Source organism: Homalodisca vitripennis, chromosome 3 (genome assembly GCF_021130785.1).
Source record: "Homalodisca vitripennis isolate AUS2020 chromosome 3, UT_GWSS_2.1, whole genome shotgun sequence".
NCBI lineage: Eukaryota > Metazoa > Arthropoda > Insecta > Hemiptera > Cicadellidae > Homalodisca > Homalodisca vitripennis.
In genome coordinates, this window is record NC_060209.1 from 190,754,529 (window position 1) to 190,826,617 (window position 72,089).

The 72,089-nt window shown below is 35.7% G+C and overlaps 3 protein-coding genes across 5 annotated transcripts in view; 1 reads left to right on the top strand and 2 right to left on the bottom strand.

Moving 5' to 3' along the window:
• LOC124357911 overlaps positions 1-220 on the bottom strand; it is a 4,202-nt gene extending 3,982 nt beyond the window's left edge. For all 3 annotated transcript variants that reach the window (XM_046810026.1, XM_046810025.1, XM_046810024.1), the window contains exon 1: positions 1-220. This exon is cut by the window's left edge. The gene's annotated coding sequence lies outside the window, so the exon portion shown is untranslated.
• A 6,360-nt stretch (positions 221-6,580) lies between these two features.
• Positions 6,581-10,118, bottom strand: LOC124357912. The gene is made up of 2 exons (XM_046810027.1): positions 9,219-10,118; positions 6,581-8,986 (listed from the first exon to the last, which is right to left on the bottom strand). The coding sequence occupies exons 1-2, from the start codon at positions 9,407-9,409 to the stop codon at positions 7,522-7,524; spliced, it is 1,656 nt and encodes a 551-aa protein (XP_046665983.1). The 5' UTR covers positions 9,410-10,118; the 3' UTR covers positions 6,581-7,521.
• Positions 10,119-13,594: 3,476 nt separating this feature from the next.
• LOC124357913 lies at positions 13,595-40,565 on the top strand. The gene is made up of 2 exons (XM_046810029.1): positions 13,595-13,830; positions 36,291-40,565. Exon 2 carries the CDS (start codon positions 36,431-36,433, stop codon positions 37,910-37,912), a length of 1,482 nt encoding a protein of 493 aa, XP_046665985.1. The 5' UTR covers positions 13,595-13,830; positions 36,291-36,430; the 3' UTR covers positions 37,913-40,565.
• The last annotated feature ends 31,524 nt before the right edge of the window (positions 40,566-72,089 follow it).

Genomic DNA, 72,089 nt, shown 5'->3' on the forward strand with positions numbered 1-72,089 from the left:
GTTCAGAACCATAACATCATAGGTGGAGTTAAGTTTGTCTGGTTCTGATATACCTCAGGACTTAGACTCATATAACCTTTGATAAATCATAAAAATAGAATTTTTAGCGGAGTTACGATGGTATGGCTGGATGTAAAATGAAATTTTAAGAACATACGTGCAATAACCTAAAAAATAAGAAATTTTGGACTTAGGCTCATATGGTTCTGAGGTACAGCAAAGAGGCAGGCAACCGACAATGACCTTGACTTGCCGCTAAAACCCCTCTCCCCACCAAGCAGCCCGAGCCATTCCGGCACACCCTTCCCCCTCCTTACTGCCACCACACTACTTCACTCAATAACTACAGAACTGATTGCGAATTTACTTTTTAGAGAACAACTGGGTGGGATGTAGGAATAAAATATTCGTGACTTATTCTAAGGCAACGTACATTATAAATTTCATCTACATCAATTCAATAGGTATGACCTAGTATGAAACAATCTAACAACTTCAGTTCAGTACGCCGAGTGGAGAGCGACTCAGTAAACAAAGAGACAACCGACAATGACGTTCATTCAGTTGCCGCTAAAGCCCCTCCCCCCCAAGCAACTCAAGCCACTTCGGCACCCCCCCCCAACCATACTGCCACCAAATTACTGATATTATGTTCCCGATTAGCTGGAATAGCTGACAACTGCAAACAATAAGGCAATATTCATAAACATAAATATGCGTATATACACGCATTTGACGCTTGGCCAAAATAAGTGTATGCGTAAATATACGCATATGACCCCCGGGAAAAGTTAAATTAGGCGTATATAACCGTTATTGACCCGGGAAGGGTTAAGGGTTAATGAGGCAGATTGTCATAGAATGAATGATAATCTTTAGGTATAGTCTTCTTGGGCTCTTGCAGGTCTTGATATTTAGAATGTTTTATTTTTAGCCTTTCACCAAACAAATTAGGTAAGTCTTCCATATTCAAAGGTATTATTAAGGAAATATTGGCCCTGACAGGCAGAGGGCGCCAATGATCAGTAAAACGCAACTTGAAATTAATTTCATTTGGCTTGTCATGCAGGGCAAAAAGGTCAACAACACAAGGATCCCCTACTTTTTCCCCTGGTCTAATAGATTTGATCTTTTTTAAGGCATTTTCACAGTTTAAAAAATGTGTAATCTATATGTGTAGTAAAAATGGAAAAGGTTGTAAGTGCCAGAAACTAAAATGTTCAGTATTCAATAAAATATGTCTAAAACATTGAATATTTACTAATAAAATATTTTTTATATTTATAAAAATATAAAATCAATAGGAATAACATATAATACAATTTCTGCTATAAATATATAAGCGGAAACCAAAAAAATATGGAAAAAGATATAAGAGCAATCGGTTTTTTTGTGGAAAAGGATGTATGTGCCTTTCTTTATTTAATAAATGATGTAAGTGAAGGGTTAGTTTAAAAAAAAGGATGTAAGTCCAGTATTGTTTAGAAGCGTTTAATGTACACCATAACATCAAAATATGTTACAAGGATACATGATAATACGTACAAAAGATAAAACACTTTTAGTCATAGTCTTGACTTTCTGAAAAAAGTTACATAATATACGTAATATTATTAATATTATTTTTAATATTATTAACTCTAGGACTTTGTACATTAAAATACCTTACTTTTAATACAACTAGTAGTCCTTGTCTTCAATGTCTGCATCCACCTCCATGACACCATCAGGAACGGTGTCTGCTGCCATAAGATCTCTATAAAACTGCTTGTCTTCTGCCTTTTCTATGTAGTCTATCATTCCTATCAGATCGTTCTTCTTTTCTTGTGAGATTTTTGATTTAAACTGGATTTTTGGCAAGTCCTTTAAGTCGGGAAGATTGCCAAGGTCGGCCTTTTTCTTTAAGACGTCAACTTTGTTCCATGTTACCATACCATCATCTTGAAGTGCCAAAACTGACGCTACCTTCACTGTGCTTGGATTCTTATGAGAAACTCGGAAGTGGGAAATTTTGCTGATAGCTAGATCTTTTGTGTTAATGAACTGATTTGCAAGACCTTTAAAATCTATAAAGTCTTCTGTCTTCATAGAAACAACTGTGAAGGGGGATTTAAATTTTGCACTTGCAACTACATCTTCCAGGTCTTTAGGAACCATTGCTTTTGCATTTTTGCGGCGTTTTTCAATAATGCCAAAGTCTCTGTCACAGTTCATATAACTGTGCCCACTTACAAGATACTTCAAGTTAATAGAGCGATAAAACCCTTTGTGAACTAGGTAAATAATTGCCATTAAGAGCATCCTGTTTTTATTTTGAGCACCACAGTTGTCGCACCATATTACAAGTCTTCTCCGAGAAAAATGGCCTTGAACAGTAGCAACTTTAAACAGACAAGAAGCTATTTCATTGGCTCCCCGACCTCCGATGCCCTCATGCCACATACACATAAACGCTGAGTCATTATCCCCCACATGTATTCCTAGATTATAGCAAGAAAGTTGTCTGCAGTAAAACATGGTGCTATGGGTAAGCATGGGCACGAACATCACCTGTTGCAAGTCCATACATAATGTTGTAGCGGTACCAGTTGGAAGTTGGGACAAATTAATATCCTCTTTCATGCAGACATGGGCCTTTTCAGCTTTTCGATGGTGAATTTCTTGTTTAGTTTTAACTTCCCGTTTTGCCCTTTCATTGGTCGTTGATGAAATCTGCACTTTAAAAAGATCACATTTTTTGCAAGTATCAGCTGCAAGAGCCTTGAACTTGAGTTTTGGGAAATCTTTTTTTAATACTTCTGTATAAAAACTATAGTTGACTGGACTTGTAGGGTATTGGGTTTTAAATGCCATAAACATTCTGTGTTTGTTCAGGTCTGGGGACAAAAACTCATTGCTTGATACTTTTCGGCAATAATGGCTTTCGTATCTTGGGAAAGAATTTATATGACACCTAACCAGATTACGGTCATTTTCTGTATACTTCACCTTGTGTTCATTTGATCCAGGGGTTTTCCCTCTTTTGTCTTCGAAAATCAAGCATCCTGTTTTTTTTTTTTAGTTTGTAAACCAATCAACTTCCTTTCAGAAATAGCAAAAATTTCTTTAAAGTTTTTTTTGCAAATTTGTATGTTTTTGCCAGAACCATCAGGAATGTTGTATGCAAACGAGCAGGTGCGTCTACTCTCACTGGGATCATCGTAATTCCCGTGTTTTCTACGGGCAATAGGTAGCATCTGCATGTGGTTGAGTAAATATGTTCCCTGGCTTTTTTCGTCAACTTTGTAGAATTCCATAAACAATATCAGTTCTTGTTCGTTACTCAAGTTTTTGCATTGGTACTTACATGAACAGCTTCGTTCAGGAGGCGGGGGATTTTTTGCGGGGATAGTCTTTCCTTTACAAGTAACATAACTGTCTCCTTTTTCCCGAGCCCTTCGTCTTCTCTCCACTAGAACTTTCTTACGAACAGGAGGTGCTTCCATTTTTAGTAAGATAGAACACTGCACTAATAAATACTTCAACGCCTGTTACACGCAACACACTTAAATAAAATAATCACTACGTAAAACAACACAAAACGTAAAAGCGGCGAGCATGCGTAGCGTCACTGCCCGCCCGGCAACAGCAACGAGCTCCTCCCGTTTGTTTTCAATGGGGTGATCGTGACAGGCGGAGAGAAAAAGTGGGGATGGAGGGGCCCCTCCTGCCAACTAGAGATAGCCCGCGTATTAGAATAGTGGAATAAGCAGTCCGCGCGTTCTCGCTCTGTACTCCTCTGAATTTAATAGAGCCTGGTGGTGTAATATGTATATGTATAAATGTAATATATATATTACATTTTCAAAGCTGGATGCTGCAGGATGCAGCGCAATTAAATTTATTTCATTAAACCGTGATTTTACAACGTAATTAATGGCAGGCAATTACTCTTGTCTACATACAAATAAACCAATACAACGGACTATCGAAATACCAAAAAAGACGTAAGGAAGTCTAATGTAACAAAGTAACTTCGTTACATTCAGTGGCGTAGCTATAAAACATTCGAGGGTGGATTAAACATCCAGGAGGATTAAAAAGAGCCCTACTTAGCATAGTAGTTAAAGAATTTATCTTCAGGGTCTCCAAACACAAAATCAACAATTATGTTGAGTTTTTTAATTGCATCTTTCGTATTAAAATGTAAACCAATAAAATTGTTTCGTAACATTATATTTGGTTCATTGCATTTTCCAACTGCCTTAATCAAATAAATATAATTTGTAGGTTACATTACTATTAGTTAGAAATTATTCGATAATTTCCATGTACTATAGATCAGATCAGCATTATAATCGCGTACGCCAGACGACACAAAATGACACTTATCAGGCTTGGTCGAAGTTGCATGCACAATTTCAAGTCTAGCTTATTTCTCACGTGCTATGTTAGGTATTTAAGTCAGGTAGTTGTCATTGATTTTGTCATATTTCTATAATTATGTTTTTGGTTAAGTAATTATTAATTTATTTACTACCAATTAAGGACTCCACATTATAATATGTTGCTTTTGTCCTATTAATTTGAATATATTCCAATATCACAAAAAGATAACTGGATATGGTTATAATTTATATTTATGGCATTTTATGTATACTGAATTAGCTTTAGACTTTGAAAATTATATAATGTGTTTTTAATTCAAATTTAAGTGTTTTATTAAAGCTTAGTTTAAATGGGTAGATTTATCGTATTTGAATTTATTTGTTAATTTCATTTGCTTGAGTGTTGTTTTCTTTTGTTTTTCTAAGAAAGTTGGAGCCTCTACACAGGCAGTTCCTTGCCTTTTGAGGTCCTATTTTGTTTTCTTGAATTTTGTTTATTGATGTACCCTAGCTGTATTAAAATAAAAAAAGACATGTTCATATTTCTTTAATAAAAAGTAACATTGTTTTATTTTTATTCTCATGTCAATTGTGTCTACAACTAAGGAGCAATGTTTGTGTTTGTGCTTAAGGTATAAATGATGTTTATATAATTTTACTATTGTACATATTTTCAAGAAAATAAATAATTTTTCTATTCTATTCTAGATTATGACATTTTATTCGTTGTGCACCATCTCACATTTTGTAAAGTATCTTTAGAGTTATAAAGAAAGTTCAATATTAATATAATTAATTCGATATAATTTCTATGTTTTGCAGATATGTTCGGATATAAAACGACTCATTAATTCGGATATAAAACGACTCATTAATTCGGATATAAAACGACTCATTAATTTGTAAGATAATAGAAATCAGAACCGTTCCGAACTGAGGTCGCTATCAGCCGCATGTACAGGGTTTGTCAGGAATGTTCGGGATTTATCGGTACTGCTCGGCTCTGCCCCCACTCTTTCTCTCCGCCTGTCACGATCACCCCATTGAAAACAAACGGGAGGAGCTCGTGCAACAGCAAATAACTACGGAATAGACAAGGAACATACATCATGGCGGGTGGACTTACATCGTTCTCCACTTCAACCCCGCACGGCTCTTACACGGTGCTGACATCTTCCGACTGCTCTACAAACTAGGGGCAATTTTTTCTGGCACTTACTACCTTGTCTATCTTATTACGCTTGGCTTTTACTTCGCTTTTCACCGAAAAAGTCATTTTTTTTATTTTTGGCACTTACAACCTTTTCCATTTTTACTACACATATACTTAACATTATGAGGTTTAGGATGTGTACGAGCTTTTTTCATAGCATCGCAATAGTCCGCTGGCACATTGAAGACTCTGTTTTTAACTTGCCTTACTATTTGTGAATGAACCGAATCGGGGTCCATTTGAGTGTGCCCTTTTGTTAAATATTTTTGTTCTATAGTTATTTTGTGCACTTTTGCAAGATTGAGCAGTGTATTTTATAAAACCGCATTGCGGTTTTGGTAGCAACAGCCATCACTAAACAATGTGAGTACTTGGTCATCACTTTGTAAAGGACACTGATTATTGACAAAATCAGAGATGATTGAGGCAAACTTATTGGAAGAGACACCTCCTTCTGAATCATTCCAAACATAGCATGTCGTGGGTTTAGAATAAAAGGGTACTAAGTGCACAATCCTAAAATTTTCAGGAGGGAGCATCAAAGATTTGACATATCGGTTTGAAATTGTTTCAGGCTCAAATAACTTGCTTGTAGATTTTTTAAATGCTATATCATCTAAAAGTTTGAATTATTCAATTAGTTAGTGGTAAATGATTAAAGTTCTTTTAAAAAATTAAACTTTTGTTTTCAGTTAGAACCTTATTATTTTTAATATTTTAATAATATAACATAAAAAGGTTCCAAGAGGTAGTTAGAACTATTTTATTTAACTTTTTTTTATGTGCTTATTTAAAAAAGTTCTATTTACTAGTTAGAACTATATTAATCTAAAATATAAGCAATCATTTAATGTAAGACAGTTCAATGTACCACTTAGAACTCTATTAAATTAAATGAAATCACAATATTATTTTTTCCACCTTTCAGTCATAAGATTAATTTCTAATCTTATAACACCAGAGCATCATATTTGAATAGGTAAACAAAATAAACAAAAACTACAATTAGTATAGTTAATTTTATTATTAACAATGTCGGTATAAAAAATTTACAAAACTGCACTAATTAACTTAAGTGCTATGTCTATCACACCTGGATTGTGAAAACAGTAAATAAAAATATGATATTTCTAAGAGAGTTTTCAACACAATGTTTAGTGAGCATTAAGAATTACTTGATAATACTCCCTATCTACTATAGGCATAAATCTTTCCATTCTTTTTAAATCCCTCTTCTTTTCTGGCTTCAGCTTTATAATGCCTTGTACTGTTCCAGGTTCTTCATAGCTTATATATTCTGTTAATCTTTCTGAAGTCTTTCTTCTTTTTGATGTTCTCATAGTTGGTTTAATGTTGACATGCTTCATTTCTTGCCCATGTAATTCATTATACTCAACCAATCCAAAGACTTGGGATAGTTTTAGTGAACTTATAAGTGTAAAGGGTATCAGTTTCATATTGAGCTCTTTACTGGATGCTGCAAAGTCCAAAAAGTCATTTTCTGTCATCTGCAAAACAACATAAGGATTTTTCCGGTTAACAATTTTCAAAATTCTCATCAGACTTACAGGCGAGAAAAACTCAGTACCACTAAACGCTTTTTCAATGTGGCTGTGAATGTTGTCTACTTCTTGGACAGCTCCATGACCAGGTGTTGAATAATTCATTGTAATCGATGTGAGTTGAGGATTGTTTTTAAGAATCAGCATCATAGCCCCCGTCATCATTTGATTTCTGTTTTGAGGAACACATGAGTCACTCCAAGTTATCAAGTTGTCGGTTTCTGGAAAATCTAGCAAAACTTTCTTCACAATTTTATATACAGCGCTGGCAATATCATTGCCTGTACGACCACCTGTTACCTCTGTCCACAGAGCACAGTAAACTTTCTTACCATTTTTTGTTTTCAAATGGGCAGTTAAGTTGTAAACATTTAATTTACTAAAGTAAAAAAAAACTGCTAATCTCAGCTCTTGGGCAAGTAATTACATTTTGTAAGTCAAAACTTAATACAGTAGCATCAGAGTTTTCACGATCTTTATGTCTTGCTTCTCGCATAGCATTTTTCTCTGCTACATGAAGTTGGTATTTTTCTGAATCTGCAGGCAACTTCTCTTTAAGACTCACCTTGTGCTCTTCACACGTGTCACAGCGATCACTTTTTGGAAAATGGAAATCCATGTTAAATTCTGTTAAGAATATTCTCCTATACATACTCTCTTTAATAATAGTATCAGGATGTTTTTCAACAAAAAGAGAATACATCTTAGAAATATTTAATGAACTGTCTAAATACTGTTTAGAGGAATTCTTTCTGCAGTAATGTGATTCCACAACTGGGAAGGATTTTATATGTATCCTGACATCATTTTTAGCGTAAGCAGGAATCACAGTACTTTTGTTATGTCCTCTTTGGTCATTTTTTGGTAGGTCAGTCTCAGGGTCTTTCTTAAGATGGACATTATAAATTGGTTTCTGAGAAATGCTTAAAGTGCTTAAAAAGAAGGTTTTACAAACCTGGATTCTTTCATTGTTAATATTAAAATAGTATCGAAAAGAAAACTGACGTCTTGATACAGAGTTTTCAACACCTTTATTTTGTTTTCTGGCTGTTAGCGATCTTTCAGTAAGATTTTTTAAGAACATGTACTTCTCATTTTGCGTCTTTAAAGTATAAAAAGCCTTAAATACTGCCTGTCTTTCATCGCAAGTAATCTTCTTATTGCAAAAGAATTTGCAATTGTTTAGGCAGTCTTTTCTTGTTTTAATTTCTTTCTTATGAATTAGTTTACCTTTTTGATTGATATATTCTTCCCCTGCCTGGTGTTTTCTTTTCCTTTGGTTTATTTTCCAGTTATCTGGAGTTTGTAATCTTTTCCTAGGCTTCTTCTGGACAGGCAAGCTGTCAATATCATCTGGAGTGCCTTCAGTGATTGTCTGTTGAATTTGTTCGTCCTCAGGAGTAGGGTGAGGAGACTTGTCCGGAGTAAATACCAAAGTTTGTACTGATTCATTAGAAGAAAGTTCTGTGACAAAATCACCTTCATTAATGCTTTGTGTATCTTCTTCAATAATTGTAACTACAGTTCCATCTAGTACATTTAAAAAGTCTTCTTGCACTTCGTCACAGTTTTGATTTGCTGTTATGACTATAAAAATGTTCCCTTCATCACTAAAAAGTTGCCTATCATGGTTGTCCTCAGCGAGTTGGTCATGACTGTCCTCAGCGAGTTGATCATGGTTGTCCTCAGCCAGTTGGTCATAGTAATTATCCTTTGTGGTTTCATCATGGTTGTTGTCTGTGATTTCATCATGATTGTCCTCTATGATGTCATGGTTATCCTCTGCGGTTTCTTCATGGATGTCCTCCATATATTGCTCAAGGTTATTGTGTGCACCATAATTACTGGAATAAAGAACACAGATTAGATTAGGTAGATTATAAATACAACCTAGGTAGGTAGGTTATTGCGTAGAACATGAAAATGCAAATACGTACTTATTCTTTACAAATAGCCTATCTATATTTAGGTAGTTATTGGTTATCTCAATAGGAGTTAATAATTAATTTGTACTGAATTTGGACTGTTTGTGTAATTTCATGAAAATTATTGAAATCCTATATTAACACGACTTACATTTCTGAGTTACTTGGATCTAGTATGTTTACACATTCAGTGGGATATTCTTCTACTTGTTCATCTTGGATGTCATCTCCTTGTTCATTGGGATCACCCTTTGTAGGAACATAGTTGTTGTTTACACATTGATCAAGATTGCTCTCTGAACCAGCATTGCTAAAATCAAAGAAAAAATTCAGAACATACATGAATAAAACTAATGGAATTATAACCAAATGAAAACACTATAGACTTTAATAGAAATTTTGATTGATAAAATCATAGCTATTTGAATAAAATACACAAATTTAGCATTCAATTTGGATTCTGGTATATAGCCATTTACCAGTTTTAATGTTGTTTTATCTATGTTAATGGTTTAGAGCAAAACATCAGTATGGGTTATTTTAGGTTAGATTTCTTACCTGTCAGAAGTGAAACTCTGATTTCTTGGAGCACACTGATCTTCACTATCATCTAGTGCCTCTAATATTTCACTATCGTTTATGGAACTCATATTAGTTATAAAACATCCCAATAAATAATATTACAGTTTCTAGGAAAACCGCAAGCAAAATAACCTTAATACATTGAATCAGGCTTTTACATCAGCTGATAGAACCTTACTGCATTGAAAAAGATAATTCATTTAAATAACATGGTTCCATCTGCAAATGGAACCTTATTGAACTAAAACTATTTGTTTTTGGGACCAATATGGTTGTAAGTTGCAGTTAGAACCTTCTTCAATTGTAAAAGAGTGACTTTAGCAGATAGAACTATCTTATTTTGCTTATTATTAAATTATCAGCTGACATAAACCAAAACAGATGTTTAGAATACATTCAGTTTGTCAGTTAGAACCTTATTACACCAAAACCTCATTTTATGAAAAAATGTCAGTTAGAACCCTTTTATTCTAAACCCACGATGTAACGTCTTTATTCTTGAGGTTAAAAAAGTTAAGTTATGCACAGCAAGTTTAGTTTTATAGTATAGACTTGAAACATGCGATTTGGGACACAATAACACACTCTGCAAGTCCATCGTGTATACGTAGTCTCTTGTGTTTTTGTCAGATTCTTTCTCTGCTCGGGCTTCATCTTTCTTTTTAAGATGAACGTCGTAAACTTCTTTTGAAATCTGGCCAAGCCAGCACAGGTTTCACACTCATCTTTCTTTGGGCTGAATAAGCTCAAGTTCTTGTCTAGAAATTTATTGGAAAATACAAAATAAGACAATGATTTTTTATTGCACTCTTCACTCCATCTACAATATCCCCTATACAGATCTTGCTTACTAGTCCAGTTAGGCTCTAAATAATGCTTACTAGTAGACTTCCTACAATAATGTGACTTCATTTTAGGTAATTGATCAAACAATTCATTTAAAGCAACATTAGCCTCAATGTTACCTATTAATTTCCTTTTAGGTCTAGGTTCTAAATTATCATCACGATTCCGTTCACCATCCTCGCCCAAGTTTTGCTCTCCTTCATTTGGACAAGATTTTTTCCAGTTTCTGAATGATCCTTCCCCAATATCAATAGTATTCAAAAACATTGTCTTACATACCCTCAGTTTTGAATAATTTATGGGCAAATAATAAAAAACGTCGTCTGCCTACGACTGGTTTCGTCTCCTTTTCGATCTCTTGCTCTTGCAGATGGCTTGCTCATTGTTAAGGTGCTAACAAACATTTTTTTCTCCTCGCACGTCATCTTCCAAAAATTATTAAATACTTTCTTCCTGTCCTCTTCAGTTATCAATGAACATTTCAATACAGACTTTTCTCCTCTATTACACTTACATCTTTCTTTGACAGACTTTCCTTCCTTTGGAATTGTGTAGTGCCATTTCCTGTCTATATTTTTCTTTCCCATATATTTTTTTCCTTTTTCTCTGTTACTTTTATTTATATTAACAGTCCACTCCTCTTCACATACTTGATGACGTTTTTTTTTTCCGTTTTCTGTCTTTAGCAACTTGATTTTCTTCATTATTAGGCTGAGTAATTATTTCAACTACGCCTGTTTCCACTATACCCTGAGGTCGATTGAGGCCCACTCCGTCTTGCCTAACTTCCAGTATTTCATCAATTTGGACTGAATTATTTTGAAATATTTCACTAGTAGGCCTACTTTCAATGCTCACATTTTGTAAGCTTAGGTTATCTAAGCCTATTACTTCTTCCACAACACTTTCATCTAATAATATTATGTTATCAATATCAATACTTCCACTTACATCAAACTGGATATTTTTATTAAAATCATCACCTTCGTAAAGAACTCCAGAAGAAGTTTTTTCTGTTGTTGAAGTGTTCAGTTCAATTAAGTTAACTGTACTGGTAGTACTTACCAAAACGTCATTCACAATACTCGATTCAGCAAGAATAGGACTAGTCACAACTTCAACATTCACACAGTTGAAACCTACGGTAATTCTAAGCAATATATGGGTCAACCTCGATTTTTCTCATATTACAATATAATGTTCCAATAGTCAATTAGAAAAGGAAATGACTAGAATTTCTTGCCGGAAAGCAGTTATAGGGAGCAGGCAACTCATATTACAATATAATGTTCCAATAGTCAATTAGAAAAGGAAATTACTAGAATTTCTTGCTGGAAAGCAGTTATAGGGAGCAGACAACCGCGAGAATTACCTATTAGTGATCAGGCTTCAAATGTGGAACTACTCGAGTTAATTTTTTTTCTTAAAGAGCAAGCAGCGCGAAGCGCTGCGCAGCGGGCAAGCGTCGTGCGTGATCTTCGTATATACTGAATTGATTCAGGCCAAAGGAATGACACAGATTCCTTTACCAGATTTTTACGGAGATTTTGTATTGGGCGGATTATATTGGTTTACTTTGCTTTCCCTCATGTAATTATGTGTTTAAAATTGTTTTACATACATTACCTACATTATATTGTAATATGTAATAACAATTTATCAGAAATTTTTAATAAAAAAAGGATCACGCACGATGCCTGCCCGCTGCGCAGCGCTTGGCGCTGCTTGCTCTTTTGGAAAAAAAAAATTAACTCAAGTAGTTCCAAATTTGAAGCCCAGATCACGTCATTGCCCCTGATTACTAATAGGCAACTCTAAGCAATATATGACCGTCTGGCGGTTGCCTGCTCCCTATAACTGCTTTCCGGCAAGAAATTCTAGTCATTTCCTTTTCTAATTGACTATTGGAACATTATATTCTAATATGAGAAAAATCGAGGTTGACCCATATATTGCTTAGAATTACCAAACCTACATCATACACATTGGACACAGCACTTATTTCGTTATTTTTATTTAGACTATAAACTGCTTCAGTGTCACTGATAATTTATTAACATTTCACTTAAGCAGCAACTGCACTACTTAATAAGTCATCACTTATCCTAGGTTTATTAACACTCTTTACATTTTCATCACAAGCCATCTCAGGATTTGTATGAGGTGTTTTTGTTTTAACCTCAATTTTTTCATCTTCGGTCTCAGTATCATTGATTTTGGTCTGGTTTTTTAACAGTTCCATAATTTTATCAGTCCTCCTGCTAGCCATGTTTAGTGACAATCTGTAACAAAACAATCCCTTTCAGTAATAGAAGTTAAATACATTTGTGAGGTTATGACAACAAGACATTATAAACATAAACAATAACAGCTGGTGTCATTACAACTTTGACTAAACCTAGAAAAAAAGGCAAAATAGTAGTTTCCTACACAGGAGTTACGACATTTGATAATTTGCTTCAAGAGAATTTGATAAAGAGAAAAAGACGTAACAATATTTTTCATTCAAATTACACGTAATTAATTACGTTAAATACAATAATTTAAAAATACCTATTACATTATATACTTACCTAGTATATAAAACTACAATCAGTACTTTTTTCGCAGTGTAAACCAAGTAAATGAAGAAAACGAAAACCTAGGCAGAACTCACTGCTCACAGCCACCACCTTGTGTTCTCAAATGGTCCCAATGGAGTTACAACTTTTGAACATTTATATTTTAGGGTGTTTCCGATACGACTTTTGATAATGGTGATTTTGAGGTTTTTAAACACTTTTTGGAGTTATAACGTTTTCTACATGTGTAGAGACCGAACGGAGGAATAAAGTAACACCAAAAAGTTGATTTTCGATTTTTTTGGAGTTACGACCTTTGATAACTAGACCGACGATAATAATATTCCAGGTCCATAAGCATTTGTATAGATCATAAGGAAGCCAATACTCGACGTAACTAACGACTGTATTATAAAGTGTTATTGTAATTAATGGATTATTTGTTACAATTAGATTAACTTTCTTTAGCTATTTTCAAATAAAAAAAATGAAATGTAACTTTCATTTTTTCGAGGTAAATTTTACTCCCTAGATGAAAGGTTGGCATAACCGTAGCGTCACAGGCGTTGCTGGTGTCGGCCGAGGAAGTGAAATGGTAGAAATTATAATGGAGTCGTGTGAGTCGTCATTCTTCATGAAGGAAAGCGTTCAGATAATTACACTGAACTTAAAGAATATAATACACACGATCGATTCTGATAACGTGATGTTACGTTATTTTTCTAGGTGAAGTGAATAAGTAATAATTGAATATGCTGGCGCACTGGATTTAAGGTTAGTGTTTTTGTGTTATGTTAGATGCCCTGGTGACAGTGCAATTAACATAGGATAGTTAAAATAAATTATTTTGTTATATTCTTAACTCTCTCTAATTGTCAACCTGAACAAAATGATAACATTTACTTTAGACAGTTTGTTTGATTTTAGGCTAAGAGGACCATTATGAAGTTGTTTTCATTTTTTATAAAGACTAGGGTAAACTACCATGTGCATGGTAACTAGTAGGACTTCATACTTTAACATTTTTTACTATAGGCTAGGCCTACAATTCTGTTTGATAAAGTTGTTTTTACTTTTTATAAAGACTTAGGGTAAACTACCATGTACATGGTAACCTAGTAGGACTTCATACTTTAACATTTTTTACTATAGGCTAAGCCTACAATTCTGTGTGTTTTCACTTTTTATAAAGACTAGGGTAAACTCTTATGTGTATGGTAATTTAGTAGGACTTCATACTTTAACATTTTTACTATAGGCTAAACCTACAATTCTGTCTGATGGACTATTGTGTTCCAAAATGATCAGAAAATACTCAACAAGTACGTAGACATTGCTCTGTTTTAAAATATCCATATCAGAGAATAGGTGTTTTGAAAAATTTGTTACCTTATAGGCTATTTTAGCCACATTAGCTATAACAATCTCAAACCACGGGTAGGGTACGGTAAGTTGACGTGGTTTTGGTAATTGTCACATTAACGGCCGGAGCGGCAAAATACGAGTTTTGCGTTATTAACTAATTGGAATCATCCTACAGAACAAAACAATATAAGGTTTGACGGGGTGAAAATGAGAAATAACGGAAGTTCTAGAACATAAAAATGGAACAACTGTTCAAGCGCGGAGCAATATTTCCATGTTCTACATCCACATCGGGTATCACGTGACCTTTTGTAACCTCGTGTTGATGTCATCGGATGCGGCGCCATCTTTGCAAACGTAAATAAAAAATAATACTGAAATGAACAGAATTTTGATCCAAATGAACGTTTTTCTTAAATTTCGAGCTACAAATTAATTAGTTGTTATCGAGTTGAGACGAGTGCCTCCGGCCATCATTTTGGACTTCGGCAGCACCTTCAGTCTAATTATCTAGTGAAGCACTGACTTCTGCCCCGGAGCGTTCAGGTAACAGATATGCTATCAGTCCCAGCTGCAGATATTATTTATGACACCAGTTCACTATAATTGGTCGAACCAGTGGATGGTTGATCCATGATTATCACACTCACTCGATCCAACCTACAGTACACGTTAAGTCTGACTTCTGCCCCAGAGCTCTCAGATAACAGATACACTATCAGTCCCATCTGCAGATAATACTTACAGATATCCAGACACAGCACACAAACAGGACATTAAACATTAAGAACTTAACTATTTATGTATATACCCTCTAAAGTCATGTTATTTGTCATTTGCATCCCCTAAAACCATATATATATTTTGTTCAGGAGGATGAGCAGAATATGTTGATAACGTCAAATTCGTGATTTGCCAGGTCGCCCTTTAATCTTATAATTTCCCCGGTTTTTTAGATTGAAATTGGCAAACGATATTACTTAATCATAACCATTGATATAATCAATTGATACGGATTAATTATTTTGAACAATTAACTTAAATATTCTATATCATATATCAACTATTCTATATATCAACAGCTGTAATCACTTTTAAATAATACTCGTAATGTAATATTTCAATTTTATATACCATTTGGGTACTTTGGGATTATACCGACCACACCCAGACATGAATCGTTATTTGAAATTTTGCTTCTACTGATTACTAGATTAGCGTAGAACAATATTTCGTCAATATAAAACAGGAATTGTCTTATCGCAAACCCCTCCCCATCCTCAGACACTCAGACAGAGGTCAAAGTCGAGCGGTCTAGTAGATAACGTGATTGCAGAGTCTCACCGGCCGTTCAGCTGGTGCGTCGCTTTGTTGTACTTTTGTATTTTACCCCTACATTCGTCCAAACACAAAAATTCAACAAAAACAAACATTACCAAACAAAAACTAAACTCTTTATTGAAAAAATCACACAAAACTTGTTTTTATTGTTGATCACACTCCGCCACCCAAAATGCGAGTGCCTCCGGCCATCAGCGCCTTCAGTGCCCCGCGCTGATGTCTATCAGTAAAATATCAAATTCTAGAGGGGCTGATCAGAAATATAAATTGAATTGTAATGGAAAGGCAATTATGTACCGTGCAAAAAACTTAGATAATCATGTGATGCCGCGCGGCCTGCCGTAATCGGGATTCTCGAGAAAGATAAGATAACAGCGACAACAATACCAATCACAATACCTGGAAATGCTTGTTGATTGATGGAATGCTAGTTCTGTTACTCAAGTACATCGTTTTATAACGTTCTAAGTTCATTGAAAAAAGTTTAAGCGTTGGGGGCATATAACGGAATCTGAACCCATTTAATCGTTGTAAGTTTGTAATTAAAGAGTTGTTTTTTCGTTCTATCATGTTCGTTTCTATAAATTTATATTTTTGTGTCCTTCATACTGGTGTGGTTGGTATAATCCCAAAGTACCAACATTTGATTATTAAAAATGGCAGTCAATTTTAGAAAACTACACTACATTGTTTTGAAAGATGATAAGATACATTTTGACTTCAACATGTTGGACTTGTACCTAAAAACGCATTATGTGAAATTAGTGGGAAAGAAACAACTGTAACTGTGAGAGGAGCAAATATGGTCGTCTTCAGTTTTCCTAATTTTGGTTATAATAATTTGTTTGATCACTGTAAATATTAAATTCATATTTTAATTTAAAACATATGATTGTTATTGAGGACTATAGATACTTTTATATCGATTGATAGTCTAGGATTTGAAATGCGAATATTAGGTAACAATGAATACATTCTTCAGTATAAAAAACCGGGTCTGCTTATCGTACCCTATCCCAAACCACTTTTTAAGACAGTATTTTTTCATTCCTAGAAAGAATATTTAGGAGATTGCGATCCATAATTGCACAATAACTGATAGGCTAATATGTTTCAAATTTTAGGTTATATCTAGAATAATCTGAACATTAGGGGACCGACAGGAATAAGGTTTTTGTGTGAGGGAGTATTACAATTTAAGGAGAGGTAGGAAGAATGTGGAGGGGATAAACAACACTCAACACAGGCTAACAAACAAACAAAGTATAAAAAAACAGGCCAACAAAGTTGAAGAAATTTGTGAGGTCTTAACATTTTTGCAGCAGTATCTACCTCTGACAACGTTTATTCCTCGTGTCCTGTCCTCAGTTCCTATTTCTAGACGTTTTGCTTAACATTTTCTACCTATGCGTATCTATCTTGCGCATTTCGTCATTAATTACTTATTTTTAGCTGTTTTGTGATTGCTCAGACTTTTTGCGTTTTACATTCCAAAATACAGACTTTGTGTTTACACAGCTAGTTCGGACTTTGGTGAAGAAGCGTCACTTATCATAGTTGCATTTTTCTGTGTTTTATAGAACTTAGTAATATACAATTTGTGTCTCAATTAAATTGTTTGAGTGGGTAAGGTAATATGTAAAAGTCTTCTTGCCTCTGTTTCTATTCTAAGTTAACAAATATAAGTTTTATTTCCTTTTAGTTTCATTATATTTTATTTTATTACAATACAAGTAATCAATAAGTAGTCTTCAACATATACCTGTTTAGGCCGGACCCTACATGACTCATTACTCTGACATTGAATACATTGATCGGGCCGATATAAAATCTATTGGTTGCGTCATGTAAAAAATATGAGGCAGCAAATAATTTAGTCGACTCCCAATATCTGTCACAATATAATGTTTTTATACGCTCTGTAAAAATTTACTCTGAAGGTGTAATATTATTGTAGAACCTGAAGTATCTGATTAAGAAATTCTTGCAGATACTGAAAGCCCAAATAGAATAATTGAACCTCTTATAGAATAGAACAAGCCTTATAATATTGGTTGTAAGAGATGTATTTTGAACTTTACGTTCATAAGAAAATATTATAGCCTATTAACTTTTGAGGTTAAGTTTAATATTTAGAAAAATAACGAGCAAAAACCACCCAGTAATAATAGTTAGTAAACGTAGTAGAATTTAAAAAAAAAAAAAAAAAAATTCACAAAGTTAACAAAGATAAAATTTACAAATTTACAGATCTAAGGCTAAAAAATTCATTTAAATCATAAAAGGGATTTAAGCTTAACCAATTGTAACATTTGAACTTAAATAGTTTAAAATCTAAGAGTTTACTTTCATTGTGCAACTTGTTAAATATTTTCAGACTTACAATATAAAAGCTATTTTTACATTTACTTAACCTACTGTATGGCACATCTAACTGGAGTTGATTTCTGGTATTGTGATTATGTACATCAGATCTATGTACAACTAAACCTAAATTAAAATTCCTCTTCATATACAATAAACATACATAAATATACAAGTTTATCACAGTCAAAATCTTACATTTAATAAATAATGGTTTACAATGTTCTTTGAAAGTTGCCCTATTCATTATTCTTAAAGCTTTTTTCTGTAACACTAATATCCTATTAACATGACAGCTATTTCCCCATAGAATTAGGCCATAGTTTATCACAGACTGAAAGAATCCAAAGTAAGCTGTTCTTACATAATTCTCTGGAACAATGCTCATAAGGGATCTTAACAAAAATATAACTCTGGACAATCTAATACAAACAAATTCTACATGTGATACCCAAGACAATGAATTATCAAATATCACACCGAGGATTTTTACGTTACTATTTTCTATTAAACTATGGTTAGTGTTTTTAAGGCTACAAAGTAGGTTCTGGGTTTTATCATTATTTAAAAGCCATTATTTAAGAATTTACAGAACCTTTTCATAAGAAAACATTACATTAACCTTTTGTGGTTGTGTTTAATTTTTTTAATGATGTTCAAAACAGTAGCTTACCTATAAATGCAGTAGAAGAATTTGCAGAACTTTTTAGTAGTTCAAGTATCTTTCTCCCATGAGAATGGTTCATTTTCATACTAATAGTAACAAACATCAAATTTTTAGACTTAACCCTGGAGCTGGCAACTAAAAATCCTGTAGTGGCAGGCTATTTTAGCTCTGTTTACAAGTACTTATTCTTAATGATCTCTACACTTCAAATATTGTGTTTTTATAATGATGCTTTATGTTGTTTTATTCAGTAATATGTAGAATAACATAACCTACTAATAGATATGAATCAATGTTATACATACTTTTTGAATTAAGGTAAATGTACCAAAAGCTGACAGTACAAGAACCTTGCAACCAAAAGAAAATTCAATTTTTATGTTGAAATTAAGATAGGTTAATATTAATGGATTTAAAAGAACACTTGGTTATTTAGGGTGTTCAATAAAGTCACATTATGTACATTTTTCAAATTTTACTATAATAATAATTAAAAACAAATAACATGTCAATGTTCCTAAACCTGACATCTGAATTTTGTATGCATACCAAAAGTTAACAGGTATCTGTACCGAAAGCTGACACTAATGGTTTTATTACTTAAAAGACAAGTTTTAAGCACAACTAAACAAAATTAAACGATAAAAAACTATATACAAAAGCTGTTAATAATATTAGTAGTGTCAATTATATTTTAATAAGGACCATAGTAAGAAATAAATAGCCTATGTGGGTATGACTTGTAATTTGATGGAGGCTCTAATTTATCACACAAAGTTTATAATTCTTCATCCTCATCACAATTCTCACACAAGAAGTCGCAGTCAGAATCACCGTAAGAGGGATCATCCAGGTTGAATTTGGAAAGATGATTCTTCGAAAGACATTTTAAATGTACACTTTTGTTGCACGAGTCACAATCTATCCATGTGTTTTTAATATTTTGTTTCTTTTCATTATTCCAAGAAGCATTGCATTTCATGCAGATGTAGTCTGTCACTTTGGATTTCTTTGTTGTGGTTTTTCTTTCATTGTCTTCTTTTTTAATTTGCCTTTTCAGCATTCTTTCTTTTTTCTTTCTTTCTTCATCCTTTTTCTTGTCTTCTTTTTTTTGTGATATGCAACCCATTGTGCCGAGGTGGCAACACTCGGGATCTTTTCCTTTCTTCTTACTTTATTGACCTCTTTACTTGGTTCTGGCCAAAACAATGTTTTTTTGAATGGAGAGGGAATTAATTCCCCAGATGGTAGCAAAACTTGATTTTTTTTTTGTGGCATACTCAGACTTGGGTTTGAATTGTCTTGGCGAACCACATCATTTTCATTTGTCCCAGTTGAGGTTGATGGTTCAGTATAAAGGAGGATGCCTCCTTCTTTTAAAATAGTGTTAACACTCTCTATGTCTTCAACTACTGTGATGTCTACGTTTTCATTTTCATTGGCAACCTCTTCTAAATTTTTGTTTTCTACTTGTGGCTTGGCGTCAGAGATTTCTAAGTACGCTGTCTCGTGATTGCTCATTTGTGAATCATCGTGGTTTTCATTTATGTCTTGAACAAGTATTTCTTCAGTTGTCTCACCTTTGTGTAACTCAGCTGTGATGTTTGTTGTTGTTGGCAAGTCAATATGAATTTGTTCATTGTTTATCTGCTTCCAAATGTTAAACAATGATAAATCCTTTTCTTGTCCGATCCATTCATCACACATCTTGAATGCCTGTACCTTTTCATACCCTATGTAGTGTTCTAATACTTCCAATCCATTTTTTAGATCTAGCTTCTTTTCTTTTGGAAACAATTCTCTTGTGTGCTGAGTTTCTCTTTGTTGATTTGTTGTAATTTTAGCCTTCTCGATCTTTGAATAATCAACAGCACTAACATCCCAAGGATGAAGTCCACATTTTCTAAATCCATTCTGTAAAACTTCACACCTCACTCTGTCATCAATGCATTTTTTCAGCAAAGGACTGAAATGCCTCTTTTTGAGAACAGGGTTACTCATGTTTTCAATTCTCCAGTTTTTAACAGCTTCTTTCCACCCAGATTTCAAGGTTCTGAAAACGGCTACGTCCACTGGCTGCAACAAGTGAGTAGCATTGGGAAGCAGAGATACAAGAATAATGTTATTGTCGGCACAGAATTGACTAGTGTGGAGTGTGAGATGAGAAGTGTGCCCATCAATTAAGAGTATGACAGGTCTTGATATGTTGTTATTGTCAAGCCAAGGATGGAAGATATTGGTTATGTACTCATAAAAGAGTTCTCCTGTCATCCATCCTGACTCTGATTTACCTAGTGCCCAATCAGGAGGTGTGCTGTCTGCGATGTCTGCAGGAATTCTTGCATAACTGTGAACCACCATTGTTGGACCAACAACACCAGAAGCACTGCCCATGACAAGAGTCGTTATGCACTCTTTCTCATCACTGTTGACACGTTGATACACACTCTTTTGTCCCTTTTCTACAAGCACTTTATTGCCAGCAGGGTTTAAAAAAAGCAGTCTCATCTGCATTGAAAATACATTCAGGATGTTCTAGTACACTTTCCATGTTATTGTTTTTTAGGTAGTCATACACTTCGGCAAACCATGCTTTAATATTTGCATCTGTAACATCAGCTCTACTCTTAGTGAGATTTTGAGTCATTCTTTCGGCAAGTTGTGGATTCCGTGACAAAAATCCATTGTACCATTTACGGCCAGGTCTTCCATTAGTAAATGGATTTTCTCTCTTCAGTTCAACTAAAATGCGTTGAACACTGTCAATCAATTGCTCCTTTGTGATCGGGAACCCTGATTTTGCCATACTAAAAATCCAATCTACAAGTAAAGATTCTTCTTCCTTATATAAAATAGAACTTCTGCCCATCCGGCAGGATAAAGGTGATTGCTCTTTCAATTTACTTATCAGTGTAGGTCGTGGAACGTTATTGATTTTTGCTGCTTGTGATTTTGAAAGACCTCTTTGAACATCTTCAACAGCCTTCCACATTTGCTCCTCTGAATATTGCAAAATCTTTGGTGCCATTTCAACCTGAAACAGAATAAATAAATGGAGACCTAACTTTATGGTATATCAATTTCAAACTTTAAATACCACTTGAAAGTCAAATTTTGAATTTAAGTTTAGTAGTGCTCAACAATAAAATATTGAATTAGAGCAAACAATTTGACAATTTTTATTGCAGGCAGAAACATACCCCGATAAAACTTATTTCTGTAAAAAATCTTTAAAAAATATCAAATTTTAAATATCAAAACTATGAAAGTCTGCTATAGCTTAAGTTTTAATACTAATATTCAATTAAGTTATTATGAACTGTTTAGTAAAAAAACATTTTGTTTTTCCTAAACCTGACACCAGATTTACCTAAAGCTGACATAGGTACATATGGATGTCAGCCTTTGGTCCCAACCATTTGAGAGTTATTTAGAGCCACAACCAATGGACAGTTTGTATTAAATCAGACCTTATGTCAATGAAAATGTGAAGTAAAAAAAAACTTACATGTCCCTAAAGATAACACCACCACCACCACCCCCCCCCCCCCGTCAGCTTAAGGAACATCACATATATTGTGTACCGATGCCTGACACCTCTTAAAATAAAAAATGTAGGACTATAAATTTACAAATATTGTTAATAAAGTAATCATTAGTATATGTTTTATTCCCACTTTAGTTAAAACACTAAGTGCATACAAATTATTACAATAAAAATGAGAAATTCACACTTACGTCATTAGCAAAAACTGTAGCAGAAATCCTTCAAAGACACTCCTACCTGTAGAGCTCTTCTGAGTTTCCCTCCATTCCAACAAGAAACAATGAACAGCTGATTGACGGTAATAAAAAAAAAAAAACACAAATAACCAAGGTTTTTTTTCGTGTCATAGTCACAGAATATGCTGCACAGTAGGCCTTATTATTTAAAAGAGAAATTAAATTTGTCAGCTTTTGGTACATTTACCTTAAGTGAAACTTGAAATAAAAAAATTAAATTTACGTAATTTTGAGACCATGCGTAGGAAACTAATAGAAAGTTTGAAATTTATAATTCCAAAATAACTAAAAGATAGAAAAACTTGTCTAGTTTCAGAAAATATATAGTTGTATGGGGGTTTTACAACAACAAAATTATTTGGTACGCATTTTTCTAAAGCCATGCATATTCGTGAAAACGCGTTTTGAAAGAAAATTATACATAATATTTTTTTGGAACTAAAGTGCATAAGTTGGGTAGTAAACATGCCAAACATACTTACTAATACATAACAATACTAAACACATAATTTAGACTATTACTTACCTTGGTTTTATATATTTGAAGCTCAGTCGCAGGAAAATGTGTAGCACATGCATTATGCAATATTTATTATAATAAAAGAAATGTTCACTAAATCATTATATTATTTTCTATCTGGCTCATAGTAATGATATACTGTATTTTTAATTAAATAAAACTATAAAATCAATTAAATTTATAAGTATGGAAACATTACACTGTAAATACTGTCTGATAAAGTAATGCACATCTTTCAATCTTCATCACTGTCCTCTGATCTTTTCCTCTTTTGTTTGGTAGCTCTCCATTCATGTGTCATTTTTTTTTAACACTCCTTGTACACAGCTGCATTACAACCAGGACCCTACCAAGATGATCTTTTTTTTATTTCGGGAGGACAAACACAGCAAACCCTTGTTTTTTCCCCTGGAAGATGTTCAAGTTTGTGAGAACCACCTGGAGAGAGGGGTAAATGATGAGGGGCAACTGGTGTTCCAGTGCCTGCCAAGAAGTGAACAATTTGTAAAATGTATTTTCTTCTTGGCATTGGAGTTTGTGGAGTACACTGAAAACCGTATACTATAAAAGAATTATGAATGCCCATGTCCAGGATGTTGAAGAAAATCTTCTTCCAATATCTTCTAGTAGGCCTAGTGCAAGAAAGGTGATAAATGGACTTATCTTTAGTGTCAACTCCGCCCATTAGCTTGTTATAGTGGTAAATGAGCGTAGGTTTTTTTAGCCACAATGCCACTTCTACTTGTAATTTCCCTGTCTTCAGCATGGTATCACTGTTTACCAGTACACTGGTTTTCTAGTGGGCTTTTGCTTATAGCCAGTCAAAAGCACTGGTCCCTTTCTAAAATAAACAGATTCTTGTGCCCCAAGTTTTGTGTTAAGCACACTTTTTGATAAGTCCTTAGTATTTTTGTTAGTTGTACCTGTCATAAAGGTGTTGTGTTGTAACAAGGTTTGTTCATTAGGTAACTTTGTATAAAAGTTATCTGTGAACACATTCACATAATAACCTTTATTCAAACACTGACCTCTCTCCATTAGATCATACACAACTCTGTGGGTAAAGCTGTCACCTACTCAGTCTTCAACTAGTCTCTACCTGAGTAAAGCACAGAGTGTATCATATTTGCAGTTTTTGAGTCAACCAACTCAAATTTTTTTATGCCATAGCATGCATGTCTTTTATTGGGCATATACTGGATGAACGAGCATCTGTTCTTCATCCCTACCATACTCTCATCAATATTAAGATTTTGGTAGGGAGTCCAGTGCCTTTTGAAGGCAGCATTAGCAGCGTCCCAAAATGGCCTGATCTTAACCCAAGGGTCATACCCTGGTTGGCCTCTTTTGATGGACCGTTGTGAAGTCAAATGCATCATGGCATGAATTGCCTGGAACCTACGTAAGGCCATAATTTTTCCATACCAGGAAATAAAGTCTGCAGGGTCTTGTGACCAATAATCTGCAATGTTTTTACATGAGGTCAACCCATATTTATCACTAGCTAAAAACTGCTTCATTTCCTCAATTGTCACATTACGCCAAGTCTGAAGCCTAGATTGTTCTCTCATTTCCCAGATAACAGTTTTTTTTTCCAATCTGCTTTTGCAGCATATTTGTTGGTTTCTCTAGCCATGACATTTATCATGCCTTCATCTACAAATAATTTAAAATATTCTATTGGCTCGTGACTTATAGGACATTCTCTAGCTCCGGGGTTTCTTATCAAGAATTTTTTTTCAAGACTTCAAGAAGTTTTGTCTTGGTTCAGGAGGATAAATTTTTAACCATACATCATTTATGTGTGGAATCTCTTGTGATGGGGAGGGGGTCTGTCGTATAGACAGGTCTGATGGACGAGTTGGTAGTGAGAAATTAGGAAGAGATAGGCCTACATCACCTTCTGATTCAGATCTAGGAATCTGTCGTTCAGGCCTATTGTTTGCCCTGGAGTCGTCAGAATCAAACTCAAATTGAAGACAATAATTGTCCTCACCACCAGAAGAAAAATCTAACAGGTCTTCATCATCCGATTAAAGATGACTACCAACACTAGCAATGTCACTGTCAGAATCTACTTCATTGTCACTAACTGGGTTTAGTAATTCCCACAAATCACTTGATTTGTCTCTACAATTTTCCATCATGTATTAAATAACTAAAATGTATGGTAAAATAGTCTAACAAGAAGTAAAAAGTGATAGACATGCTTTGAAGAAAAAACTACTTACACCAAACTAGGCCTATTACAAAACATGGATTAGGTTCAAAACAAGACATTGATAAGGTTACCAGCAAAACACCAACACTTCTGCCTCAAAAATTTCTAACACACAGTAAATAACGAGACAGACTTTGAAGACAAAACAATTTACATCACCATAGTTGAAAACACAGCTCAGTGAGGTAGACTGTTATACGCTTGCCGGCAAAACACTAACACATAACGTTGAAATATAAATAACCAATTACATAACTTTATTTCGTCACTTACAATCAAACTGAACTATATTTATCATTCTTCAGGTAATAAATACATCACATTCAAACACTGAAATAACTGTTTTACTGAACTAAAATAAGAACACAGTAATCGTAACCTCAGTTAGCAGACGAGAATGGCAATGCCCACTCTGGACTAAACGACAAGTGAGTAAATAATAGCAGTTTAGAAGGGAGAATAAGAACAAAAATCATATTATTTGGATAAAACAACTCTTCGTACAGCATGGTGATGGGCTTGTTGTCTAACCATCGTACAGCAACCAAAGAGTTTTTGAACTCTCTCCCGCTCGCAAGGCATGAATCGGCACGGCCACAAAATAGCCACTGCAGCCTAAACGGCACAGATCGGCACGCACTGCTTTATCTACTAGAGCCGATAAGTGCTGCTCTCGAGTAGCAATAGTTTGTACTACTACGGGTTGTTTGCTATCAGGAGACCATTCACTTTACTTTTACAGTAGATTTATTCCATTATTTTGCTATTTATATTAGTTGTGCGGAAACAATGGCGGGTTGTTGTCGTGCACTTCGTGACAGTAAAATCGATCTCGTTATTAGTAGTGATTGCGACGATTCAAGTGAGTGTAGTGATGTACCAGAGCTTTGTGAAGTGGTTGCTGGCATTGCGGATGTAGTTCGGAGTGATCAAAGTGGCAGGGGCAGTGACGGCGAGCCAGACAATGACCTTCACCAAGTAACTGCGCAACAAACAACCCGGCGCCCAGCTGTCCGTGTGCCCCCTCCCTGGTCTCGTACAATTAACTTCATTGAATCAATATATAGTGAAATAATTAATATATATAATTATAGTTAATTATATATATTAATTATTTATAGGAGAGGAGTAAGGCAGGGAAGCATATTGTCACCTTTCCTTTTCAATATTATAATGGATGAAATTATTCTAGAAGTACAAGGAAACAGAGGAGCAGAAGAACTTAAGACAATAGCATATGCGGATGACATAATGATATGGGAAAATAGGGAAGAAGAGTTAGAACGAGAGTTAAACAAATGGGCAAAAGTGGCGAAGAAATATGGTTTAGAGATGAACATACAAAAATGTAAAGTAATGAAAGTAGAGAGAAGGGATGGAAATAACAAAGACGTGTTAGTTGAAGGAAAAAGACTTGAAAAGGTGAAGGAATTCTGTTATTTAGGAAGTATCATAACAGATAGGGGCACAATAAGAGAAGAGATAGGAAACAGAATATGGAAGAGTGGAAAGTTTTTCAATATGGTGAAGAAGATTGTGTGGAGTTGGAACATTGGGAAAGAATCAAAAGTATTGATGTATAAATCTTATTTCCAACCAATTTTATTATATGGAGCAGAGACGTGGACGTGGACTAAAAATGATTTAAGCAGATTGCAAGCTGCAGAAATGAGATTTTTAAGAGGGATAGAGAAGACTACAAGAAGAGATAGAATAAGGAACGAAATAACCAGAGAAAGATTGAAGGTAGTTTCACTGCAAGAGACAATGGAAGGAAGAAGAATACAGTGGATGGGGCATGTGAAGAGGATGGGAGATAATAGAATGCCTAGAATAGCACTGGAGAAGGAGGAAGGAGGAAGAAGACCAAGAGGAAGACCGAGAGGAAGATGGGAGGACCAAGTGTGGAAAGACATAGAGAGAAGGGGACTACAGAAAATACAGGTGGATGAAGAGGAGACCTGGAAGGATAGACTAAAGTGGAGGAGGCTGTGTACGACGACGACCCGTGAGAACGGAAACGTCTGACGATGATGATGATGATGAATTATAGTTAATTACAATGACAGAACGTATGTAAGTTGAGATGCCGCGTATTTTGACCGAGCGCGACCGGCAGAGCGAATTAATTCAGGTTAGAAGCACCGTGAGCGCCTGGAAACAATGCGAGCGGGAGAGGGTTAAATCAACTACGCTGTCATAGGTATCTGAACAATTTAATGGATGTAAACCAATTGTCACAAAATAATCTGTGGCCAAGGTTGTGAGCCAGATCCTGACACAAATGAATCACGATATCACCCCGAGAACCTCAAGTTGTACTGTGGACAAGTTTTCTCCTGGCCCACGTACACAGCAAAGTCATGCATCAAGCCAGATGTACCACATCTCATAAAAGTTTTGTAACCCCATTTTTTTGGTTTCTTTTTTATTAATTGTTTCATTCTGGAGGTTCCTTTGAAAGGGATCATGTGCTCTTCCACTGACTGGTTTTGCTCAGAGAGGATGTTTCTGCAAACATCTTGCAGATGGTTGAGTAACTGTGCTACTTTAATTAGTCTTTCTCAGCCTGGAACTTGTGTGGTGTTATGAACCACATGAAGATATTTTTAAATTAATTAAAATCTGTCATGTGACATAACATTTTCCACAGGGGGGAAACGGATTTTGTTGGCCCAAAACATCCTATACTGGGGCATCGGATTAACCCCAGAAAATGAAAATCTTAAAATAGTTCAGCGGAGATTTATTTATCGTATCAGCTGGTGCATAAGGAATATTTCCACTCCAATTTCCGTCTGGAGGAATAAACTGTTGCTTCCTCCATATTGCTGCTGGAGATACATGACGTCCACGTCCACCTCGACATCTAATACCTTTGATCCTTACTCTTCCTCTTTGCCTTGGTTCCACATAAGGAGTGGTAGCAGCAGTTTGCCTTCCTCCCCTAACTCTAGGCCTACCACGAGTTGGTCTTTGAGAGGAAAGTCCTCGTTCAACTTCTTCTGTCTGATCTTCAACCTCTCCAAAAATTAACTCAACCCTGCTGGTAACCTTTTCTTCACAAATAACTTCCTCAAGCCTTCGGACAACCTCTTCTTCACGAATAACTTCCTCAACACTGCCGTCAATCTCTTCTTCACCTTCTTCTGCCTCCTCTTCTACACCTTCTGGCCCTTAAACAGTTTTCTGTGTTTCTCTTCTTCAGAAATTGGGAACTGAAAAACCACATATAAATTAGAAATTGGTACTAAACTTTACTTAGTACATAGAACTAGGTTGCAGTATAATAAGCGGCGATAACCACAATAGAATAATCGTATATTGATTACAAATATCACTGTTTCAAACCTTTAACTTTTTTCTTGTTACAGTTCTGTAACCATTTCATCTATGAGAGTCACGAGAAAGCAGTTCCAATCATTTATGTATCGTCTCATGTCTAGTCAAAAACTCTCAAATACAATTTATTCATCAAAATAGTTCAAATTAACTAAATGTTATACTGTTTTGTTTTTTGAATTATATAAATACACACAACCAAGATAGTTTTATATCTCTTGTTAACAGGTTGGCCTCCACGTGCAGCACATATGCTGCATGAAAGAATCTTGGCACAGACCATAGGTGAAATCAGTAATTATACCAACAGACCAAAGACTAATTAAGAAGTATTTGACATTATTTTTCAATATCCGTGATAAAGCATACATAAATATACTTCATACAATGGATTGTACAGCTTTATGTGAAGTGATCACATATGATACACATTGTCTGTGAATGTAAATTGTATGTGTTCATATGTGATACACATCAAATCAAGCATGTTAGGTAAATAATAAATACTCCTTTATTACATTAATATTAAAAATGAGGTTTATTTTGCATTGGAAAACGGTTAATAGTTAAATGGTTAGTGGTTAAAATGGTAAATGTACCTTTATTACTTCTTTGCCTTAATAACATGTTTTTTTTAAAAAGCAGTCCGTACACATAGAAGTACTTGGGTTACACCCTGGGTACATTGTTTTAACTTGTTTCGCATGCTTAACAGCATGCCCCCGACCGAATTCACTTTTCATTCTTTCATAACATGAAGAACACCGACTCCTCTTATCTGTTTCATGATAATGTGGTTCAGCTGTGAAGTGTCTTCGGGTGGGGGGGGGTGGTGTCTTCTGAATTAGGCATACCGTTACATAAAATCTGGGCTTTTTTGATGAGTCCAAGAACCAGTTGCTCTCTAAATTCAGTAATTTCCATCTTCTTTTGTGTAAGAGTAGTGTACATAACATGGGCATTTACAATAGATGCGTTAGCAATAATTTCTAAAGCAATTTTTCGATACCATTAAACCGATCTTCTAATAGGTGAATTGTAAGATGCCATTTGTTGTGATAGCCGTCATTTCTGGAACTGATTTAGTTGTTAAAAATAAAATATCCCTCTTATCCTTCCACTTACTCACGATTACATTAGAGTTACTTTGTAGCATTTTAATTTGGCCTTTCTTCAACTTTGCTTTAGTAACAGCTGTAGGGTTGTTTCTACGCATTTTCCTCAGCGTTCCTACTAAGTGAGTTTTTTTGCAGAAGGGTTTTAGCTAGATTTACAGAAGTGTAAAAATTATCAGTGTATAGTTCCCTACCCTCATTTACTAGATCTTTGGTCAAATCAAGTACAACATTCTCAGTAACTGTTCCAGTTGAATTTGAATTTCCTTCTTTCCCACCATATACTTTAACGGTATAGGTATAACCTCTATCAATACATACCTTGTAGAGTTTAATACCGTATCTGTGACGCTTGTTAGGTATATACTGCCTAAATGACAGTCGTCCTCTGAAAGGCACCATAGATTCGTCTACAACATTTGTCTTCCAACAGTGCAAGCTTTGTGGTATTGTTCATTCAATACTTGAATTAGCCATTCAATTTTGTACAGTTTATTTCCAGGAATGATATTTTCATTATCTGAAAAATGTAACATGGAAAGCAAGAGCCGGAACCTGTTTCTGGTAATTTTTGTTTCCTGGACAAAGCATTTTTGTACAAAATCATCTTTGACCAATAATCTGAAATTTGTGGTTTATTATCTAGGCCCATCCAAATAACCAGGGCAAGAAACGATAATATTTCTGATGGGTTAGTATCTGCCACGTAGTAAGTAAGGAATGTTTTGAAATTGATTCATTCAAAGTTCCTTTGATAATGTACTGATAAGCATAAAGATTTGTTTGCTCAACAATTCTATTAATAATGTCAGGGGTTATAAAAGACAGATAGTAGTCTGTGGGAGATTTATCTAAGTAATTTGGACCAACAATATCTGCATTGAAACCACTGTCTACATTAAAATCAAAGCTAACTTTCCTGTGACATTATACCAAACAACTTCACTTTGGTTACCCGGGTCATGACTAAGTAGATTCTGTGTTGGACTTACTTGCATAGGCCTAACCTCGCTTTCTGACAGGTCATCAGAGGACTCGGCTCCCAGTGTTTCATGTGTCCCAGATAAAACATCATCAACATTGTTTGTTGTTACACTTGTATGTCTCTTCTTCGGCATAGACAAAGAACAATCACTACTGTCACTAAAATCATTAATGTTTGGCATGTACTCACGATTGGCATCACTATCATATTCAGAACTTGTGCTGTCATATCTGTCAATATAAATATCTTCACTTCTCAATAATTGTTCACCACTCATTATTTGCAAACTATTTACACAATATATACAAACACATAACCTACAACAGACTTATTAACATAAATATTTCTAACTAATAATAACTCAAACTGTTCCACTCAAATACCATTCATCACAGCTGCAGTGTAGGGCAGGCTATTATTTACTAAGGTGGTGGGGGTAACAGGAGCGCCAACATAAAAAACCAAGACTGCCTTTCCCTTAACCACAGACCAGGCAAACACACAATATAGGTCAATAGACAGTAAATGTGCAGCAAATACGATTCATGTAGATAAATAAAGGACTAATATTTGTGATCGTATCTGCTACACACGGTCCGCCGGTAACAAAACTTGTGCAGCACATGTGATACATATGGTCTGCTACAAGGTATTGCCAAAAAAGGCCTGGAGGCCAAACTGTTAAATTATTAAGATTTGTATATATAAACAGGGGACCTATACTATGAGTTTTAAATATCTATGATGTATGTACAGAGCTCCTAACCTTGGCTATCTTGCTGAATTCGAACATGAACTTCTTAACCTCTTGGCTCGCTGCAGTCATGTTATTGTGATGGGGGACTTTAACACTGATTTACTTGGACCAGCTACTTACGATCAAACCTTTTTATCCGACATGTTTTTTTCTTGTAACATGACTATACTACCACTTCATGCCACTCACCATACTGCCGCTGCCGACACCTGGCTGGACATAATTGCTGTCGGTGACCCGACCCTCATTGCGCACCATGGACAACTGCCTGCCCCTGGACTTTCAAAACATGATTTGATATTTTGCATCTACAAACTTCTTCTCCCCAAACCCAAACCAAAGTTTATTAAATACAGAAACTACAAAAACATTGATCTTGACCTTCTGATTTTCGATACTTCCAATATTTCTTGGCATGAAATACTATTTTCTGATGACGTAAATGATATGGTTTTTCAATTTAATTCCCTAATTCTTCAATTGTTTGATAAACATGCTCCAATAGTCTTCAAACGTGTAACAAAAAAGCCTGCTCCCTGGATTACTGACTTTATTCGCCATCTGTAAAGACAGAGAGACACTGCTTTCCGCAAGGCTAAGCGAACAAAGAATCAGCACGATTGGAGCTTATATAAAAGACTGAGAAATCAGACACAGCAACAAATTAGAAATTCTAAAATTAGATTTTACTACAATTCTCTTTCTCAGAAACAAACAACTAAAACCCTGTGGACGAAACTGAAAGAGCTGGGAGTGGGCAAATCTGATGGTGACCAACAAACCCATTTAAATCCAAATATAATCAATAACTTTTTTGCTAACGTCCCCATTGATCTGTCCCGTGCTCGTGATTATGTCATAGAGCTAGAGGCTTCTCCGCTTGACAGACCTGTTCATCAGTTTTCTTTCACTCCGGTGACTGAGGCTGAGGTGTTCAGGGCGGTCATGAGGATGTCTAGCAATGCAGTCGGGGCCGACAACATTCCAATCAAGTTCATTAAGAGCACTCTGCCAGTCACCCTCCCAGTTATTACTGCAATATTTAATAAATCTTTAATGTCCTCAACTTTTCCAGATATATGGAAGCGAGCTCAAATCCGTCCCTTAAATAAGTGTTCTTCCCCTAAAGCTCCATCTGATTTAAGACCTATTAGTATACTGCCTGCGCTATCCAAGTGTTTAGAAAGAATAGTCCACCAACAATTCTCCCGTTTTATTGACAGTGGCAATATTTTGTCGGTATTTCAATCTGGGTTTCGCCCTCACCACAGTACTGCCACAGCCCTTTTAAAAATCACAGAAGATATAAGACTTGCTATGGACAAGCGACAAGCTACAATTTTGACTCTATTAGATTTTTCCAAGGCCTTCAACTGCGTGTATCACCCTCTTTTACTGATCAAATTGAAGAGGTATGGTTTCTCTGATGGTTGTGTCAGGTGGGTGGGGTCATATCTCTCCGAGCGACAGCAGCGTGTCAAGACTGACAATGGGTGCTCTGAGTGGAAACCTGTCACCCGAGGGGTGCCTCAGGGTTCTGTACTTGGACCACTTCTTTTTACACTCTACATTAATGACATAACTACTAGCATCCGACACTCAAAGTTCCATCTGTACGCTGACGATTTACAAATTTACCGCCACTTTTCACCTAATGAGATGGACACTTGTGTACAGGTAATGAACTCTGATATTGATTCAATAGCTTACTGGACTTGCAGACATGGACTGAAACTTAATGAAACCAAGACTAACTGTATTTTAATAGGCTATAAAAGGCTTATTACTAAAATTGACATTAATACTGCTCCAAGACTGATACTGAACAATAAAGAAATAGTTTACAATGAAAAAGTAAAAAACCTGGGAATAACTATCAACAAAAACCTGGGATGGGCTGATCAGGTGTCACAAATTTGTAATAGGGTTTTTGCCTGTATACATGGCCTCAAGCGATTTGCACAATACTTGCCGTTGGATGTTAGAGTGATGTTGGTGAAAACTCTAGTTTTACCTCACTTCAATTACTGTGACGTGGTGATCAATGACATGACTGTTGACCTTTCTAGTAAAATTCAGCATGCACAGAATTATTGTATTCGGTTTATTTTCAACTTACGACGTGATGATCACGTATCTCCTTATTTTGAGCAATTATCCCTATTAAAATCCAAAGAACTTAGAGATCTTCATGTACTTAGTCTGTTGCACGCACTAATCCACAATGGTTGTCCAAGTTATTTGGCCCAAAGTTTCGTTTTTATGTCTGATATTAGTGCACGTAGAACTCGTAGGGGTGCATCTTTATTATCAACTCCAATTCATAGGACAACCTTATATAATAAATCTTTCACTGTTTCCGCATGTCGATTGTGGAACGCTCTCCCAGACAACATCAGAACTATTGACAAGCGCGATCGCTTTGGGGCGGAGGTTCGCGCCTTTCTGCTGCGGACTCGGCGGGAGTGACGGTTGGTGGTTCTTGTGGTCACACTTGTGGTAACTGTATGTGAGTTGCGTGGATGGGGAATGAAAGCTGATTAGGATAGGATAGTTTTATTAGTTGCCTGTAAAGAGATTTATGTTAGAGTTTAATCTAAATGGTTAATTTTAATTATAATTTATATATATACATTATTATGTTACATCCAATATGTAATTAATTATTAAAGTGATTTAGTTCAAGTGTCAATTACAATGTTGTAATAGGTATGATAATATTTTACTTTGTTTGTTTTTTTTGGAGGTTAAGTGGTAGAGAGGACTTTTAAGTCCTAACTTCGCCTCTGTAAATAAAGGCATTTTTCATTTCATTTTTCATTTCATTCATTTTTCATGTAATTATTCTGTAGATAATCATGAATATCGATAAATTCAATATTTATTTATACAATTATTCAATTGTGGTGATGGCCGCTTATTGTACTACAGCCTAGGCATACTCAAAACATTACAAATAAAAATAATTAATAAATTAAATAATAACAAATAATAATATAATAGTAAATATTACATTTTATGCTCCAGGATTTAAAACGATATAGGCCTACATTGGGCCAAAAGAAACTATCTGCTGTGTAAATATAAACTAAAACAAGATCCACATAAGAAAATGTAGTTGTATAAGTGTATATATTCAATTACCTCCTCCAAATTATTGTACTGGACTACTTATTGTACATTCCACTTCTGCGTTAAAAATTTGGTTGAAAACTAGCTCATATGGCTCATCATCAGACATATCTTCTAAATCAGAGACATCACTGCTTGGCAACAACAGCCAATCCTCAATATTATCATTATTCATATGAAATAATACGACTATTATAATAACTAGGAAGTCAATTATAAACATTTTTTACATATTTTACAATAATTACAGAAACAATAAATAACCTAAACACTAAGAAGTGATTGTTGCTTAAAAGCAACTATAGGCACAAGACCTATTATTCAAGTATGACTGCTTCATAATCAATTGTTGCTTAGGAGCTACTATCTGCACAAATGCTACATTGTTTATAAAGGTTGTGAACTTCTTGTTCTAATAGTTGCTTCAAAGCAACAGATATCGTTAGACACATACTACATAATGGCATACAATAATCACCATAGCAACTAAATACTTCGGTTGTTTACATGTATAGTTCTTCAAGAATAATTTTTCCCACTTCACCAAACATCTTTATAAATAAAAGCCATACCTTTGAAAACTGTGAATGAGTCCAGCTTCAGTAACAAGTGCTCCTCTGGATTTACAACTCAGCCATAATTCCATCAGCAGGGTGACCAACACAGTAAAATTAATTAACCTTTTCAAATGTGTGTTGTTTCTAGACAAAACAGAGTATATCCTGTGACTGCATTAGTTACTGCACAAAAAAATCACAAATATTTGTTGCTTTAAAGCAACAGCAGGAAGGAAAGGGTTAAATCAAATTACATCATTTTTAACTACGTTCCATTTCAGATTACAGTATAAATAGTATTAATGTTATGGTGAATAAAAAGCAATCTAGGTGTAGGAGATGTGTATTTGTAATGTAACCTATAACAAACAAAATAGTGTATTTTAACTGGATGTGGCAGTAACAGTTAATTCCGTGGTAACCACTGGGATACTCTTCTTTCAGTAACAGCTGGGCTGAATGGTTTGTTCTCATAACATTATTTTTGGTTTTGGTTACTCGGTAAATGGTAACAGCTGAGGTCATTTTGTGCAAAGAAAGAGGCTAGGAATAGAAATATTTCACTATGCAATGTTTTTATGCGATATAATTTGGTTTACATTAGGTTATCATAGATATGTTGCTAGTAGTACCAAACTTAAGCGTAACCTTTATAAGTGCTTATGTGATCTGAGCTTAAATTTGGATACTATCTTGAGGGATGTTTTTCCTTGCCGCACTGATGGCAAAAAGCATTTCCTCTCGGTACTTTCCCGATCTTGGATCACATCCTATATCTTACATCGAAGAAGTTTGACAATCTGATTCAGGAAAATACTGATCTGAAGTGCCCCTTGCCATCAGTGCAAGCTTCAGTAGCACCTCAGTACTACCCCGGACTTCTTTCAAAATAAGAAACTAAGATACCGTGAGCATTTGAAAAGGTTTTATTTAACTTTTTATGTTTACAATACATGAGCAGTTTTGTAAATTTGAATGTAATGATTTGTTTTAATACTAATGAATAAACTGATTATTAATGATTTGTCAGTAATTATGTCTGTCATTTCATCCAGAATCGAGACTAAGCATTTTTTTTGTTTCAGTTGGGATGATCAAACTGTGACCACATTACATCTTCAGTTGTGGACTATTACTTCTTCAGGGCACTGATTGTCATCTGTAAACAACAAAATCCTGGACATCATTTTGTGATCATTCCAAGAACACATTTATGCCCTTATAAATGGAGTCTACAGTTGCTGTGTCCATACAAGATCTACCTCCAGAAATAATTGAAACCATTGCAACTTATCTGGGAGGTGACGATCTCCATAGTTGTTTCAGTGTCTGTAGAGATTGGGCGAAGATTTTAAACTCAAACAAAATTTGGAGAAAATACTGTGTTTATCCTGAAAAGTATTTTAAAACCTCAGGATGTACTTCAGGATCTAGTGGTAACAAAGACTTTGAAGATGTATGTTTTTGGAAGAAAAGTTATGATCGGCAAAAGTTGCTGTGGGAAAACTGGAGTAAGGGACGATTTACAAAGAAAAAGACTGATGTGTGTCCATCAAAGTTGAGTAATTTAGTTTACTTTGTTGATAATTTTTTCAATTATTGGTTAGTACATTCACATCATAGTACAGGTATATCAGTTTGGAAAGTAGATGAAATTCCAAGCTTTCATTCTAAACTTGAAAAGATAGATCAGTTTCGTACACTCCCTATTAAGAACAAGCTTATAGCACTCTATTCAGATTACATACGAATTTTTGAGTTTAAACCTCCAGAAAATGAGCTTCTGCTTCAGTATAGGTTTAAATTCAGTGAAGATACTATCATTCCTGAAGATAGTGAGTTCATAAATGAATATGTTTGCCGTCAGCGCTTCATAATTGTTGATAATTTCTTTATCGGGTATTGTGCCAATATCACTGATCTCCGTCACACTTATCTTCACATTTGGGACTGTGATTTAGGTAAAAAAGTAGCAAAACAAAGTATTTTTCAACAGTCATTTGTTGATTACATGTTATCATCAACTGGTATTGACATCACTAAAGATTTTGAGGATGGAAATTTGATGCTTTATGACAGTGATTCTAGACGGTTTCTTGTCAATACGATGGCCTGTGTATATAATCAGTGTGAAATAAGTTTATATAGTTTGGATGAGATGAAGTTTGTCAATGTGGTGGCTCGCATAGAGAGTGTAAGTGCTTGGTGTATCATGAAGGGAGATACGATCTGTATCTTATATTTAAGCAATTGCTACCAAGTGTGTGTGTACAATACCAGAGGCACATTCTTGGCTCAAATGGATTTTCCTGGTTTCTATCATCCCTATGAATATCATTGGTTTTGGATGACAAGCACGAAAGTTATTCTCAGTTTCGGGGATACGATTCGTGTACTGGATATTATTGATTCCGAGAATGTGTGTGGAAGAAGTTTCACTACCAACACAAATAAGTTTATACTTGGGTATGTTGAACCAAGATTTTTATTGTTGTATGACAGAATTACCATTAATACATTTCAGTTGATCAGTTTTTATGTAAGTATCTGGGACGTTGAGTCTGGCTTGAGACTGTGGGACTTGGGACACTTAAAAAGTGTTGATTCATGTCGTTTTCTATTTACCGCATCAATCTATCCAAGTAAAGTAATTGTACATTTTGCAGGTGAGGAAGAAGTGAGCATGTTGGATTTTGAAGGTGCATGATATTTGACAAGTCCCTTTGAGTGAAGTTACTAAATTACATTATATATTTAAATTAATGATTTTATTAGAAAAAAGCCTAGAAGTATTTTATAAAACTTTGACTTAAATCGATTAATAATAAAAATCATATTAGTAATAATCTCAGAAGTGCCAAATTGTAAGTAAAAATGTACAAATTATTTCATGTGTACTAACTTCACATTATTCACAATAATAGGTAATAATAAATTTAATAAAAAGAACTGATAATTTGAAGCACAAACTTGTACTTTATATGTTGATCTCTCTCAGACATAGATTTAAATTGAGAATAAACAATTTCTATCAATGGAATCTATACAGTTCACTATTTCCGTTGCTGCATAGTTTGGCCTGTTTTCAAAGCCCTGTATTGTTGGGAATGGGTTTGTGTCCATAGGTGAACTTGCACATTCATGTCCAGACCTCCTGTATTTCAATATCGTCTCATATCTGTTCTTAAAACAGTACATCTTTAGTATCCTAAATCCTTAATAGACATAGATTGTCAGACCTACTTCCCCATTCCCCTTTACACTTCTGCTGGCTGTAGACTTGTTCACTACTATTTCTGGGGTTCAAATATTTGTTCCTCAAGGGACAACTTGATTGTCAGAGCATATAATGGTTCCCCCTATGTATGTCTTCAAACCTAGATCTTTTTCGTGCTTGCTATTGATCAATCAGTGTTCAGGCCCGGATCTTGGTTATCAAGTATACTGACATCTGATTATACACACATGTAACACATCACACATTGATGTCATGGAGAATCAGCGGAAGTTGTCATCTTTTATAAATAACTGTATGAATGTCAGAACCTTCCAGGTAAGATTAGGAATAATCAATTCTAGTTAGTAATTTTGTAAAATGGAGTACCCCAAGAGAGGATATAATATATGCTGCAGCAGAAGAATCCTGCTTATATTATGCACTACAGAAGTTATAGTGCATTTTGATTTCCAGACTAAGGAATACATCGGAACCTTCTCTTACACTGAATTATGCTTGTGTATCAATAACTCACACCTTAAAGTTCTTAATTACTCTGTACAATAAATTTACCTGGTGTTACTCCGGTTCCTTCGCAAATTTACCTACATACCATACTTGAAAAATCTAAAATTAAAATGTTAATGCCACTTTCACTTGCTAAAGGTGATGTCCTGTCGGCAAGTAGGCTGCAGCCAGGACTCAAATCCTCGACTTTCTCAAAGCATTTGTTGCTTATGGGCATCCGGTCTACTCTTCTGTTCATTCTAACTTCATCAAAATGTTTGACACCATACGTCACGATTCTATCAGATTGGCATTTGACTGCAAGCTGTGTGGTTAGTCTGTTGACTGAGTGTGGAGATTCACCGTTGTTGCAAAGGCTTTGTTTACTCTACAAACTTTAAGTTAAAAGAAAATTTTACTGAAAAGAACAAATTGTCCCACACATTTTTAATAGAGCACAGGTATGCTGACTAAACTTGTAATAAATATCTCAAATGTAGACATTTATGTAGTTCCATGGTCTGTTTGAAGTCTGACTATCGTAACTTATCTGGCAAGCCATTTGAAATAAATTATGCCTTGAAGCATTATAAATAGTATTTCCTTTCCAGTCAATTCATGAATACTAGAATTACTAAGTTTTTAATTAATTTTAGTCTAAACTGGATAGGCTACATGCACTCATTTACAATACACTCAGTGATGTATTAAACTAGTTTTAAGTATTTTTAATTGTAATGAATGATGCATTGTTTATTGACTATCATCTAAGTTTTGTGGTTCACAACGCGTAAAAACATCTGTTACAAAAATGTCAAACTCAGGTGAGATTAAAAGATAGCTCTCCACAGAGTGGCAATATATTACAAGAATTTTATTATATTAAAAATGTTTTGATGCGGTATGAATAAAAACACTTGGATAATAGTCATAACACCAACCATATAAGCACAAGATTCTAGAGAACAATATGTATTATACTGATTTTTAATTTCATATGAGTAAACTGTTAGGTTTTAATTGAACATATATCTAAGATAACTAGTAAGTCATGTTAGTTGATAGAATAGAGTTTTAAATTATTTATTAAATGAATATTTAAACATATCTCCCGATTTATTTGTGAAGTGACTCATGTTAATTTACAATGCTATTACTTTTATTAATAGTAATGTTTGTGTAAACATGTAAAAATTGAGTATGACTTGTACACATGACCGATTATTAACTGATAATGTAATAAACATGTAACAAATCTAGTATTTAATATTTCTTGTAATAAAATTATAATTATTATTGTAAAAGGTTCTAATTATATGAAGCAATGAAAGGAAAAGTGGTGTAAGTCATCTGAGGATCATTTTGAGATAAACAAGATTTTACTAGAAACATTGTAATAAGATATTTGTAACATTTATAAACACGATTGTAGTATAATTTTGTTTACTAAGAACATGTGTAACTCTACCAAAAGTTTTGTACTACCGTAAGGGATGCAATGATGATGTTTTCTTTGCAATGACTTTCTCTACTTCTGTTAAGATAATCTAAAGAAAACAAAACATGTTTATTGTTTGTAAATTAAAAAAAAAACAAGCTTTAATGTGATTTTTCTCAAATAAAAAGGTAAAACTGATTTAAAAAGTATTTTTTTATCGTGTAAAATTAGCTTAGCACTATCCTTCTGCAGTTCAGTCTAGATCTTTGCAAAAATAAATTCACTAGTTTAGTTGTAATTGTTTTTTTTCTACATCAGGCAGTGGTCCAGCTTCGTCATTGACTTGATCAGACGATGTAAGATTTCAAAATTAACCTTTACGGGAGGAATGTATGGTAGTAAATCACACATCCCTTTTTTAGCTGTACACACACCTGAGCGGTAAAAGTACTTGTGTACAGGTACTTCAGTTGAACATTTTTCAGCAATATTGGTCTTCCCTTCTGCTTGCTTGGAAGGATATTAACTCGTTAAATTGTCTTCATATAATATTTATAGACAAGTGAGAATGGCTCATCTTGTTTGACTCTATCCACTGCATTTTTAACCATGGCACTGGTTGGTTATCTGTATTGGTTTTCCTTTTTGTGATTTAGTGAGATTTGCCAGATCTTTGAAGTCTTCCCTAAGCATTTTTGAGAAGATAAAAGCTTTTTTCTTTCGACACCGACCTTTGACTGAAAATCAGTCTTCAGGCACATAAATCTTTAGAGTGAGTTTCAGTTGAACCAAAATCTGAGTTGTTTGGTAAGAAAGAGTATCTGCTTACCATAAATTGTGATCAACTATTTCGATACTATTATTTTCACTTTGAACTAACTGTAACCAGGCCAAGGCAAAATTCCAGTTTCTATTTCGGCCGGTGCAGCTGTCACTGTACAACGCGTTTTGAATTAGCTGCATGTAATTCTGTGTGCTTTTTGATACAGGCACTGATTCTAAGTCTGTGTAGTGCGATTGGTAAGATGGAAAATGTTGTTCATTATGTTTCCAAACACAGTTCATACTTTCTTCAGATATTTTATTGGTATACGAGGCACATCCAGAAAGTAGGTGTACTAGTACTCTCACAGCTGTAAGAAATACTTTTTCGGCATCTTGGCAACACTGCCGCGTAGCCTGAATCCTCCCCTTCAAAACGAGACCAATCCGAGGTTATTGTGTTGAAAACTCTTGACGCAGTAGCATCTCTTGCGAAAAAAGTCGATCGTATCTCCCGCCAAGAGCGAAATTTGCGCCATCATTCGCTACCTCGTTGTGAAGTTAAAAGCTCAGGTTGAAATTTATAATGAGAGAAAACTGTTTACGGTAATGGAGCTATGAATCGTACGAGCGTGTACAAGTGGTGGCACGAGTTTAAAATGGCCGTACTTCCGTGCATGACGATCAGAGGAGCGGAAGACCTTCAACTGTGACTGACGAACTTGTGGAAAAAATCGGGAATGCGGTCCGTGACGATCGCAGATTGACGTTAGATGAACTTTCTGCGATGTTTCCGCAAACCTCCAGATCCCTCATACACGAAACAATCGCAGAAACTCTCGGATATCGGAAATTGTCTGCGAGGTGGGTCCCAAAACAGCGGACAGAACAGCACAAGTTGAATCGAGTGCAGAGCTCCAAAGAGTTTACGGAACGCTACGAACTTGAAGACTTCTCTACTATATTTTCTCTACTATACTGTTAGGCCTACTGGATACGAAACTTGGGTTGCCCACTACACGCCTGAAAATAAGAGGCAATCTAAACAGTTTTCACCTCAAATTTCAACCGGAGCTTTTCCCTTCACAACGAGGTAGCGAATGACTGTGTAAAATGAACAATAGACTGGATGTGGGAAGAAAATAAATTTGTAAAAGTGAGAGCATTCCCGGAAGTATCTTGTCACTTACTTATCTTTTTTACATTTTAAAAGTTTTTTATTTATTTTTGTATTTTATAATTTTTTTGACAGTTGTTATAAACATATGTTAATTTAGATATATTTGTTTGCATGACTTTCTTTTGGTCCAAACTTTCACAAAAATCACAACTCTTTATTCTTAAAGACTAGTGTTGTCTATGCAGGTGGTTGAAAAGAAACCCTACTTTTATTTAGTCGCAAGTGTTTTTTACATTTAATATACTATGTATTAAATGAAATGTAAAATGTGAGGAAGAATGTATTTAATCAAACAAGGTATTTTATAAAAATTAAGTATGAAACCTCTCAAAAATCGATGTAAGCCCGTATTTTCTACCAGTTTTGGTAACTTCCTGGAATATGGACTTTGCAGAATTTTTTAGGTATATTTGTAAGCACTTGCTGAATCCTTTTTTCCAGTTCATCAATATTGCTAGGATTTGTGCGATTGACCTCAACCTTTGCCTAACCCCAAAGGAAAAAATCACAAGCCGTGAGATCTGGACTACGAGTAGGCCATTCATGTGGTCCTTGACAATCAAACCAGCCTCCTGAGAAGCAGTTTCAGGTCACTCTCGAACACTCAATGTGAAGTGTGGTGGAACCCCATCTTGCATAAATGCCATGTTCTCAATGTTATCAAAAGCTGAAACAATTGGCCAAAATCTGTTTTCAAACATGTAGAGGTACCGCTCTCCATTATTGTGTCTCTCATAAGAAAAGGGCCAATAATTTGACTTGATGGCATATCACGCCAAACGGTGATCTTGGGACGGTTTTGCATCTTCTCAGCTGTAACAAGGGTAAACTCTGCCCAGTAGTATGAATTGTGGCAATTAAAACTACCAACATGAAAAACAGGATCAGTCCAGACATTGAACTCAAGAGCTCTGGCTAATCTTCATGCCACCCAAGCATAGTTTCTCCGTATTCTATCCGGTGATTAGTCTTCATGGCATTATTTTTGCAGTAATGTGGTTTCCAAGGATGAAAGACGAGAGACTTCAGGACTCTCGTAACAGTGTGCCGTGTAGGACCACTCTCACAAACTGCTTGTCGAGTTGACTTTCTGGGACTTACTGTGAGCATCTCTTCTACGATTTTAATGTTGTCTTCTGAACTGGATGTCGGCCGGTTTTCTACTGATTCACTGATCCAATAGTCATTAATTTTTAATGACAGATTTTTATTGTTTTGGATCCAACACAGCATGAGTTCCGTTTATATTGCACCACCACCTTTGCACTTCCATTACTGACTGCCACACCTCGTAACGGTAAGCAACTTGCGCTACCTCTTGAGGTGACAACCATCCTGTGTTAATTTTCTTGAATTTTATTTTAATTCTCAATCCGTGAGGCATAAAACTAAATAGATTTATTGCATTTGGCTGAAACTGGCTAAACTGATCGTCCGATGAAATAAGAAATTTCTTTTCTACCACCCAGTATAATTTATCGAGACGTAGCTGTAGGAACTAAATTTAAATTTATTTAGGAACTGTGTCAATTGAACAAAATTGTATTTGAGTTTTATATATTATATATAATTCATATTTCACTATTTCAAAAACATTTCAATTGTTTGTGATACAAAATAACAAGGTGTTTGTATAAATTTATACAAAGTAATTACTTTTATTTAAGCCGACTCCCCCTTTCCGGCGTTGTGCCTAACTAGGTAAACAAAGTGTAGAGATTTTCGTATTTTAATGAAACTAATCAAATAAAATTTGCTAAGTATGGCTAAAAAATTTTATTATTGGCAAAAGATGATTGTTTAAGGATAATAACATGCAGTTTTAGTCCAAAATAAGTTTTATAGGGTACCAATTGACGTATCACAATAAAACACAATCTATAGTTAGTAAAAGTAATAGTTTTATGCTTAAGAATTAATATTTAGTTTACAAAAAGTTATGTATTAACTTATGTTATGTATATTAGTTGAAGGATATATAATGATATTGAAATTTGAAAATAAAATAAAAAATTTACTCTTCACAAAAATGTATATTTTTCACTTCCTAAATGTAGTGCAGATTTTTGTAATCTTTTCTGTGAAGAGAGTTTTGTCTTATGACGAGATGTAAGATATTCTTGCAGGACTAAGCTGGTACCCCATGCACGATAGTATAAAGAGACCACATGAAGGTTCGCGTTAATCATATTCATACCGCAGTAGAGTAAAACAGACACGTGTTATACAGTAATACTGAAGTAACTCAAGTACAAGATGTTTACACTCTCATCCCTAACTAAAGATTCCCGCTAATTATCTTTACAGTCAATGTAGAGTAAAATTATAGTTCGTTTAGGGTTGCAACCCTTTTTATAACTCTTTAAGGGTGTGTGATATTCATGAAATTACTTTTTCTTTATAGGTTATGAGGCACGATTGTGTCAAAATTCATCTTGCTATGATATCAAGAATCTGAAAAAATAAAATCCCCAAGGGCTCATACTCTTTTTGAGTACGAGGGTGGCGACCGCTGGGTACCCGAGCTGAGTACGTAATTAATTGCACTTAATTGTGACATCCTCCTTTCTTTGAATCTTCATTCTACTTCCTTTGGAAATGAGATTCTATTCTTGTTTTTGGCCAACTTTGGCTACCCTCTTCTTTTTTCGACACTTGAAATTTCCAGGAGACATTTAACCTTCCTTTATCTTACATGCCTTGTTTGACCGTCCCAGTACATGGCTCGCTGGGAGTGTTTAAGCCAACACTGGTAGCCCTACCTGGAGAGCAGACGTGAGCTTACTCTGCCGAAAGTCGTGTACTGGTTAAGAAGTCAGCCACTTCAGTTCTTGGTCAGGAAGTGCTGAATAGGCAGAAGTGTCGGAGCCCCTGTTGCCACGAGCGAGCCCAAGTTATGCGCGTTTTCCCGACGGAAACCGTGCCTTGGGGAACTGTGGTAGAGTCGTCATCCAAACTACGGTTTGTGTGATGCCCGAGGACATGTCCTGTTCTCGGTCAATCGTTCCGCTATTTTTAGCGGTGCGCTGGTAAACTACTATACGGTAAACACACCCACAACAACCACAGAGCAAATTTAGAAAGTTTTGTAGTCATGTATACTAATGATCCACAGCAGAAAAGATAATTGTCAGGTTCGGAAAATGAAATGGAGTTCGAACAAAGAAAACCCAACAAAATGAAACAATAAGATAGCATGACTCCTATTCCATTTTTCCTTATAGTGAGTTACAGAGAACATGGCAAATCCTTATCTAAGGTAAGCCCATTCTTAATAAATAAGGCGTTTGTAAGTCTAGGAGGCCAGTCAAAATTGATTCGGAAATTAAGGGGTGGCACCATCTTGGTGGAAGCAGCAAGTAGAGTTTCTTAAAATGAAGAGTTTTACAACCAGGTTGAAATATCTGTAGTCACATCTCTCGCCGAACTCATCTATCAGAATCGTTTTTTGTCGACACCTTATAGACTGCAGCGAGTATGAATTAAAGAGCAACTGCGGCTCACAGAAGTTGTTAGAACGTTCCGCACCGAAAACGGGGTAAAGGAGCCTACCCCGGGTCTGATTTTGAGTTTTGTAACACCCCAAACCCCCGAGAATATCAAAGCGGGATATCTGTCCTTGTCCATTCGGCTATATTTAAAAATCTACATCGGTGTTTCCGTTGCCAAAAGTTTGGGCACTCCAGCAAGGAGTGCGAGAACTCTAGTACATGTTCCCAATTTGGCGATGGACATCAGGAAGAGGTACGCCACAACGGAGCTTGGTGTGTACATAACAAGGAAAAGCACCCGTCGTCACTGAGAGATTGCAAGATTTATCTAGAAGAAAAAGAAATGCCAAAAATAATTACTGTGGGTGAACTTAATTTTAATCGCGCAAAGAATACAGAACAAGGGTTGCTTCATCTCCTTAAATAGAAGTTTTATACTCCGAAGCCGCACAAGTCCCTACCATGCCTACTCGATGCTCTTAATGACAAATGTTAGATGGTATGGAGCTTGGCTGAACAGGTTGCTGCTTTGGTGGGACAACTCGCCACTATGACAGGTCAACATTTCTTGTCGAACACCATTGACCCCCAAGCGCTCCTTGTAAACTTCAGACAAGGACCCCAGTAGTGATTACATACAGTGATAAAGCACAACAAAATATGAAACCCGACCTCTCCTTGGAAGGAAGAAGGAAGATTGCTGACAAATAAAAAAACCTTCAAACAAAATTAGATAATAGATCTAAAGTACCAGCAAAGAACTCTTAACCCTTTCATGCCCAAATGGTGAAAAAGTAAGAAAAAAAAATTATTTTCTGTAAAAATGCTTTTATATATACTTTGAATAAACACTTTTCATTAATTATTTTGAAAATCCATTACAATTTAAACATTTAGGAAACTGTGTCCATATGGATTCTATAGGAACACAAGTATCCAATATCAATTACTTTGTCACTACACTATTATTTGCCCATAGGTGCCATATGGCACCAATTAAAAAAAAAAATGGTAGATACATAGGAGAATAACAACAATAACATTTTGTCTTTTCATGAACAATGTATTATTTGCAATACTTGTCAAAATTATTACATATTGCAATATACACAGTTACACACTTGTCACAGGTATGAAAACTGTAAAAACAGTTGCTTACATTGGTCAAACACAGGTGGACTGCACACTTTTGACACCTAATCCTACTTTGTCCTTTGTTGCAATGTGCGCAACGCAACTTGTTCCCAACAGGCGTTGGCCAATGTGCTACGTTCCTCTTCGGTCCTCTTTTAGGAGTAATTGGAGGAGTATCAGTCCGAGGTCTTCCAGGTCCTTTTTTCTCCGTTATGACTCCTTTAGAGCACAGAGCTCTTTCAACATACAACTGAAATTGTACAAGCGTGTATTTACATTCTTGTCCAGTTTGCTTCATAAAGCGCCCATACAAAAGCCACCCATTTACAACTGAAACATTAAAACACCAGTGAAATATTCGCATATATCCACGTTTGCTCCTTATATCAATTCGATATAGTGAAATCAACATCCCAAACAAGTCAACACCTCCCATTGACTCATTGTAGGAGTGAACAGTGGCTTGTCGGGGAACATCTACCTGCTGGCGATCTTTTTTTGACCATCTCCTACATATTTCTATCGGTTCAATGTTGTCAATAGCAGTGAGCATAGTGATTGGTTTGTTATTATACCACCTAACTACCAAAAGATTGCCCTTGTATCCACAGCACTGTCATGTGACCCCCTTCCGAGCCGTTTCAGATCTTTCTCTTCGAACAGTGGGCAATGATTGGTTCGACCTGGACGAACTACTCCGGTACCCCATACCCCCTTCTCCTTTAAGTAATTGAATAACTTTATTGAGGTGAACCTGTTATCTGTAAAAAATTTAAAGCCCTTATCATTTGGCAAATCCAAGCAAAGTTCAACTACAATGTCACCGCTGAACCCGAGACCGTGGTCACCACAAGTCTTTTCACTCCCAATGTATATTGAGAAATCGTGCATCAAACCTGATGCTCCGCATCTCATAAATACTTTGTAGCCCAATTTTTTGGGCTTTTTCTTCACATATTGCTTCATGTGTGAAGTCCCTTTGAATGGTATCATGTGCTCATCAATGGATTGATTCTGTTCTGGTGGAATCGTTCTGCAAGCCTCAGCAATAGTATTTATCAAATGGCGAACTTTGAAAAGGCTGTCTCCAGGAATTCGTATGGTATTATCAACAAGATGAAAATGATTTAATGTATCATCAAACCTGTTCCTAGGCAAAACTTGCTGGGTAGCGAGTCTCCGCTGCCCAATACATACGATATTGGGGAACATTGACTACTCCACTGTACAACAATATGCCAATGTATTGTTGTATTTCAATAGTTGTAACACTCAAGTCCTTTCCCTTCTGCTGAGCATAAAGATTTGTTTGCTCTGTTATTAGTTGAATGGAGTCGTCAAATTACAAAACGTCCTTTGTCCACTTAGTAAAATTTGTGGGAAATCAAGATTTTTCTTTAAAATATTTTTCTACACTTCAAAATAAGCTAATTATGTTTTAAAAAATAGCAAATAAATATTTGAACACAATAAATATGATTAAATAGTCTAATTATGTGTATGTTGTTCATAAAAAGCAAAGTAAGATTGAACAAAAGACGTTTCGGAACTGTAAGAGGGACAAAAGACATTTTGGAACTGTATAACTTGGACAAAAGACACTTTGTTTCAAAAAAGGTAAAAACGAAAGAAACTTTAATACATTTGGTTCGAAACAAAATTGTATTTTATAATACACTAGCGGGCCCGGCGCGCTTTGCTGCGCATTTCAATAATTTTTTGCAAAAGTTGCCCGCGGCTTCGCACGCAATTTCCCGTTGAAAACAGTACACTATATTCACTTATTCTTTTTCTATCACATTCTAAACATTGCTGAGATAATTGATAGTCGTTCCATCGTGAGCCTCTTGGGCGTATTATGAAGGTATGTACCATATTCCTGCCTCTATCTAGCTGTTACCCACGACTTCGCACGCAAATCTTAAGAACCGAAGTCCTTATATTACTTAGTATTTTTTTTTTTTTTTTTTACTATAATAAATTTTAGATTAAATTAGTTATATCTCCGATGCCACGATTGAGCTTGCTTTGTTGTCTCGATCGAGAGAATATGTACACACGGAGTTTTGAGAACCATACTTCTGTCAAAAAAAACAACTAAGGTTGATTTTATAACATTCTTTATATTTGTAGCCAACGTAAGATAGTAATTATGATATCTGCATTACTCTTCTGATCAAGCATGAGCATGGTTTATATTAAATAAATATTGCAGTTAAAGGTGAATTTTTACGTCAAATTTGAATTGTATTATCTGGATAGTAAAGTCTATGTTTAACAGTGATTGCAAAAACAGTTTAAACAAAATTTGTCGTTTCTCTTAAGCTTACTCTATGCTTTAAAACTATAAGTGTAATATATGTTTACAAAGAACAGCTGATTAAAAATTTGAAAAGACGTTAACATATGTTTGCTGCAATGCATTTCTTATGGGTATTTCTGTAACCAGTGGGGCGGAATCCTGAATCGGGAAAGGGATGGGCATAGCTTATAAACCTTCTCCGTGGAAAAATACATATACGTACAAATTTTCATCATGATCGGTCCAATAGTTCACGATTCCATAAAGGACAAACATACAAACATTCATTTTTATATATATAGAAGATTATAAAGGCAAAAATTAAATACAAATCTTAACATTAACACTCGTAAAAAATTAAAACTCGGAACATTTTATTGTTCGTTCGTTTCTACATTTACAGTAGTTTTTAAACATTCTAAAATTAGTTTTCTTTGTAAAAAGGTTTATGAGTCCATTATGTACTTTTTACACAATATTGTCAATTTCTTCCATGTGGCCTCCTTCTTCTTCATTTTCTGATTCTTCTGGAAGCTGTTCGTCATTTATAATACGTTTGTAGAAACTGAATGTAGGGTTCTCCTCCCATCCGTCTCCAAAGTGCAGCTGAAGCAGTCGTTTAACATCGTTTTTCTTAGCAGGATTTACAGGTATTCCAACCATAACTTTTTCTATTGGAGCACTATTTACATCCATTGATGGCTTGAAAACCTTTTTAGCAGTTCCAGTATCAAACATGTAAGCAGGTTCTCCTTGGACAAGAACTGAAGTTGTTGGAGCCTTCCCTCGTGTGATAATGAATCGTTTTGTAGGAGCAAAACGAAAGTGCCAGTTAGCCGGAGTTTTCATGACAGTTTGGGCTGGTGTTTTCCAGTCATAAAATTCAAAGTCGGTAGATATTTTCAGAACAGTCCCATGCTTCTGTAAAACATAGTACTCCTCAGGCTGTATGATTGTTTCAATTTTTTTTAGGTCTCTTTCAATGAGTCCAAAAATCCTATCGGGCGGCAAGTATGAATGTCCTGCCACTGGAAAGGTTAACTTTATTCCTTTGATGTTACAAGGAGCACGGTTTGATAACCAATGCATCAACATGAAAATCAAAATAGAATTTTTGTTTTGTCCGCCAGCTCCATCAGCGAAAAGACGAACAAATTTATATCCATCCATGTTTGTGTTACAGAGCTTGTGGTACACAGCTGATGCAATCTGTGAGCCTTTTTTGTTATCGGCTTCAGTCCATGTAAAAATTGACACTTTTTCTTTACTAAGATTTTCTTTGGAAGTGCCTTCACAAACAGTAAAGTTATACAAGTAGAACTGACGGCTGTAATAACAAGCTTGGTCAGTGACTTTTGGCAGTACCAAATTTTTTTGACAATCAAAGGTGAACGTTATTTCACCCTCATTAGCTTCCTTTAGCAAAACATAAAATGAATTTGCTCTCTTTTTGTGCACATTGTATTCAACTGAACAGTTTTCTCCAGACTTTAACCTTTCTTTAAATTGAAGGCATTTTGAGCATTGGTCAGTCGCTGGTGATCCAAATCCAATATTGTAATCTTTAATGAAAATACCTCTAAAGAATTCATACTTAACTTTAAGATGATCTTCTATGGTTTTATTGTATTCTTCACAAAGAGAACTTATAGTTAAATGGCTGGGTAAGTACACTCTCCAGGACTGACGAGCTCTGCAATAATGTTTTTCCAAAGGAACTAAATTTTCAATAAACCTTTTCACACCTCCTCTCTGTTGTACCATCGCTTGAGATCGATGGTCACCTCCACGATTATCAGTAGCTAATGAGCCTGTACTAAAATGCCGTTTACACACTCTCTGGGCTCTTTTTTCAGTAATACCCAAGATCTTACAAAATACTGTCTTACAAACTTGAACCTTACTTTTAACACCTTGTCGAGAAATTGGAATGTAAAATGTATTGCTAACTTCATTGACATGTTTCCTATCGCCTCTAGCTCTATATCTTGCAGGAGACTCGCATGAAGAATACAAAATTATTTTATTATCCTGATCAATTTTAGATTTTGTTTCATAAAAACATTCATGAAACTTGCGGATATCTTGCATTGTTTAATGTAGTACATTTAAATTTGGCATTTTTGTGCTGGCAAGTAGGTAAAGTAGGCAATTGCTTAGAAGAGTATCTTTTTTTCTTATTTTGATTCTTTTTCCATTGTTCTACATTTAACTTTCTTTTCCTAGCTTTACCTTCGGCCGCTGGTTGCACCTTCCTAGCTTGGAGAACTTCAATCTCTTCCTGACTATCCATTTGTTTATTGTTAGTTCTTTTCACTGGACACCTAAAGTACAAATTGTTTAATTACTTTAGTTTTCAATAAACATAGTATTTTGTCGAGATAACACAAAACAACTTAAACATTCAGCAAGAAAACTTTAGTAATCTTCAAAGGTACTAGCATAACACACCGAAAGAAAGGTTATGTTCAGTTTTACTTTCTGCTTTCATGCATCGTCCTAAAAATCTTTACAGCTGTTTTTTTATACTCAGCAGGGTTGCCACTACATGTTTTAAACATGAATAATGCTCTAAATAATACATTGTTAGAGAAATAAGTGCTAAAACCAACAGCATACCCTTACTTAAACAAAGGACACTTTGAAACTGGAAGGATGTGACGGCATACTTACCAAGCTGAAGATAGGACAATTTGATTCTGTAGAGTTTATGTCCGCCATGTTGGAATTGTTAAAGTGGACAAAGAACGTTTTGGAAATTGGTGCTACTTTCAATATTAATTTTAAATAGGAAAGAGGACGTTTTGGAATACAAATGCTGTTGTTACTTATGCAGTGGATGTTCTGCTTCCATAAACCACCAAAACATCACTTTCCAAAAAAAATGGACATAGGACGTTTTGGAAATTTGACGACTCAATTATTTCTTCATCAATAAACATTGAGAAAACGTCTTACTCTGGGGGCATTTTCTTGTCGTCTTCCCCTCCCTCTTCTATGTATACTGCCCTCCTAAGCCAAAAGGTCGTATCTCAACAACTTGTAACTCTCGGGAATTGAGGTTTTAGTAAACTCCTATTGCGCACCCACTATTTTATTAAAATTAGAAACTTTTATACGTTTATCATTGAATTTAGAGTGTGTAGTTTCATTGTATGTGCTTAAATTAAATAAATTGCTATATTTAAAAAAAATTAACGAGATACGCCCTTTTTGCTTACAAAAATATCTTTGAATGTAGTAAACCTAAAAGCCCTAACTCAATGAAATTTGTATTATTCATTGTTAATTTAACTTGTAAATAATATCAAATGTGTAGTCGTAGCATAGCTACATCTACCTACTTGTGTGCAGGTTTACCAAATGGAACAAAATATGTTAATAGTAAACATGTGTTTAAACTAATACCTACATAACACTTGCAACTTATTATAATTTGTAAAATATTACAAGAAAAATACCAGGTTAAATGACAATGCTTAATATCTGAAAATATGTAATGAGACTTTATTTACATCTTAATACAGAAAACAATCATTTGTACAACTAAAAAAGGCCAAACAATTTTGTATACTCATTGGTTTTTTAGCACTGAGGAATGGATATTCTCCCAAAATTTAAGTCTATTTTTTTTTCAATAAAACCTCCTAAGTTTTTTAGGATATTGGGTTTCTTTTCAACAGGTATTCCATTGAATTTAGTTTTACTTGTTGGCCCTGGAAACACTTGAGCTTTTGTTATTTTCGATCCGAGAAAGTCTAGGACAATGAATTCATCTTCTGCAAAGTCATTTTTGTACTTCATGGTTTTGACATACTTCTTCCCACCCTTTTTTTTGCTAGTCGTATAATGTCCCTAGCATTTAGCTGTGCAATTTGAAATTTTTGATAATTTACAGGTGTCATGTCTAGTTTGAAAATTTTTAGTGCTAATCTTCTTTGTGCGGGAACATTCTTGCGTCCACCATGCTTTAGGTTTAAACTCTATTTTATTATTAGGCCTAACTGATTTGATATTTGGTATATTTTCATCTGCTGCTTGATTAATAATTTCATACAGTTTGTCAATATAATCTTGCTGTTGAGTAATTAGAAAAAGAATTAGTTTTTAATTTGTGTATACCGTTCTCAACCGAGTCTGAATAGCCTGACCAGTTAAGTTCCTTTTGTTCGGTAGTCTGGTTTGTTGATTACATAGATTTGATGATGTACTAAGTATATTACTTAAATTTATTTTAAATTGCATGTAAATGGGGTAATGATCACTTCCCATGGGATCACTCCCTACCTTCCATGTCAATAGCTGAGAGTATAAACTAGGTGTAATGAAGGTTAAATCTAAGGTTGATTGCCTATTATATAAATTTGGTACCGTAGTATGGTTGTGATCGTTAACCAGAATGAAATTGGAGTTACTATATTCCTTGAATATTGCATTACCTCTAATATCCGCCTTATTACAATTCCAAAAGGGGTGGTGAGCATTAAAGTCCCCCCCCAATTAGTGTCTGACCACCATCATTCAAGAATAATTCATTGTACCAAAAGGATTGGTCTATATTTCTGTTAGTGCAATATACATTGTATACATTTATAGGTTGGTTAGTGTTTTCAATTCTTACAGCTAAAAACTGTAATGCATCGTTGTTATATTCTCTTATAACATTATATCTTATACTTCTGTGTATAATAATAATAAAATAAATAATAAATTTAAATTTATTTCCAAATAACAAGAAATAATTACAATAAATCCAACAGTAATACAATAATTCAAAATAAGGTAAACATTACATAGCATATATAAAAAACATACAATAGCATATACAAAACAAAAATGATTTGCTCAGGCTGACCAATTAATTTTACACTTACCAGTTAATTAAAAGGAAAATACAATGAACATTATTTTTGTTGGTTGTTTTTTGGAAAATGAAACCTCCAAGGCAAAGCCTGATTGGAGGAAAATAACGTGTACTTATTGGATAAGAAATTGCCGTCAAGTAATACAGGGCTCTATATTCCAGTATCATTGACCCAACTCCCTAAGAATTAAAATAGTATATGAAATTTGAATTCTTATAAAAGACATTATTATGAATTATATAAACAATTTAATAAGTAGGCCTCATTGAACAATATAATATGAGAGACCTAGCAAAAAAAGTTGTATCTTGAGTTAACAAAATTAAACCGCTTTAACTAAACGTAAACATCTAGATATTAACATTAATAAATAAAAAATCCGACCTATACTCAAGCACAAGAATTCCTTCACAAATCTCACAATAGAATATCATCAATATGTATCCTTATATTCACTAATACAACTATGAACATGTACACATACATATTCTCAATACACACATACATTCACATTACACTTGCATATTCACAAAAATACATGCACACACACACCCTTGGATACAAATAGTATAGAATAATTTATAAAAATCACAGTAATTGTAGAAGTAATTTTTCAACTTTGGATTTCAAATAGCAATTCATTTATATCTTGCACTGTGATTAGCCAATCTTTGAGTTTTCTAATAAATTTGTGTGAAGTATCTACAATTTTTATTTCATTAGGCAATCTATTGAATATCAGAGGGGCTAAAAAGTTATATGTTTTAGTGAAAAAGGTTTTTGATGGTCTAGGTACAGCTACATTATCAGAATTTCTTAATTTTCCTTTATATGCATTATAACAATCATGACTATTCCTACTTCTGTTAAAAAAAACCTTCATAACTTTATAAACATACATATTTCTTATTGGTAATACCTTTAATGATCTAAATATTGGCCAAGAGGAGTCATATTTATTTCCTTTAGCTACTATTCTTACAAAATACTTCTGCATTGTTATGAGTGATTTTAAATTGGTTATGTAAGTTCCACCCCAGCACTCTATACCATAACTTATTCGACTGTGAACCAAAGAAAAATAAAGTATCCTCATTAGGCCATTTTTACACATCCTTCTTAAAAAGTAAAAGATCCTAAGAATATTTATTAACTTTGTTTTAATCGATGAAATATGTGTTTTCCAATTTAATTCAGAATCCAATATCACACCTAAATATCTAATACTGTCTTCTTGTTTTATCTCTGCACAATATTCACTACATAGTCCACCATTGCAGAGACAAGTAGCGCATTTATAAACAATTTTATCAGAAAAAACCAATTTCCCTCTGAGGCTAAAGTTTATATAATTGGTTTTACTTACACTAAGGACTAAATTATTATTGGTTAAACCACCAACGCAAAGCTTCCAAATCAGAATTCATGTCTAGTGCAATTTCGTCTAAATTGTCACCAGCATAGCTCAGAGCTGTATCATCAGCAAAGGAAACTACTTGTCCATGGAAGTCCCCTTTTACATAAGTCGTTTATATAAATTAAGAACAATGTAGCCCCTAACACTGAACCTTGAGGAACACTCCATGTTTAATCTCACCAAACTGACTAATATTTCCATTGATTTTAACACACTGCTTTCTTTTGGATAAATAACTTTGAAACCAATCATAAACCACTCCCCTTATAATAAAAGCAACTCCACTATACGAATCACCTCTATCTACCCTGACTAACCTATAATTATCATCGGTTAGCTTATCATATGTCTTGTATTAATGCTATATCAATACTATTTTGAGTTAATACATGTAACACCTCATGCCACTTAAGTTTAAGTGACCTAGCATTCCATTGCAAAATAGCAAGATTAGACATGTTTGTTGCTTTTAATTTATAGTTCAAAGTATTTAAATAAACTAACTATTTTTGTTTACTGAGTTTGATTTACTTGTAAACTGTGCAGGTCGTATCGTACTACTTTTACTACTTCTATTACTACCAGGTGTTATCCTCGTAGTTTGTTTACCAGATTCTAATGTATTTTATAAACATTCTCTAATTATATCTTCCACTCTTTTTTTATTTAGATTTCTTTCTTCTTGAATTCTACTAAGTAAGTCATTAATTTTACTGCGTAGCAGAATTTTTTGTTCCCTGTCAACTACAGTGCACTGTTCTGATACAGTTATTTTTCCCTCAACACTAGGACTGGACTGATTTGATTCAGAGTCCAGATTGATTAAATTTAGATTAGATTTAGTTCTATTACCCGCTCTATAGCTAGGTTTCCTGGAATTGTACACTCTATGTGAGCTATTAAAATTACTTTCGGTCTTAGATATACTATTCCCAATATTGTTGTCTACCTCGAATTCCTGATCCAAAAGTGGTAGGTACCGGTTGTTCTCGTGTGCATAACGATTATGCCGATATGTCAGTGCGGGAAAATTATTTACATCAATCTTTGTTACTTTTGCATAACTACCTTTTTTTTAGTAAACTGTTATTGAATCTATTACCGACTCTAGAATCTACAGTGTGATTATGTAAGTGATATTTACTGGCTTCTATAAAGGATTCCTTGTATAGACTCATTCGACAATACATTTTTGTCTTTTAAATTCAGGACATCCTTTGTTATTACTAGGGTGATCTCCATTACAATTGATAAATTTAGGTGGTTTTTTTTCACAGTCCCCGCTGTGGTATTCTAGCCAAAATGTCCTACATATCCTAAGCTTTGTACAAGGGGAATTTGCTCCATGACCATAGCAAAAACATCTAAAGCATTGTCTAACCGGTAGTATATAATGATCTACAGTCATCCTAACATAATTTAGAGTCACATATTCTGGTAATTTTTTTCAGAATCAAATGTTATTCTCATTAGCATAATAATGCATATAATGCATTATAATGCATAATAATTAGCATAATGTAATTAAAAAGTAATTATTCATTAGCTTTTTAACAGTCTATTTTTGAATCCTTTGAGCACTTATTATTGGGTATATGCTGTACCCATCTTGTAGTACTTCTTCCGTAACCTCAGGTTCCACATACACTACTCCGATAGTCTCAACTTTATTTGCGGGTATGAACACTAAGTATGATTTTAAAGTATTGAGAATCTACCAGAGAATTAGCTGCGTAGTATGTTTTGCAAACTACCTTTAAACCCTTCAACGCACTATTTAATTTGAACTGAACACTCCCTAAGTGGGCCCAATTAATTTCTTGTTTTTCACAGTTTTGTGACAACATTACCTATACATACATTAAATGATTTTCTATTAAGCCTATACTTGTAAAAGTGATTATATTGCTAAAATATAAGTATACCCATACAAAAATGTACAAAATACCATTACAAAAATTTTTAAGACATGTTTACTGGAAGTTATTTGCTGTACTTATATTAGAAATTTGCAACTGTGGGATATGTCTTGAAGCAGTCCACTAGGCATAGGCCAGCCTCACATTGGGGACACCAGTAGATTGTGTCCCTTCTTCTGCCATGTTTGTAGCAAACCACACATCTCCTTTGAGGCTTTGCTTTTTTTTCCAGTTGGTAGAATCTTTTCAATAAATTGCCTAGGCGCATTGGTGAAGGCTCAGTGGATGGTCCTGCCTTGAACTGTACCTCTTGTTGAAATCTTTCCAAGATTTCTTTTACTAGGCCTAATCTAAATGTTAAGTGATCAATATTGTTGTGTTTTGACTTCCAAATGATGTATGAGTTCAGAATTGTAATGTTTAGCATACGCTTGAAGGCTTTCATGTACCATTTAGTACCTCTTTTCTTTTCCAGTAGATAGTTCTCTAGCATTTTGATCTCCAAGGGCCACACTCCCGATATTCTTATTATATTCTACTACAATACCAAACAGATAAACAGCTAAACACAAACACTATCATCGTCATGCCAGCAGACAAAGTAGTTTCACAGTCAATTGCGTAGTTAGAAACAGCGCCACCTTGATTGATGTTTTTCGTCTACTATAAACTACATGTTGAACGGCTTTCGATACATAGGTATCGATTCACCGATAGTTCATTTCATCTTCTTTTCCAACGATGTATAACTCGAATGTATTACACAGAAAATAACCGAAATGTATTCGTTATAAGAATCGGACTGCGCGATGCGTACTATGTTTCACATTTTCGTACTATGTTATACTCATAATTTATGTTACATGTGTTTTTTATAACTTGATATGTGTAGGGAAAACCTAGTTAGCTTTTTAACAATTCAACAATTGATAAACAATCTAATACAACAATACAAATAGAAATCACGGAAATACAACAAAATACATACTCAATATACATAAATCATGCACTATACATCTTTTCTTCTTTCTTAATTCACTTTATAATCTGAATCACCGCTATCCTTAAATCACTTATATTTAAGTCACCAAATAACTCCTAAATATTTTTTGGTTCTTTAAGATTTTTGTAAAAACTAAATATTTTATTACTTTGTCGACTTGTCTATTCCAGTTATTACAGAACTGAGTTCAGCATTGCCAACATAACCCCCTAGCCATATTGCCATTAATGGTAGAACCGAATCCAGGTTTTGGTCTATCCACATTAAGTTGCATTATAGTTTTTAATTCCAACTCATTTTGCCGATTAGTAATTTCAATTTTTTTGCTTTACTTGCCATTTTTTGAAGGAAAATCTGCACGCAATAGGTAACGAGCATTCCAAACTATGAATCCAGTGGTACAGAGTTGACTAACCAAGGTGAAATTCTCAGCTTTAACATACTTTTAGGCATTATCTGAACATACACATCTGTAGGCTTTGCGTTTGCACATGATAACATCTTAATACCAATACCATCTAACATAGTATTAAAACAACATTGAAAATTCAATAAAATAAAACAAGTGTGTGAACCCTGCAAGCATTTCAATACGAGGTAAATGACGAAGTTGTTCTTTTATTTTCAGTTCCTCATGACGAATTCAGTCAAGGCTCTAAGGATTTGTTACTTTACATATTTTAGACAAATCTAATTATAAAAATAAAAAACTAATGCATCGCTTGGAGCTTTAGTCATAGTCGGGGCGAACTCAATACCTTGACGGGTGAGCCAGTTTTGGATGTCAGCCTTCAACGTCGCACTGTTTGGTTTATTTTTGTTGTAACAAAAATACCAAACATCCATAACAACCACACTTTTTTCAGGGAGATTTGGAATTAGACATTGGTTGACCGATTTTGAAACAATTGTTACACTCCATATGGTCGTGATAGTCTTGAGACACATTGATTTTCTCCCTTCTTCTTACGGGCAGGCTGCCATATTCCCAAGGCATTTGAAACAAATCCCTTTGGAGCAAGCCCTTCCCAACGTCGTTCATTATCCCGATTTCGGATTGAGACTGCCAACACTTATGGGTAACGTACGACTTGTTAACATACTTTTTGTTTATGTACACTAAATTTTTCTTCTCGTGTCTCAGTTTTTGGATATCGCGTAAATTGTTTGCTTCCCCCGTCATCTCATAGCAATCGAGCCCAGCTCGAGGTGCAGACTTTTTTATACAAGGCCGTAGCAGCCCTTTGTTGCAGTGGCTAAGTTAGAATTCTTTGTTCTAGCCAGTTGACACTGGCTTAGCTCAGCCACTATCCGGTGATACAAACTGAGCTAGGTAAAGTTAAACAACACAGTCACTAATGTAGTCCTAATGGGAAAAGGTAATTGTTATTTATATTCAATTCATTTCTTTTTATATTTCAATACATTTTCCATACATATTTGTACTACTTTTATCAATATATAAAAGAAGAATATTAGATTACATAACAAAAAAATATTGGTTTAATTGTAAAGTACGTTGTAAAAAATTAACACTTTGCATTTACTCTCTTCATTGTATTCGTCTGAAGTTAAAACGTTTAGAGATGCGTGCCCATTACACTGCACACAAATTAAAAAGCATCAAAATCCTTATATGCACTTTTCGATAATCGACATGCACTGTCAGATTTGAAAGTAATTAAATATTTATATAACCGTAATTTTTATTAATAATCGTCCAATTATTTGGACTAGTTTAGTCGAGTAACTCGTAAAATTGTAGAAAATTTTAAATTACATTTTTCTCTATTCCATTTGTTAAAGAACTAACTGATTTATATCATCATTACCAAAAAATCTTCTATCCATATTCAATTGTAGAGCCGCATCCAGGCTTTGGCGTATATTAAAGTTGCATTATAGTTTTAAATTCCAACTGAATTTGCCGTCGTCCTGGGTATGACGTTAAACTGCCTGCCCCCACCCCCGCCTAACCACTTCCCTAATCCTACCAATCCCTTAAACTGCTTACCCGTGTCCCTTCTCTTCGTACCAGGGTCTACTCTATGGTCTGCATTTCTTCTTTCTTTGTGCAGCCCTCGTTTTTTTCTTACTTCTTTTCTATCCACGTTCTATCTTCTTTTTCCATTTTTCTCCGTAGGGGAGCGGCCTGCCTGGACGCTTTAAGGTTGGCGACCTTTCGTACCCCTGAGCTGGTGCCAGACTATTGTCCGAACCTGGCACCTCACCCTATATAACCGAAAATTCCTAATCCTGTCCCGACTGGGTCGTGTTGTTGTTTGCTGGGAGTGCCGGAACTGCTACACAGATCCTCGAGCATGCCCGTGTTCGGGGCTGTGTAGTAGCAGAAGGCTGATGTGAGCTAGCTCTGCCGAGGCATAACGATATACATGAATCCTGGTGCCAGCCACTTCGGTCCCTGGTCAGGAAGTGAGTAATGGACAGATATGTCGGAGATTTCTGTTGCCACGTGCGAGCCCGAGCCGTGCGTGAATTCCTGGCTCGGTTAAACGAGATAACACCGGGCCCCGGGGAACTGGGGTAGGGCTGCCTGCCAAGCTACGGCTGACAGGTACCCTAGGGTATACCCGTTCCCGGTGTCTCGGCCTGCACCTTTACTCACGATGCGCTGGTATACTACTAATTATGGATGTGGGCAATGAATCCCTACCCTACGGGCAAAACACACGAGTAGTAATAAGAGAATCAATCGATGATTTAGACAAAAAACGTCCCCACTCTTCAGAATCTGAAGATGGAGAAGAAAAAAAATAAGCAAATGAAATTAAGTAATAGTAACACAAACAAACAGTATCTTCCAACGCCACTATTCCTTGTGTTTAAACACAAAAAACGAGAGCGAAAATCTGTCCAAAGTAAGTCCTTTTGTGTGATCAACAAGGCATTAGTCGGAGCAGGCGGTTCGCCGTTATCGGTCAGGAAACGTCGTAACGGAACTATCCTGGTTGAGGCGGTGAACTCTCTACAAGCTCAGAAGTTCCTCTCCATGAAAAATTTTTACGATCAGGTAGAAATTACTGTACAGCCTCATGAATCGCTAAATTCCAGTAAAGGAATAGTTTTTCAGTCGCGAGATGCTGTGTTGCTCAGAAGCGGAACTGAAGGAAGAGTTAAAGGATTCTCTCGTCACTGATGTAGTGAGAATAACGAGGGTTGAGAATTGTGTACCAACACCCACACCAGGTCACATTTTGACCTTCGCCCTCCCTCACCCACCAGCCACGATTAGAGCAGGATACCTTTCTCTTCAAGTTAAACCTTACTTCAGAAATCCCCAAAGATGTTTCAGATGCCAGCGTTTCGGACATTCGAGCAAAATATGCACCGGCTTAGAGACTTGTAGCCGATGTGGTCAAAGTGGCCACAATGACAAAGATTGTACAAGCGGAGAAGAGCACTGTGTGAACTGTAAAGGCAAGCACTCTTCAAGCTCTCGCAGTTGCAAGATTTATTTGGAGGAGAAAGAGATATTGAAATTAGTAACACTAGAAAAACTGTCTTTTGGCGACGCCCGTAGGGAGTATAGGAGACGGGGTTGGACAAACTCCAGAAAAGACATCTCCTACTCTCAGGCTGCTTCTGCTCCTCCAGCCCAGCCCGCACAGTGCTCCTCCTGCTCCGCTCTAGAGGGCATGGTACGAGAACTCACTCAACAGGTTGCTGCCTTGGTGCAGCAGTTGAGTGCCAAGGCCTTGCCGCAAACACAAGCGAGTAGTCATACGACTTCTGCCCCCGTAGCAAAGGGACCCCCTAAACAAACAGGAACCATTCCCAGGCCAGTATCTGTGTCTGTGGCACCCGCTAAAGGAAAAGAACGACCATATGTCCATTCCAAAACGGCGGAGGAAAGAAAGTCTCTCCAAGAGAGACTTAAGACCCAAATCCGAACGAAAGCTCAGGCGAGATCAAAGGGAAGCCACTGGTTCACCCCCCACTCCCTGCTCCTCTCAACTTTCCATAGTTGATGAGAATGAGATGGGGGATGACCTTCTACTTCGATCGGAATTTGAAACAACCCAAGGCACATTTTAAACTTAATAAAAATAAAAACAGACAGAAAATTACATACAGTTAAATAAAACATGAACGAATTCAAAATTATCCAGTGGAATATTAATGGTTATCGCGGACATTTGGAAGATGTAAAACATCTTTTACAAAACAAAAAACCTCATGTAATTAGCATCCAAGAGACTAAACTCCACCCAGCATGCCAAACCCCCTTGAGGGGATTTGACATCTTTCGGGAAGATTTCCCTCACGACGGGCATGCCTGTGGTGGCGTTGCTCTATTCGTGGATGAATCCCTAGGTGCCTCTGAGGTGCCCCTCCACTCCAATCTCCAATGTGTTTGTGTGTTAATCCAAGTCCCGATTAAACTTTATATATGTACCGTCTACTTTCCACCAATCCCAGTCACCCTCTGTCAAGGTGATCTCGAGGCACTGATCGGCCAGTTACCGAAGCCTTTTCTTCTCCTAGGCGACTTCAATGCCCACCATTCCAGTTGGGGGTCAGACCATTCCACACCAAGGGGAAACTTGGTCGCAAGAGTCCTCGGAGATCACAATATCTTTGTCCTTAATGACGGATCCCCAACTTACCTGTGTCCTAGGACGGGAGAGGTCAGGTCTTGCTACTATAGATTTATCTATATGCAGTCCAGAACTTGCTCATAGATTCGATTGGGAGGTCCTCTCCGATACATTCGGGATTGATCACTTCCCAATTCAGATCAAAATACCTGATTCTTCGTTGAATATCACTAGAAGACCAAAATGGATCCTCGACAAAGGTGACTGGGATAAATTTCCAAAAACAATTTACATTACTAGATATAAATACTCCATTGGACATAAATACTGTAGTAGAACTTTTTACAAACTCTATAATAACTGCAGCTCAGGATAGCATTCCAAAGACATCACCCGAACCAAGACGAAAAAATGTTCCTTGGTGGACAGAGGAGTGTTCGAGAGCATTGCGAGAGCGAAGACGCGCCCTGCGAAGATTCAACAAACGCCCAACCCAAGAAAATCTTGAAACCTACCGGTTCCATAGGGCAAAAACGCGACGAGTCTTCAGAAATTCCCGAAGAACCTCATGGCAAAATTTCGTGACCACAATATCTCGAACAACTCCTAAGGCCGAAGTAATGGAGAAGGTTAAGGTCGGTATGCGGCAAACCCCAACCTTTGCCAATTTGGGACTCAAGTCGGACGGAGACGTTGTGACTGATCCCCGGGATGTTGCCGACCTGTTGGCCTCCTCCATATCGGAGGTTTCAAAAAGTTCGTCTTACTGTCCTGAGTTTTTGAGATATACGCTATATTCTGAACAAACAGACATACTACTCAACAATCCAAATCCATGTCCCTTAAATATAAGTTTTTCGATGCAGGAGTTGGACTCCGCACTGTCATGTACTTCCAACTCTGCTCCTGGTCCGGATGACGTGCACTATGCCATGCTTAGACATTTACCCTCAGAGGGTAAGGGGCCCTCTTAGCGCTCTACAATAGAGTGTTTGAGGAACGAACTTTCCCGCTAGCTTGGCGTAAATCCCACGTCATCCCCTTATACAAACCGGGACAGGACAAACTGATCCGTCTAGCTTACCGCCCATCTCGCTTACAGCTGCCTTTCTAAGGTGTTGGAGCGGTGAGGTAGGGTGTATAATCTGGTTCCTCGAAAAGAACATCTCCTCCCTTTCAAGAGAACAACAATGACGATCGAAGTGACGTTGGACCTCATGGTTTCCCTTGAGACAACCATACGTGACGCATTCCTTGAGCGAAAGCAAGTAGTCGCTGTCTTTTTTGATCTGGAAAAGGGCATATGACACAGCGTGGCGGAGAGGCATCATTAACACTTTCCAGGCATGGGGAGTTGAGTGGTAATATGCTGGCTTTCATTCAGGGGGTTCATGTCTGACCGTACATTTCAGGTTAGACTAGGGACAAACCTATCACGCACAAGCAATCTGGAGAACGGGGTACCACAGGGAAGCGTTTTGAGCTGCACGTTATTCGCCGTCGCCATAAACGGCATAACGGCGTGTGTTCGCCGTCCTGTGCGCTGTTTCTTTGTTTTGTGGACGACTTTGCCGTTTACGTCCCTGCAAGAAGACTTGTTACGGCGGAGCGTTCCCTGCAGCTAACCATAAGGCGACTGGAGGAATGGAGTAGGCGGACGGGAATTTTCGTTCTCTACTTCCAAAACCCAATGTATAACGTTCTCCAGACTAAGAAACTATTTAGAACCGACACTTACCCTTGAACAGATCCCGAATAACATCAAGTCGGAATGTGAGATTCTTGGGTCTTACATTTGATTCCCTTGGATCCCTCACTTAAAATCTCTCAAGGCAAAATGTTTACAAAGGCTAAATATGCTTTGAGTTCTTTCTGTGACCAAGTGGGGCCGGCGGACAGGACATGTATGCTGCGTTTTCTTCTACAAAGCTTTTGTCCGTTCGTGCCTTGACTATGGTTCTCAGGTTTATTCTTCTGCCCGGCCAAGCGCGTTAGGAATGCTTGACTCGATTCACCACTCTGCGATCAGGTTGGCTACTGGAGCTTTTCGTTCAAGCCCTACACCTAGCTTATTAGCGGAGGCTAGTGAACCAATGCTGGATATGAGACGCAAGCAACTTGTCATAAATTATTTTTACTTACTCCCTTAAAGCCAAGCCCGAAAATCCGGCATATGAACACGTATTTGAAAGTGACTTGCTCGAAGTCTATGCCAATCGCCCTAACATCTCAGCTCCCCTTGGAGTAAGGGCTAAAGTGCTCCTCTCGGACCTTGGTATCGAGGAGTACCAAGTAAGTCAATGCTACCAGAGTGATATTCCTCCCTGGTTAGTATTAAGTCCCGAAGTTGTCCTGTCACTTCACAAGTACAAGAAAGGAAGCACTTCTAATTTAGTGTTCACGCAGGCTTTCCGGGAACTCTTGAGTGCTCGGGCACCTTGCGACATAATTTACACTGATGGATCTAAGTCTGAGGAAGGTACCGGATGTGCGTTCATAACGGCGAGTCGTGAGTATAGATTCTGTCTGCCCTCTGTAGCGTCAGTCTACACGGCAGAACTGACCGCTATTTTTAAAGCATTTGACATCGTCTGCCCCAGGACCAGAAGGCTGGTCATCTGCTCCGACTCGCTTAGTAGTCTGCAAGCAATCAAGGACATGTATCCAAAACATGTCCTTGTGCGCGACATCCGATGTGCCATTCACAGACTTCAAGTCCAAAATATACAGGTTGTTCTGGCGTGGGTGCCCGGTCACGCGGGAATTCCCGGAAATGAGCTTGCCGACAGGGCTGCTGGGAGTGCTCATGAGCTTCCTCCTTTTACTGCTATGGTGGCAGGGTCAGACCTAAAGCCAATGGTGAAGGAGAAGTTAAGACGAGTTTGGGGTGACTCTTGGTCTCGGACGGTGTGCAACAAACTGAGAGCCATAAAACACACAGTAGCTCCCTGGGGGACAGCCATCCGCGAGAAACCGCAGAGAGGAAGTAGTGTTGTGTCGGTTGCGAATCGGTTACACGCTGCTGACTCACGGGTACCTCATGAGCCGCGGGGATCTCCCGGAGTTGTGCGTTTTGTGGAGTGGCTCTGAGTGTCGAGCATATTTTGGTCGAAATGCCGTGATTATACAATGCAGAGACGATCTTGTCAGCTCCCAGCAAGTCTATTCGATCTGTTTGGGGGATGATGAGTCAGTCATTGTAAAACTCTTTGAATTCTTAAGAAGAACGAGTCTTATCTCAAAGGTTTGATCTGAGCGAGTACCTGTTAAGTTATATACTTTGTCCTTCTATTTATTTGTTATTGTTAGTTGTTATTTGTTATTAGTGAGGGTGGTCCCTTTACAACCTTACCTTCACTAAATTACCTGGTTTTAGCATTAGATTGTTGTTATATTGTTATATTTATATTGTTATTATTTATCTGACATATTTTTAATTATTGGGCCCCTTTACAGCCTCTCGGCTATTTTGTTATTTAGTATTAGTCCTCTGTTCACTGCCTGTTGTTTTTTCTTATTGTCCTAATGTGACAATTTTCTTTGACACAGCGATCCGTTGTCTATTCTTTGTACTGATAACGTGACACCATATTTTAAAAGTGTAGGTGTCCGTTAACCATACGGGCATTGATAACCTACGTGTTTTATGCCCTTATAAATATAAAAAAAAAAAAAAAAAGAATTTGCCGTTTAGTAATTTCAAATTTTTTGCTTTATTTGCCATTTTTGAAGGAAAACCTGCACGCAATAGGCAACGAGCATTCCAAACTCTGAATCCAGAGATGTGGAGTTTGACAAACCAAGGATCAAAATATCTGAACATTCATATCTGTACATGGTAAAACGTTAATACGAATACCATGTAACATATTAAACAACTTTAAAAATTCAGTAAAAATCAAACCTTGTGTGAAACCGCAAATCATTTCTATATGAAGTAAATGACTAAGTCGTCCTTTTAGTTTCAGTTCTTTCAAAACGAATTTAGTCAAGGCTCTAAGGATTTGTTACTTTATTTTAGACATATCTAATTATAAATATAAAACTAATACATCGTTTGGGAACTTTAGTCATAGTCGGGGCGAACTCAATACCTTGACCTGTGAGCCAGTTTTGGATGTCAGCCTTCAACGTTGCACTGTTTAGTTTTTTGTCGTGTTCCTTGTTATGGTAGCTTGCCTTGTTCATAACAACCAAAATTTTCAGGGAGATTTGGAATTAGACATTGGTTGACCGTTTTTTGAACAATTGTTATAACCCATATCATCGTGAGAGTCTTTAAACACATTGATTATCTCCCTTTTTCTTACTGGCAGACTGCCATATTTTTAAGGCATTTGAAACAAATCCATTTGGAGCAAGCCTTTCCCTACGTCTTTCATTATCCCTTTTTATTATCTTTCATTATCGGATTGAGACTGCCAACACTTATGGGTAACATACGTCTTGTTTACATACTTTTTGTTTATGCACACTAAATTTTTTCTCGTGTCTCAGTTTTTGGATATCGCATAAATAGTTTGGCTTCCCCCGTTATCTCTAATAGCAATCGAGCCCAGCTCAATGATATTTTTATCTATACCAGTTATTATAGAACTGAGTTCAGCATTGCCAAAAAACGACCTAGCCATTATTGCTAACAATGGTAGAGCCGCATCTAGGTTTTGGGTTAACCATATTAAGTCCCATTTTAGTTTAATATTTCAACTGAATTTGCCCTTTAGTCATTTCAAATTTCTCTTTGTTTTCACGTTTTACTAGCTATTTTTTGAAGGAAAGTCTTTACGCAATATGTGACGAGCATTCTAATCGGTGAATCCAGAGATGCGAAGTTGAGAAACCAAGGTTGAAATTTTCAATGTTAGCAGGCTTTTTTTGCAATATCTGAACGTTTGATTTCTGTAGGCTTTACGTTTGTACCTGATTAAATGTTAATAGGCCTACCACTGTCATCTAACATACTAAACAACATTGAAAATTCAATAAAACAATCGGGTGAACCTGCAAACATATCAATACGAGGTAAATGACGAAGTCGTTCTTTTTAGTTTCAGTTCTTCAGAACGAATTCAGACAGCATTTTCTTACATGAAAATGTGTTTCATTGTCAAAAATTTTTTATTCAACAAATTTTACACAGCTTACAATTTTGCTATACCCAAGCAGCCAAAAGCGCGCGCGAGGGTTAGTATTATACAAATATCATATTATATTTAAGCTTCGTAGCAGTTAAACTTTCTTTTTCTTATTCTCGTTTAATAATTGCACTAGCTGTTTTTATTTTTAGCAACCAGAAATTTGACTTTTTAACGAATATTCAAAATCTTAACTAACACAATAAACTTACAAATATTACCTTACATAAAAATTATAAATAAACAAACAATCATACAAATCTCAACACACAACCTGAAACAGGCACCAACAACGAGCTATAGAACAATTTTGCTTATACAGTTATGTAATAATTTAGACAATTATAATAAATAACAAGGAAATAAAATGGAATACAACAGTACAACAAGATATAGACTATAAAGTGATAACATTATACAATTATTTATAAGTTATATAATTTATATTGTGTAACTGAGCCAACACCCTGTTCCAGATCATGCACTAGGAGTATGCTCCACACTCTTAAAATAAGTTTATATAAAACACAATCTGTAGATTATATATTAAATAACAAGGATATATTCTATAATGTGATAACAAAGACATAACCTACAGTACAGTAACATTACATATAGATTTTTGCCAATAAATACATGTCAAAGGAAGCAAAATTTGGGTATTAACATGTTCTTATGACCCCTGTTCAGTTTGAGGCAACACTCGTACCGTTCTTATAGGGTTTGCATCATTTTTATAAATAGGGGTTGTTTCATTCTCCTAATGCACATGGTTTTTTTTTTTTTTTTTTTTTTAGTTGAAACTTGTGTTGCAAGTTCGGGGGAGTGGGCTGGTTAAGGAAAGTTTGTTCTAAGGGAGATGAGACGGTTACCAAAGGTTTGTTGGAGAAAAGCAATGTTTTTAACGGCAGTGTGACTGGTCGCGCCGTCTTGTTGAAACCACTGTGAATGTATCGGCAGGTTTCGTGCAAGACAAAATCTCCTGAGATCTCTCACAAAACTATCAAGAATTGCCCAATACTGATTGATTTACAGTAAGGGTCTCTCCATTGTTGCCTTAAAAAAAGTATGGTCCCATTATAACCCCTCCCAGACACAACGCATCAAATGGTTATACTCTTACTATGCTGTGGCCGCTCTACAACAATGTTAGGACGTTCAAATCCAAGGAAACGTGTCTGGTTTGTTTATGTAACCATTAAGGTGCACATGACATTCATCTGTATACCATACATCACTTAGAAACTCCCCTGCTCATGCGACGATAAATATTCTGTTGTTAAAATTTGCATTGATGCTAGACACACTAGTTCGTCTACCGTCCTATCATGCAGATGTTAGCCCAATAGAGTTAGTGTGGGGTGATATTAAGAGCAGAATCGCAGAAAACTATACAGATTGAAAAAGAAACAAAAAGAAAAGAAAGAGCTCAGCTATAAGTTATTTAGTTGCGAAATGGCGGAAGTGTTGTGAGTACGTCTACGAGATAGAATATACATATAGACAGAGGGAAGGTGTCATAGACGAAGCAGTGGATACATTTATCATCTCTGTCAACAGCGACTTATCGAGTTTCGATTACGATGACCGCACCGGTAGTGATGGTCTAGAGGATCTAACATCTGAAAGTGACAGCGAAATATACGAAAGCACTGGTATTACCTTTTTACAATTCGACCAAAATTGATCAACGAGTAACCATCTTTTATGTTATAAATTAAATATATGAGTAAATATACACATTTATTTACCGTTCACATCGAGTTTATATACACACGCACGCAAACGTATGTTCTACTGTCAGTAATTTTTATTGTAATTAAAAGACTATTCCATTTCGCGAATTTGGTTTGATATATACGCGCGCGCGCGCGTGTGTGTGTGTGTGTGTGGTGTGTGTGTGTGTGTGTTAAGGGTAAATTTCATTATAACATATATGGGTGCAGGGCAGATGTATGTAACGAGGGAGCTTGGGTTTTGGTGTGAGATTAGCCTCGCAGTGGTAGTGGTCAGGTCAGGGAATAGAGTGAGCAGGCGATTGCCGAAAAGTGGTGGGGATACTGGGAGGGCGCGGCATCACATCGGCGTAGGGGTATTTACCCCACCCTACGAGAACTCGATGTCACCCAGTGTCTTTTTGTAAATGGATTACCTATTACATACAAATTATCATCTCAAAATCTGACTTGGAATCATCATTATTTTGATTTAGGTGTTTTGTCGGCTTCCCTAGCGAGTGCAGCACCATACAGTGTGCTGAACCTACTGTTTTCACTCACTGAGACGAAATAAGTTTTTATTGTCATGATTTATAGTCGATTTACGTAACAAGTCGAATTACATGGGAAATGGGTTAAGAAAGATTATTAGACAATTTCGAACTCATATTATTAGGTGATTTCAGTTTGGGTAGATTGAAACTTTTATTACCATCGTCATTTTTATTTGTAAGCCGTTAACAATTAGTGGCGGTATGACGTTTGCGAAAAATTCTCAGTGTTTACTGGTATTTGAAGTTTGGAATCTTCTCATGTTCTAGCTTAGTTCTGGAGGTGCAGACATGTCTGAGTCGTATGTGTTCAAATATAAGGCCAGTTGAAGCCACATCAACAGTTTCGTACCTAAAAAAGAAAATGTAATAATTTATTAAACTATTACTCCATTTATTATTATTATTTATAAATATTAAGGAAACTAGTGGGTACTATAGGTTACAGCTTTTAAAATAAATACCTTTTGCAGTCAGTGCCTCCGATAGCTGCATTTTGTTTTAAATATGAAAATGAATGTATTCGTTAAAATTAAACGTGGGGGGGGGTTATATCTACGGGTGTTCAAGAACTCTCCCGCAAATCTTTTGGGAATTAGATCCTCGAGTCCAGGTAAATAGATGTTGCAGTGTAAACATTGGTCAGAAATGCTTAGTTTACCATCTGTATGTCTGTCTGGTTTTTTTAATTTTGATTTTTCTTTCCAAATTAAGTTAAAATGCAAAATTCATTTTTGTGATTCGTTATTCTGAAAGCCACATATTAAGAGAAGCATTTAAAACTCACATAAAAATAAGCCAGGTAATAATTTGCAATATTCCTGTATGTGAGCTAATAACTGATGTAATAAAAATACTAAAATTTTCATGATACACGTATGTTTATATTTTTTACTTTGACCTAATGAACACATTTTTAAAGAATCTCCGGAGAATTGGCATGTTGGGATAGCATGGGGTTCACCCCACTCTTTTTCGTACTATTTAAGGAATTATGTAATACTTAGCATTTAATATAAATCAGAACAATTAAGTAGTCCGGTAGATAATTTTGTCATAAACTGAAAAATTAAGCCATAAATTATATTGACAGTGTAAAGTATTCAAATATTTTAAACGTTTGAAACTAAAAATATCAAACACAACATTACAAATCCTAATTATTGCGTATAGTTTGTTATATAATTTGTTTTCTTAATACACCTTAATATGTAAAGTCTAATGTACGTTATGTGGAAAGAAATCAAATAAAAATATTTATTGTTCAAAGACATACATCCATAGAAACATAGTCACTAAATACTTTTTTACTACATAATATCAGAACTATGTATTATATAGTAGTAGTAGTAGTAGTATATGTTATAAATACCAAAACCTAACATATGAATTGCTATTATACAAATATTGTCATTAAAACTAAAAACTATAGGCAATCACGCATCCGTTAATGGTCCATGCTAAGGAGCCCCGTCCAACAGCTCGTCCACGGAGTAAACGCATGTTTTAAAAAGTACTGCTTTAAATTATTTTTAAATTCTAAAGTTAAGAATAAATAAAGATAACATTCTAAAGATAAATTATAAATGTAGAATCGAACAACCTTACTGAACCGGAGACTTTGAACGTCTATTTATCCACAATCTATCAAATCTTTATGCAGTCAATTATAACCTCACTTTTTTA

Excerpts from the sequence above, each read along its gene's own strand:
- LOC124357913 (XM_046810029.1), top strand. The coding sequence starts at position 36,431 with ATGGAGTCTACAGTTGCTGTGTCCATACAAGATCTACCTCCAGAAATA.
- LOC124357912 (XM_046810027.1), bottom strand. The coding sequence starts at position 9,409 with ATGTATGTTCTGAATTTTTTCTTTGATTTTAGCAATGCTGGTTCAGAG. Across the intron at positions 8,987-9,218 it reads GATCCAAGTAACTCAGAAAT|TAATTATGGTGCACACAATA; the intron begins GTAAGTCGTGTT and ends TCTTTATTCCAG.